Below are 72089 nucleotides of genomic sequence, written 5' to 3'. Positions count from 1 at the left end.
AGCAGGCCATAGCCCAGTCTCAGCAGGCCGTGGCCCAGTCTCAGCAGGCCATAGCCCAGTCTCAGCAGGCCATGGCCCAGTCTCAGCAGGCCATAGCCCAGTCTCTGCAGGCCATGGCCCAGTCTCGGACTCCCCCCCTTCCGTCCCAGGTGCATCGGGTGGGCAACGGGCAGGACAGGCTGGCAGCTCGCCATCCCAGTCGCCCGGGCCGCAGCCTGGCCCATCTAGGCCAGGACGCCCCAGGAAACGGCCGCCAAAGGGTTCCAGTGTCAGAGGGCAGGAATCACAGGAGTCCACCTCCAGTTCTGCTGTACCGTCTGGGGAACCACGTAGACGTAGTCAAAGGGCCCGTAAGGCCAAACAATTAGACACTGAGTAAGTTGGCACGGGTGCAGGGCACAGATGAGTTTTAGGGGCCAAGGCACGTGCATGAACTCCTTTGGTTATTAAAGTCAATGTTACACCTACAGAAGCTGCCTTTGTGCTCTGTCCAAAGTGTGCGGGGGTGTCATGTACGTTGAGCGCAAGTGTGTGTGTGAGGGGTGGTCTTACCTCAGCCCCAGGTGAGTCTGCCCCCTTCCCCCTGGGCCGCCATCAACATCCCCCGGGCAGAGGACGGGACCGTGCGCTGCAGTGTCACAGCCGCATGCAGGGATGGTCCAGGTGGATGGTGGTACTGTGGCCATGGGTCAGGCATAGTCCAACGATGTAGAGCCAGGAGCTCATCGCAGGCGGGTTGTCATCATCCTCCATGGCCTGCGATAGACACGCGTCCACCCGCAACTGTGTGAGCCCGGCCCGTTGTGCCGCAGGTGGATCGGCAATGGGGGGGAGTGGGTGGGGTTGGGGAGGGGGGTGAGGGTGCTGGGTGGGTGGATGGGTGGGGGGTGTGGGTGGTCGGCTGTTGCCATGGTGTGCGGTCTGTGGCCATACTACCCGATTCCCACGCCCATCTAGTCAGTGAAGCGGGCGTCTATCAGTCTGTCCCGTGCCCGCTGGGCCAGCCGGTAACGGTGGACAGCCACCCGCCTGTGTCTACCCCGTCTGCCCTGACCATTGCCCCCATCCCCCTCATCTGGGGAGGACTGGGCCTCTTCCTGCTGCTCCTCCACTCCGCCCTCCTCTGCCTGCGGCACATCGCCCCTCTGCTGGGCTATGTTGTGCAGGATGCAGCACACCACAATGATGCGGCCGACCCTATCTGACCGATACTGGAGGGCGCCCCAGAGAGGTCCAGGCACCTGAAACGCATCTTCAGCACGCCAAAGCACCTCTCGATCACTCCCCTTGTCGCTACATGGTCATCATTGTAGCGGTTCTCTGCCTCATTGCGTGGCCTCCGTATAAGCGTCATCAGCCACGATCGCAATGGGTAGCCCCTGTCGCCCAGCAACCAGCCCCTCAGCCGGGGATGGCGTCCCTCGTACATGCCGGGGATGGATGACCGCGACAACACAAATGAGTCGTGTACACTGCCTGGGTGACGGGCGCAGACGTGCAGGATCATCATGCGGTGGTCGCAGACCACCTGTACGTTCATCGAATAGGTCCCCTTCCTATTAGTGAACACGGCCCTGTTATCTGCAGGTGGCCGCACGGCGACGTGCATCCCATCGATCGCGCCCTGGACCATGGGGAACCCGGCCACGGCAGAGAAGCCCACGGCCCGGGCATCTTGGCTGGCCCGGTCCACGGGGAAGCGGATGTAGCGGTGCGCCATGGCATAAAGGGCATCTGTCACTGCCCGGATTCACCGGTGCACCGATGTCTGCGATATGCCGGACAGGTCCCCACTCGGGTGCCTCCGTTGCCGTGGGGCCACGACGTCCTCCTCCCCCTCCTCGTCCTGTCGGTCAGGTGTCCCTCCAGCCTGGGCGGCTGCCGCCTGCCCCTCTGCGGCAGCCTGCGCCGCCTCTCTGGCAGGCTCCTCCTCCTCCTCCTCCTCCTCATCCAGGGCAACATAGACATGAGCGGCTGCCACCACGGCGGCCAACATCGCTGGATGATCTGAAAACATGACGGCCTGGTGGGGGGGGAGGGGAACGACGACATGTCATCATTGCCCATATCCCCTCCTCCCCCCAGCCAGTGGCATGGACCGCATGGGTCCAACTGTTGGAGGCTGGCACCTGGCCAGGTGGACCAACTCATTTGCCCTCCCATCCCCCTCCTCGGCACGGACCCCCCCCAACCTCCACCCCGGCACGGACCCCCCCCCCCAACCTCCACCCCAGCACGGACCCCCCCCCCAACCTCCACCCCGGCACGGACCCCCCCCCCCAACCTCCACCCCAGCACGGACCCCCCCCAACCTCCACCCCGGCACGGCACAGACCCCCCCAACCTCCACCCCGGCACGGCACGGACCCCCCCCCAACCTCCACCCCGGCACGGACCCCCCCCCCAAACCTCCACCCCAGCACGGACCTCCCCCCAACCTCCACCCCGGCACGGACCCCCCCCCCAACCTCCACCCCAGCACGGACACCCCCCCAACCTCCACCCCAGCACGGCGACATTAACGCCCCGCCGACTTTTCTCCCTTCGGAGACTTCGGCAACCGGCGGGGGCGGGATTCACGGCGGCCAGCGGCCATTCTCCGACCCTCTGGGGGGTCGGAGAATGACGCCCACTGTTCGGATTCGCTTTTTAGCCCGTTATGTTGTTTAGTCCTTGCCACAACCGCCGAGAGTCTGTCTGTGACTCTAGCTTGGTTTGATATTCTCTCTTGGCATCTCGGATGGCACTGCGGAGGTCATACCTGGATTTCTTGTATAGGTCAGGGTCGTCTGCCTTGAACGCCTCAGATCTGTCCTTCAGTAGGGAGTCAATCTCGCGATTGAGCCATGGTTTCCGGTTGGGGAACGCACGCACTGCTTTCTTTGGCACGCAGTCGTCCACACATTTGCTGATGAAGTCTGTGACGGTGGTAGCGTACTCATTTAAGTTGGTCGCTGAGTTCTTAAATATGGACCTGATGCACGATCAATTACTATTAAAGATGAGGTAGTAACATAACTGAAGGCTTTAATAGACCAGAACTGTTCCCGGTTCTTATACCCCGCCTGTCAGGGCGGAGCTACATACCAAACAGCCAATGGTAAACTCCTAGGTTTAACCAATGGTCTTCAGCCTCTCGGGTACTGCAATACCTGATAATACCACATTCACGCCCTGTTAAAAAAGAGTCCGGCGGGGTTGATGGACAGTGGTAACAATTGCATTTAACATGGTATGATCAATATGGAGGTACCGTGATACCTCCTTACAGGGTTGTCGAGAATATTTACAAGCGTGGAAGATATATACATTCAGTGTTCATTTACAGTTACAGTGAAGCAATCAGTCGGTCGGGTGGCCTGGTCATCCTCCTGGATCGTCTGAGCTTCGGTGGTGATTCTGGTGGGGGTCCCAGCGTCTGCGACTCTGGGAGCGTGGCTTAGGCCTCCATGGCAGTTTTGTCACCCCTAGACGGCGCTGGGGGTGGGGGGGGCAAACGGTTAACACGAGAGGGGGGCGCCTGTAGGGGGCGTCGGTGGGTGGGAGGGCCTAGGCAGGAGCGGCAGGAGGACTGACCCTCCTGTGAGGTGCTGTGGAGGGGGGGGGGTAATGGTTCGGGTGCGCGTGGGGTTCCGGCGGGCGCCAGGTCCCGAAGGGAGACTGTATCTTGCCGGCCGCCAGGGATCGCCACGTAGGCGTACTGGGGGTTAGCGTTCAGCAGGTGGACCCTCTCGACCAATGTGTCCGACTTGTGGCCCGCACGTGCTTCCGGAGCAGGATGGGTCCAGGTGCTGCTAGCCAGGTAGGGAGCGAGGTCCCGGAGGAGGACTTCCTGGGGAAGACAAGGAGACATTCATGAGGTGTCTGGTTGGTAGTTGTACAGGGAAGTGACCGGATGGCGTGGAGGGCCTCCGGGAGAACTTCTTGCCAGCGGGAGACTGGGAGATTCCTGGATCGTAGGGCCAGTAGAACGGTCTTCCAGGCCGTTCCATTCTCCCTCTCTACCTGCCCATTTCCCCGGGGGTTGTAACTGGTCGTCCTGCTTGAGGCAATGCCCCTGTTGAGCAGGAATTGACGCAGTTTGTGGCTCACAAAGGAGGACCCCCTATCACTGTGTATGTACGCGGGGAAACCGAACAGTGTAAAGATACCCTGGAGGGCCTTGATGACGGTGGTTGCAGTCATGTCTGGGCAGGGGATGGCGAATGGGAACCGGGAGTACTCGTCAATCACATTCAGGAAGTACGTGTTGCGGTCGGTGGAGGGGAGAGGGCCTTTGAAGTCCATGCTGAGGCGTTCAAAGGGACGGGAAGCCTTTATCAGGTGCGCCCTCTCTGGCCGGTAGAAGTGCGGTTTACACTCCGCGCAGTTTTGTCAGTCCCTGGTGGCTGTCCTGACCTCCTCGATGGAGTAGGGCAGGTTGCGGGTCTTAATGAAGTGGAAAAAACGAATGACCCCCGGGTGGCAGAGGTTCTCGTGGAGGGCTCGGAGGCGGTCCACTTGGGCGGTGGCACATGTGCTGTGGGACTTTCAGCCTCTCGGGTACTGCAATACCTGATAATACCACAGGACCAGTCCACTGTCTCGAAGCAGTCACGTAAGAGGTCTTCTGTCTCCTCGGACCAGCACTGCACAACCTTCTTAGCTGGATTCTCCCGCTTGAGTTTCTGCTTGTATGCCGGGAGAAGGAGCACCGTCTTATGGTCTGATTTCCCAAAGTGCGGTCGGGGGATGGAACGGTAGGCGCCCTTGATTTTTGAGTAGCAGTGGTCAAGAGTGTCGTCGCCCCTGGTGGGACAGAGGTGTGCTAGTGGAATTTTGGCAGTACACTCTTGAGGTTGGCCTTGTTGAAGTCTCCGGCCACGATGAACAAGGCCTCTGGGTGTTCTGTTTCGTAGGTGTTTATAACTGTGTATAGTTCGTCCAGCGCCTTCCTCACTTCTGCCTGGGGTGGGATGTAGACCGCTGTGATAATGGCTGAAGTGAACTCACGTGAAAGATAATATGGGCGGCACTTCACGGTCAGGTATTCCAGGTCCGGGGAGCAGTAGGTCGCCAGAGTCGCCACATCCAAGCACCAGGAGGAGTTGATGAGGAGGCAAACCCCTTCACCCTTCGCTTTGCCAGATGATGCTGTGCAGTCCGCCCGGTGAATTGAGAAGCCTTCAGGTTGTATGGCACAGTCCGGTGAGCCATGTCTCACAGCAGTCTCTTACTTCCCTCTGAGAGGTAAGTCTGGCGTTAAGTTCATCCAGCTTCTTTTCGTTCGCTTGGACGTTTGCCAGGAGTATGCTGGGGAGAGGGGTCTTGAAACCGCGTTGCTCCAATCTAACCTGCAGGCCGCCATGTTTCCCTCGCTTCCTCGGTCGGAGGCTGCTGCTGGATGATCTGGGGAACCGATGGGAGATGTCAGCTCTTGTGGAAGGTAAGTGATTGCGTCTGGCAGGGTCCAGGGCGCTGGCAGGGACCAGGGCGCTGTTTATGTATCTGGGGTCACGTCTGGGAGGGCCCCGTGCACTGGCTGATGTAGAGGGGTTGCTAGGGGGGCATGTTTGCGATCCGCGTGGATCCCGGAGTTCTGCGGGCGCAGGAATACCTTGCAGCGCATTCGGGTCCTCGTGCGGGGTCTCCGCCATTTCGGGGGTCCTGGGTCGTGGTCAGGGGCTTCCTGAGGCAGGTTGGGCTGGGTCCTGTGGTCTGTTCCCTCCCTGGGCGCTCCTGGGGTCGGATCTTGCAGTAGGCCCGGTCGGGCGTCCACGTGGATTTTACTGCTGAAAAGACAGGAGTGTTGCTGAGGTTTTTTTGCCATGCACTCTTCACGATTGATGCACTATCAATTACGACGAGATGAGAGTAGAGAGTAATCGAGGCTTTATTACACAGAGATGTGGAGCCTCCAGCAGCTGCTGCCGAAATGGCTGCAGCTCGGAGAGCCCACACATTTATACTCCGCCTACTGGGCGGAGCCAGCAGGCAGGGATCTACCCCGTACCTGTAGTACAGGGGCCTTACCGTAATACCCTCGTATGCAGTGCAGTATATACAATATAATAAAACAGTGGTGACTACCACATTCACCCCCTGTTAAAAAAGAGTCCAGCGGGGGTGGTGGAAAACTATTTACATACAGGTTGTTTAAAATTTAAGAAAGAGGTTACAAATTTAGACGATTGGGCGCCTTGATCCGTCATTGAGAGCGCCGCAGTTCTGGTGGCGATTCAGGCGTTGGTGACTCCGAGAGCGTGTCGACCTCATTCTTCATCCCCGGGTGGGACCGGTCAACCATTCGGTCCATCTCCCGTTGGAAGACCGAGACCCCGTTAGTGACGCCGAAGGGAACCCTAAGGAAGTGGTAAAGGCAGCCGTCCGCTTCAAACGTGGTGTACTAGCGGTCCGCCTTGCGGATGGGGAGCTGGTGGTAGACAGATATCAGGTCCACTGTCGAGAAGACCCGGTACTGTGCAATCTGATTGACCATATCAGATATGTGTGGGAGGGGGTACGCGTCGAGCTGCGTGTACCTATTGATGGTCTGACTGTAGTCAATGACCATCCTGTCTTTCGCCCCAGTTTTCACCACTACCACTTGGGCTCTCCAGGGGCTGTTGCTGGCCTCGATAATACCTTCCCGCAGCAGCCGCTGGACCTCAGACCTGATGAAGATCTTGTCCTGGGCGCTATACCGTCTGCTCTTGGTGGCGGCGGGTTTGCAATCCGGGGTGAGGTTCGCAAACAGGGAAGGTGGGTCGACCTTAAGGATCGTGAGGCCGCATACTGTAAGGGGTGGTAGGGGCCCGCCAAATTTCAGGGTTAGGCTCTGGAGGTTACACTGGACATCCAGGCCGAGTAGCAAGGCAGCGCAGAGGTTGGGGAGGACGTAGAGCCAGAAGCTGCTGAACTCTATGCCCTGGATGGTGAGGGTCGGGATGCAGTACCCCCGGATCGCCTCAGAGTGGGATCCGGAGGCCAAGGAGATTCTCTGGGTAACGGGGTGTACCGTGAGGGAGCAGCGCCTTACCATATCGGGGTGGATGAAGCTCTCGGTGCTTCTGGAGTCCAGAAGGCAGGATATCTCATGCCCGTCGACCTTCACTGTCGTCGACGCGGTCGCGAGGTTGTGCGGTCGGGACTGGTCGATCGTGATGGAGGCGAGATGCGGCTGGTTGGCGGCGGTTGCAGGAGATGAGCGGCCCAATGAGGTGCCCGACGAGCAGGGGTCCTGAGGCGGGGAAGATGGCGGCGCCCACGTCCGCACATGTCCTGAGGCAGGCAAGATGGCGGCACCCACGGGCCGCACGTGTTATGAGGGGAGCAAGATGGCGGCGCCCATGGGCCGCACGTGGTCTGAGGCGAGGAAGATGGCGGCACCCGCGGGTCGCACATGGGGGGTGCCGGGACAGTAGCGGCGACTGAGCAGGCCTAGCACACAACAGCAAAATGTCCTTTCTTCCCGCAGGCCTAGCAGAGCACGCTCCGTGCCGGGCAGCGCTGTCGGGGGTGTTTTGAGTGTCCGCAGAAGTAGCACTTGGGTCCCCCGGGGTTGGTTGGCTGCCGCGCGGCGCAGGCCTGGGGTTGGCTGGGGGAAGTCGCTGATGGGGTCCACGATGGGCTGTTCGCTGGCGGGGTCCACGATGCCCAGGAGGGGTGGGCCGGCGGTCGGGGGCATACGCCTGTATATTGCGTGAGGCGACTGTGAGCGAGAGCGCTAGTTTCTTGATTGCTGCGAGGTCGAGGGTAGCCCCTTCTCAGAGGCGCTGGCGGATGTAGGCCGACCCTATGCCCGTAATGAACGCGTCTCTAAGTAGCAGGTCAGAATGTTCAGCGGCCGAAACGGCCTGGCAATCACAGTCTCTCACCAGGACGTGCAGGGCACACCAGAAATCTTCCACAGATTCACCGGGGAGTTGATGCCGCGTGGACAGGAGGTGACTGGCGTAGATTTTGTTAGTCTGCTGAGTGTAGTTCTCCTTCAGCAGTGCCATGGCGTCAGCATAGGTCGGTGCTTCCCAGATGAGGGGAAAGATATCGGAGCTCAGCCGCGTGTAAAGGTTCTGGAGCTGCTGTGCCTCTGAGGGTGGGTCTGTCGCAGATCCAATGTATGCTTCAAAGCAAGCTAGCCAATGTACGAAGGCCGACTGGGCATTGTCTGCTTGAGGGTGCAGTTGCAGGCGATCAGGCTTGATGCGGAGATCCATCGTTGTAAAATCTCTGCGTAATAAATTGATGCACTATCAGTTACGACGAGATGAGAGTAGAGAGTAATCGAGGCTTTATTACGCAGAGATGTGGAGCCTCCCGCAGCTACTGGCGCAATGGCTGCAGCTCGGAGAGCACACACATTTATACTCCGCCTACTGGGCAGAGCCAGCAGGCAGGGATCTGTAGTACAGAGGCCTTACCGTAATACCCTTGTATGCAGTAAATACAATACAACAGTGGTGACTACCACACAGGACAAATGCAAGAATATCAAATTTCAAATGATCACAATTTATGAGTGCTGATTGTTTGGCAAGTAGACTCTGATTGACCAAAATGTTGCCATTTATCTATCGGCTCCCTAAGCTTCCTGATAATTCCAAACAGGAACAAGTCTTGAACATATTCCTTTTGTTTGCAAATAATTGGTCCACATGTATGAATGTATATTGCCTCTAACAGGCATAAATGAGCTCAAATTATTATCCTAAATTAGTTGTTAGTGTAGCTATTAGCACACTCAGGTTTGTTCTGCAACTGCTGCCCAATTGTGGAATCACACTTAACAGTGGATATTTTGATGTGGAGATCCCGGCGTTGGACTGGGGTGAGCACAGTAAGAAGTCTTACAATACCAGGTTAAAATCCAACAGGTTTGTTTCAAATCACTAGCTCCTTCCTCAGGTCAATGAAGAGGTGGGTTCCAGAAACATATATACAGACAAAGTCAAAGATGCAAGGTGATACTTTGCAAAGGCTCGCATTCAAAGTATCATCTTGCATCTTTGATTTTTGTCTATATATATGTTTCTGGAACCCACCGCTTCATTCACCCGAGGAAGGAGCAGTGCTCCAAAAGCAAGTGATTCGAAACAACCCTTTTGGACTTTAACCTGGTGTTGTCAGACTTCTTACAGTAGATATTTTGTTTGGGATTTTACAAGAGCCTAATGATTGAGTACGGTGTATATTCTACCTATTACAACAAAAAAACCAAAGAAACATACTGCTTGATTCATCAGCCAGTCACTGGGATGTACACCCTACATATCTGGCATTGCAATGGCAGTCAGCAGTGCAAGAGAATCCCGTCACACTTGGTTCATATTTGTTTAAAACTGATGTGTACCAGTTGGTTTTGTGCAGTTGAAAATGAAAAAATGAAAATTGCTTATTGTCACAAGTAGGCTTCAAATGAAGTTACTGTGAAAAGCCCCTAGTCGCCACATTCCGGTGCCTGTTCGGGGAGGCTGGTACGGGAATTGAACCATGCTGCGTGGCCTGCCTTGGTCTGCTTTCAAAGCCAGCTATTTAGCCCAGTGTGCTAAACCAACCCCACCAGTTGTATGCAAGATCTGCAGTTGTCCTTGTTGAACAAGAGAGGGAAGCTGGAGAATGGTGGCAACAGGGGAAGTGGTGGCATGGTGGTATTATCACTGGACTAGAATTCCAGAGACCCAGGGTAATGCTCTGGCGACTCAGGTTCGAATCCCACCATCACCAATAATTATCAAGAATTAAAAGTCTAATGATCATGCAACCATTGTCCTAAAAACCCATCAGGTTCACTGACGTGCTTTAAAGAAGGAAATTGGCCGTCCTTACCTGGTCTGGCCTACACGTGACTCCAGACCCACAGCAATGTGGTTGATTCTTGAATGACCTCTGAAATGGCCGAGCAAGTCATTCAGATGTATCAAGCTGCTAAAACCAAATCAATACCAAGTCAATAAGGAATGAAAACGGAAAGACCAACCAGCACCGGCCTAAGCATCGAAAATGACAACAGCAAACAAGCCCTGTCAACCATGTAAAGTCCTTGCTAACATATAGGGGCTTGTGTCAAAATTGGGAGCGCTGTCTCACAGACTACTCAAGCAACAGCCTGACATGATAGCGATCATGGAATCATATCTTGCAATGTCCCAAACACCACCATCACCATTCCTGGGTATGTCCTGTCCTACCAGCAGGATGGACCCAGCAAAGTTGGCAGCACAATGGTATACATGTGGTAGTAGAGGTATTACGGTACCTGGTATGCTGGAGCACCATTGGTTGAAACTGTATGCTTTCTATTGGTTAAGATGTATGGTAGCTCCGCTCTGCTAGGTGGGGTATAAGAGCCCGTGCCGCCCCAGCAGCCTTCATTCTGTACCTGAGCTCCTGGGGGAAACATCTAGCTTATTAAAGCCTTCAGTTGGACTACAACCTCGCTTTAGTGGTCATTGATCGTGCATCAATACATTCAGGACATTCAAACATTTAAACGACAGAGAAGGATCGATGGGCCTGATGGCCTACTCTTGCTCCTAATTCAATGTATACATTTGTATGTATGTGCCTGACTGAAGGGTTATCGAGGGAATGCACAAAGTGACGTGGAGAGGGTCAAGGGTGTTGGGGTGACAGGCTTGAAGGTGACAAGAGGAAGGTGGAGGGTTAACAGCTCCAAAACTTCACAGTGACCATATTTTGCAATGTCTTCTGATTCGCATGCAATTTAAAAAAAATAAATTTAGAGAACCCAATTCATTTTTTACAATTACGGGGCAATTTAGCGTGGCCAATCCACCTAGCTAGCACGGAGAGAATGTACAAACTCCACACGGACAGTGACCCAGAGCCGGGATCGAACCTGGGATCTCGGCGCCGTGAGGCAGCAGGGCTAACCCACAATGCCACCGTGCTGCCTGATTCGCGTGCAATTGCAGATCAACGTGTGAGGAGCCCAGTGTGGAATGGGTGAGGTTTTGATTGTGAACAGTGGAAAAAGTTGAAAATCTCTCTGCCCCTCAGTTCCATCAGTGAAATCTATGGGCATTCATGTTCTCAAATCAGCATCACACAGTTCAATTGCTGGAATATCTATGGGTCTCATATGCCCAATGTTCCTGCAACCTCAGGAGTGAGATAGGAGGAATTCTGCCAGTCAATAACAAGAGGCTGCAATGCCAGTCGCAGGCCACACCAGAGAGAGGGGAGGCTGGTGATGTTCCTGCCATTCAGGGAAGGCATCATCGAAGACAGGCATTGGCGTTCCGCAGCAAAGTTGCGGCCTCATCAGGCAGAGCCTCCCTTTTTTGGGGAGAGGAAACTTTTTTATAGCCCACTAATAGCTGCAATATTGTCAGCTGATGGCAGGTTCCGCCACCAAAAAGCTTCCCCCTGCCTCTGAATCACATGTGTTTCCCGTGCATGGTGCCCACGCTTTACATTTTAATCATAATCGTCTGGGAAACGGCAAGAGAGAGAGCGGAAGTGACGCACATTTCTAGTTACACCCTCAGGAAAGCCTTGCTGTCGACCAAACCCCCAATTGGGCGGGATTCTCCGACCCCCCCCCGCCCCCCCCGCCGGGTAGGAGAATCCCGGGGGGGCGGCGTGAATCCTGCCCCCGCCGGCTGAGGAATTCTCCGGCGCCGGGGATTTGGTGGCCGCGGGAATTGCGCCGCGCTGGCAACGCCCCCCCCCGGCGATTCTCCGGCCCGCGATGGACCAAGTGGCCACCCGTTTTAGGCCGTCCCGCCGGCGTAAATTAGAGTAGGTACTTACCGGCGGGACCTGGCTGTGCGGGCGGCCTCTGGGTTCCTCGAGGGAGCACGGGGGGATCTGGCCCCGGGAGGTGCCACCACAGTGGCCTGGCCTGCGATCGGGGCCCACCGATCCGAGGGCGGGGCCGTGCCGTGGGGGCACTCTATTCTTCCGTGTCGGCTGCTGTGGACATCTGCGATGGCCGACAAGGATATGAACCCCCCCTGCCCATGCGCTGGGATGACACAGCACATGCTGGCGCTCCCGCACATGCGCCAACTCGCACCGGCTGGCCAAGCCCCTTCCGCGCCGGCCGGTGCAAACCACTCCTCTGCCGGCCTAGCCCCTGAAGGTGCAGAGGATTCCGCACCTTCGGGATGGCCAGATGCTGGAGTGATTCACGCCACTCCTTCGCGCCGCAGTTGCCCGCCCTGCCGATTCCCGTAGAATCCCACCCCTTCTGTGTGAAAGTCTCATTCTTGTGCAGAACATCTAGGCTGTCATGTTGGGCCAAATGGCCATTTTTTCAGATGTTGAAATCTGTGATTGAGATACATATCAGCCATAATCTAATTGAGTAGCAGAACAGGCTTGGGGAGCTGAATGGACAACTCCTGTTTTAATGTTCTATATGTGTAGAGATTTGTAGGATTGTAGTATCCAACTCATCTAACAAAGTGTTTCTTTCTTATAACCCTCAGATGACGTTTTTAAACGATTACATACCTTACATGAAAAACCAATGATGCTGAGAGAGAATATCCAGAGCAGACCTGAAACTTGTAACGTGCACTCAGGCAGTCAGTCGTAATAAAGAACTGATTTTATGCTTCATATCTCAGTCTATCGGCTTGCCAACAGAATGGAAAATAATGCCTCCTATGCAAAATACTACAGGGTCCCCAAGACAACCCCCTGGAACTCTATTGTTGTTTTTAACACAGTACTATTTATTGTTGATCTGAATATCTCTGACTTCTCACCCAGCCCAACCATCTTCCACCATCTCTTCACTACTTCCAGACTTGACTTTTTCAATGCTCCCCTCACTGGTCTCTTAAGTTCTATCCTATATCAACGCCAATTCATCCAAAATGCCTCTGCTGCAACCTGACCTGCACCATGTCCATTTCTTTAACAATGTGATTCCCACTAATCGCCATTGACTGTCCATCTCTCAATTAGGGGCTGTTTAGCACAGGGCTAAATCGCTGGCTTTGAAAGCAGACCAAGGCAGGCCAGCAACACGATTCAATTCCCGTAACAGCCTCCCTGAACTGGCGCCGGAATGTGGCGACTAGGGGCTTTTCACAGTAACTTCATTTGAAGCCTACTTGTGACAATAAGCGATTTTTTATTTTTTTTATTTGATTCAAAATCCTTGTCCATAAATCCTCATGTGGTTTTATTCCGTCCACCATACTCAGCTCTTAATGTCTTGAAGCCTCAGATTACATCCTCAGTTCTTCCGACCTTGGCTTCCTTTACATCCCTCTTCTCACTATTGCACCTCCTGGGAAGGGACCTGCAGCACCCTGGATACATATAGGAACTTCCTTCCCAACTCTATCCATCTACCTACCTTCAGAAGTTTCCTTCGAATGCAATTTCTTTGGTTGTAGCTTACTTTCAAACACGGATCGCGATACAACTTCAGGAGCACGCACGTGGATGTACCCTCCCAAAGTCTGAGCTGTGAGGCCTCCTCAAGTACCTCGCTGTTATGGAACCTAGAGAAATGTTACATAATGAGCGACACTGCTTGATTGAAAAAAGGAAAAAGACAGCTGTTTCTGCATCTGCAGATGTGATTGGCACCAGGATCCAGAATGTTACTGAGCAGTTGTGGAGCACTCTGAGTGAGGTGGTGGGTGAGGCGGTGGCAAAGAGGCATGTTCTCCTGAGTGAAGAGAAAATTGAGAAGAGATGTGATAGGTATGGAGCTATGTCCAAAAGATCAACGGGATGCGCCATATGTGTCCGTGAAGAGAGTTACCATGCTTCCAGTTTGTGTGTGCTACTTTATCAGCCTGCACTGCTGGTGAGCAGGAATAAGAATCATAGAATCTACAGTGCAGAAGGAGGCCATTCGGCCCATCGAGTCTGCACCGGCCCTTGGAAAGAGCACCCTACCTAAGCCCATACCTCCACCCTATCCCCGTAACTCAACCTAACCTTTTTTGCACACTAAGGGCAATTTAGCATAGCCAATCCACCTAACCTGCACATCTTTGGACTGTGGGAGGAAACCGGAGCACCCGGAGGAAACCCACAGAGACACGGGGAGAACGTGCAGACTCCGTACAGAGAGTGAAACCGGCAGGGAATCGAACCTGGGACCCTGGCGCTGTGAAGCCACAGTGCTATCCACTTGTGCTACCGTGCTGCCCAATTGAAAACAAAAATCTGGTTGAGGCCGACCCAGTGTTTGATAAGGGTGGCTTGTGCTTGTAATCAATGCTTCTATTTATAAAGCGAAGGATGCTAAATGCCATTGTAACCACTTTCTCAACCCACCCTTCCACTTACTTGTTTTTAATATATTTAAAGTACCCAATTATATTTTTTTCAATTAAGAGGCAATTTAGCAGGGCAGCATTGTGGCGCAGTGGTTGGCATTGCTGCCTCACGGCACAGAGGTCCCAGGTTCGATCCCGGCTCTGGGACACTGTCGGTGTGGAGTTTGCACATTCTCCCCGTGTTTGCATGGGTTTCGCCCCCACAGCCCAAAGATGTGCAGGGTAGGTGGATTGGCCACGCTAAATTGCCCCTTAATTGGAAAAAATAAATTGGGTAATCTAAATTTATATTTTAAAAAAGAGGCAATTTAGCGTGGCCAATCCACCTCCCCTGCACATCATTGGGTTGTGGGGGTGAGATCCACGTATACACAGGATGTGCAAACTCCAACGGACAGTGACCCGGGGCTGGGATTAAACCTGGGTCCTCAGTGCAATACAGTGCTAACCACTGCGGCCCCATGTGGAATCCACTGCCCCACTGTGCCATCCACCGCCCTTCCACTTTCAACGCTTTTTGCACATCTGCCCAAAGTAATACCATCAAGCTCAGAGAATACACAGCATCAACTTCACTGAGTTCAGAGAGCATGGAATGTTAACATCTCCAAATACTACGGAATACAGAAAACACACAGCATTAAAACTATCGAGTTCAGAGCATGCACAGCACTCACCACACGGTTCAGAGAATGCACACTGCTTACACTGCAAAGAACACATACTGCTAACAGGGGAGACAGTGGCGTGGTGCTATTATGGCTGGACTAGTCATCCAGAGATCCAGAATCTTGCTCTGGGGAGCCAGGTTCGAATCCTATCATGGCAAATGGTAAAATTTGAAATGTCTGGAATTAAAAGACTAAAATGAAACCATTGTTGTAAAAACCCATCTGGTTCACTAATGTCCTTTAGGGAAGGAAATCTGTTGTGCTTACCTGGTCTGGCCCACATGTGACTCCATGTGGTTGACTCTTAAATTCCCTCAGGTGTAATAAACCCATGGGTGAATTTAAAAAAAAATCTACCGAGATCGCATGAGACCAAAACCCCCGATTTCAATAAGGATGAAGGGCGAGAGGTTTATAAGGGGAAACAAGCTCAGCATCTATCCTGACAAGACCCCTAAGAATCCAATATGTCTCAATCAGGTCGCCTCTCATTCTTCTAAACTCCAATGAGAACAGGCCCAACCTACTCAAGCCCTCTCCATGAGAAAATACCTCCATGCCTGGGATAGACCTTGTGAACCTCTTCTGGACTTCTTCCAGGTGTGGCCCAACTAGTGCCTTCTACATTGTTAGCAATATTTTTACACTCCATTCCTTTTGAAATAAAGACCAACATTAACTGTTATTTTCTGCTGAATTTGCATGCTAGCTTCTTGTGATCTCGGCACAGGGACCTCTCCTTTCCCCATTTAAATAATATTCAGGACATGAGTGAACCAGATGGTAATCCCAGAGCATTATCCTGGGCCTTGGAGACAATACCACCACCTCACTAGATGCTCCTGGGTGAAAACCAGGCATCTGGAATTAATTTCACTTAACAGATTTAGAAATACAATGAAATACATTTTTCTTTATAGAGTTTTCTGTTTTGCTGTGGAACTGAACAGCTAAACAGTTGCGACCAGTGTTTTTTTGAATACAGGCAATTGGAATTGTGGACAATATAAACCTCACCGTGTTTTTTTAAATCAATCTCTCCAGTTACTTGAATCTATAGAAAACTCACCATCATCTCTTTGTTGCTCCTATTTTTCAATAAAAAGAAGGTACTTGGTAGCTATCGGTAAGCAAAACCACTGGCTCACCCGAGGGAAGCGGGTGCCAAGAAAAGGGAAGATGCAGGCTGGTGCTCCTAATGGGCTCCCTCGAGGCGGACAGCTACTGTGGAGCAGTTGCAGAGAGCCGCAGACCTCTGCAAAATAAATCCCGATGGAAAAACGCAGCAAACTATTTCTAGGCTGCACATTCAGAAACACCTGACAGCGGAACACAGGAAACCTCACTCCCCAGATACCTGTAAAAAAAATTATTTCAGCTCTTGACATTTCATCCCGCCCTGGGGTCGGGATTGTCGCTAAAATGTGAAGGTCGTCCACGAGCCACATCTGTCAACTGTCACTTTTCATTGACTCTTTAAGGCTTTAATTACCCGCTTTATTGTCAATGGGCCCGCTTCGGACTACCGCACGCGCCTGCTGACTAAAATATCGTGCGAGTGGACAATGATGTCAGGGTGTGCACCTGAAGTGTTCTCGCACGATTACGTGTGCTTCCACTCAAGCAATGTAAAATTCTGACCTTGCATTTGTATAGCGCCTTTCACTGCCACTGGACATCTTGACTGGGCACTGAGAGGACTGTCCGGATCTTTGGAGCGGTACTCCAGCATGTCCTTTTTTTTAACTCAACCCTTCTGACAGCCCTTCAGGTGAAGTTCCCCAAAGTTATTGGTCCAGGCAACACCCTTCGATTTGTCACCGTCCATCTGGGATGCTCCCACATTGTTACAAACCCGGGTGAGGAGGTATGACTGGCTCCCTGTCCTTATTCAACTCCCTTTGTAGGCAGCAACAAGGTTTAATCTAACAAGGTTCCTGTTCCCGTGAGTACCTATTCCAAATCCAAAGGGTGCCCTTTAATGGCCTTGTCACACCCGAATTGGTGATGCCACGAGGCCGTTGAATCCCCCGGCAGAACTCTCGCAGTATTCGCGAAGCTTCAAGCACTTCACGATATTTAACGAAAACCCGCGTGATGTCATGATCTGGATCTCGTCCTCGCCATTAGACTCATTTAAATATGTCTGCGTCTTTGCCAGGGGCTGGTTTAGCACAGTGGGCTAAACAGCTGGCTTATAATGAAGAACAAGGCCAGCAGCGCTGGTTCAATTCCCGTACCGGCCTCCCCGAACAGGTGCCGGAATGTGGCGACTAGGGGCTTTTCACAGTAACTTCATTGAAGCCTACTTGTGACAATAAATGATTATTATTATTATTGTATTGTCCCGGAGCCTGGGAACTAACTAGCTCGCCTGGCCGGCCTTGCCATGGCACCATTTAGCAAACGTTGACCAGATGTATCGGCATCGGGGGGGGTAAGGGGGGGGGGGGTCTCTCAGGCCATTAGAATCCCCTGGGAGGTTGGGCAGGATGTTACCTTTGCACATCCGCTCGGGTGCTCGGGTGGCACTTCCAGGGTCCCAGGCTGGCAGTGCCAGGGATTGGGCCCAGGGGTGCATTGTCCTTAAGAGGTGGGGTGGGGGGGGGGGGGGGTACTCAAGGACTCTGTAAGAGGTATGTTGAATGCAGTGGGGGGGGAGGGGGGAGGTCCAGAGGCCGCAGTGCGCTGGTTGAGGAGGTTTGAAAACTCTTGGCAGCATTTAAAATTGGCACCCCGATCCACGAATACTCTTCTGTACTGGTGAGCTGTGCTCATCGGTGCAGGAAATCATTGTGAGTGCAGCTTCGGTGGAGTGTTCCTCAAAGAGGCCAAAAAAAGGGCAAAGTGCCGTAGTGCCAAGAAATGCCCCGTTAAATGCACCCAAATGTAAACTGCTTCTGTCCCGTTAACTCACATCCAATAATTAAGTTTTAAAAGGAGACAATTTAACTAGACTTTCTTGAGTTCAGAAAATATGAGTTTATTGATCACCAAAGGCAAGGAGAAAAATGGTAAAGCATCTGCATATACATTTATAGTGAGAATTGAGTCCAAAGTAGGAAAACATTTTTTAGAAGGTATACTCATAAGGAGTTGATGATGAAGAGTGCGGCTGTTACGATTCAAACTTGTTGACTTCGCTAAGCGGATAGTCAGTTTTGAGGTTCCAGTTGTGTTGACTTCAGCATGCGGAATAGTTAGTACTGCGACTCCAGTGTCTGTGATTTGGCAGAGAAACATTCCCAGTTCTCTTTTCAGCTGCAATTCTTTTGCTGGCTAGTTTTGACTTCCACAGTCAGAGAGAGAGAGAGACATACACCTGCCAAAATGCCAGTTTTTCAGGGGCACTGCTGGCTACCTCTGTTAGTGTGTCACACACCTTCAGTGTGGAAAAACGTCCGGCTGCTTAACCTCCCAGAGCACACAAAGACAGACAGACACTGCGGACGTTTTTTTTGCTGGCTTTAAACTCATTTTCTGTATATTCCAAGCAGATGGCGAATCCACGACTCAGTCTCGGCCTTACTCACAGGATCACCTGAGATGGGATGGCCATTATGTCCCTTTGTCTTTCTCGGAGATGGTAATCAGTCTCTGGAAGCTTTGAGAAGTATCTTGTCTGAAAACTTGGAGGAATTCCATTGTCCTTTAGAGAATCACCCTGCAGCTATCCAGCCAGTGGCTTTTGTGTACATTCCCAGCACATTTTGGGCTTGCGTCCATTTAAACAAAATAAAACTCAGTTCTTATTTAAAGTTCAATATTTTGTGTGCAAATCCATGGTTTCTTTCTCCATCATCAAGGTAACCTGTCTGCCGAGAGACAGCATGGGCACAAGATGGTTTCCATCTGTGCTGGAGCCTCTCGATAACAGCACGGTACGCCTCTGAATAGCAGTTGTAATTTTATCTCAATTTAACAGGACTTGTTCCAGATTACCTTGATTTATAACAGATAGCTCACCATTTTCTACCTGGTTAATAATGAGCCAAGAGCTGTGCATCCATGGGACATTTTTTTTTAACCAGATCAGTGATTGTCCTGACATGAGTTGCAAGCAGAGCATGGAAGTGATTAAAAATATGTGAGTCTTCTCTTCCATTATTGCTGTTACACTTCATTCCAAAGAGACTTTTTGGCACGTTTGCTTCAATGAATGCCTACTGATTGAACAGATATCAGACAGACATGATTCTCCTCATGACTTCTTGCCTTTTCAATGAAGTGCATAATTAAAGTGCATTCTCTGGAGAGTGTGCAGTTCCGTACAATGTGCCACATAGCATAAGGCACGTACCTTGGTTTCCCTGCATTAATCATTTCCAAAGTGCTGCCTGAAAGTGGGGATGGAGACGGCAGTAGGTATTGCGCAAGTTCCTGGTGCTCTTCCCCCACCCCATTCCTCCGCACCCCCTGCAAAACAACAAGATAATAATAATTATAATAATCTTTATTGTCACAAGTAGGCTTACATTTACACTGCAATGAAGTTACTGTGAAAAGCCCCTAGTCGCCACACTCTAGCGCTTATTCGGGCACACAGAGGGAGAATTCAGAATGTCTAAATTACCTAACAGCACATCTTTTGGGACTTGTTGATGGAAACCCGGAGGAAAGGGGGAGAGCTGAAAGATAACTCAGAGAATTAATACAGCACAGCTGGAGGCCATTCAGACCATCGTGCCTGTGCTCATACTGACTCTTTTATAGAACTATCCAATTAACCTGGGGGAATTAGCTCAAGTGGTTGAGCACTCGCTTCGCATGTGAGAGGTAGTGAGATCAATGCCACGTTCTCCACTTTGATTTGGGTGACACAATGGTTAACAGTGCTGTCTCACAGCGCCAGGGATCTGGATTGAAACCCGGGTTCAATTCTGGCCTTGTGTCGCTATCCATGTGGAGTTTACACATTCTCCCCGTGTCTGCCTGTGTTTCCTCCGGGTGTTCCCATTTCCTCCCAGAGTCCAAAGATGTGCAGGTTAGATGGATCGGCCATGTTCAATGTGCAGGACTGCAGAGATAGGGCAGAGGAGTGGGCCTAAGGAAAGTGTTCTTTAGGAGGGATGGGCTGACTGGCCTCCTTCTGCACTGTAGGAATTCTGTGAATACGCTATCAAAACCCTTTGTGATTTTGAACACTTCAACTTATCAAATAAGTTGATAAGCTATTAAGAATAGGGAAAGGAATCATTCGACCAATCAAGCTTATTTTGCCATCCAATAAGATTAGGGCTACTTGGATTGTGGCCTTACCTCCACTTTCCTGCCTGTCCCCAATAACCCCTTAATTCACATGTTGATCAAAAATCTAAATCAGCCTTGAATATATTCAATGACCCACCTCCACTGCTCTCTGGGGAAGAGAATTCCACAGACTAACGGCCCTCTCAGAGAAGACATTCCTCTTGGTCTCTGTCTTTCGTGGCAAATCTCCTACTTCTGAACTGTGCCCCCTGGTTCTAGATTCCCCAAGAGAGAAAACCTCCTCTCTGCCTCTAATGTAAGCCTACTTGTGACACAAATAAAGATTATTAACCGTGGTACAGGGAAAAGTATTGTTCTGCGTACAGTCAAGATAGATCGTTCCATTCATGAAAAAACATAGGACATACACAATGTAAATACATGGACACAGGCATCGGGTGAAGCATACAGAGTGTAGTACTACTCAGTGGAGAAGATGTGTGAAGAGATCAATTCAGTCCATAAGAGGGTCATTCAGGTGTCTAGTAACAGTGGAGAAGAAGCTATTTTTGAACCTATTAGTACGTGTTCTCAGACTTTTGTATCTCCTACCCGGTGGAAGAAGTTGGAAGAGTGAATACCCCAGGTCAGAGGGGTGTTTGATTATGCTGCCCACTTTCCCAAGGCAGTGGGAGGTGTAGGCAGAGTCAATGGATGGGAGGCGGGATCACATGATGGACTGGGCTGTGTTCACGACTCTCTGTAGTTTCTTATGTTCTTGGGCCGAGCAGTTGCCATACCAGGCTGTGATGCAGCCAGATAGGTTGTTTTCTATGGTGCATCTGTAAAATGTGGTGAGAGCCAATGTGGACATGCTGAATTTCCTTAGTTTCCTGAGGAAGTCTAAATGCTGTTGTGCATTCTTGGTCGTAGCATCGACATGGGTGGACCAGGACAGATTGTTGGCGATGTGCACACCTAGAAATTTGAAGCTGTCAACCATCTCCACCTCAACACCATTGATGCAGACAGGGATGTGTAGGATACTTCGCGGTTGTGGTGGTATGCAAATTGCAGCGGATCAAGGCATTCTAGGCGTATGGAGTTGATGTGTCTCATGACCAACGTCTCAAAGCACATCATAATGATAGATGTCAAGGCCACCAGACGATAGTCGTTGAGGCGCATTGCCTGGTTCTTCTTTGGTGGTATTTTGGTGGTCTTCTTGAAGCAGGTGGGAACCTCGGAATGGAGTCGGGAGAGGTTGAAGATGTCCGTGAACACACCTGCCAGTTGGTCTGCGCAGGATCTCAGTGCATGGCCAGGGATCCTGTTAGGACCCTTTGCTTTCCGAGGATTCGCTTTCAAGAAGGCTGATCTGACTTTGGAAGTTGTGATGGTAGGTATGGGTGTGTTCGAGGCCGGTGGGGCCGTTGACAATGGTTTGATGGTTTCCTGCTCGAAATGAGCATAGATGCATTGAGTGCATTGTTTGTAATAGGTATTGTATAACCAGTCTGCACTACATAAATATTAATACTGATTGCTAATATCGAATAATACATGCCTTTACTTACTGACATGACTTTTATATGTCATTACTTACATATCTTTTCTTTCTCCAATTTACCCTCCTTGGCTCCATTTACTGGGATGAGTTACATGCACCTCATTTAAGTGGTCCCTTTCCACATATGAACCTAGCCATTGATTATTGGCAAGTACTATTAATTAGGGAGAGCACCACTGAGCCCAATTCTGTTCTTCATCAATGCCCACAACAGTCAGTGAAAGATAAAAGTAGTTAAATGCCACTCGATAATGTGAACTGACTGCCAATGTACAACGTAAACAGTTTATCTTGTATGCTAACTGTTGTTTTCATTGTTGGTTGATTAATGGTAAAGTGGAGATGGCAGGATGCACCAAGAATACTAACGATGCCAGATATTAAAGTTCACCTTGATGAGGGAAATAATCAACTGAACTGAAAATAGAAATAAAGGTTGCAGTCAGCGGAATTGTATTCGGTATCAAGAAAAAATAATTTGAGTGATTGTGGTGAAATGCACTCATCTCGTGATTCATGGAATGGCCATCAATCTGGAGCTATGAATCATGTAATCACTTCTAGTTACCCAATGTCCATTATTGTTCCTTTTTCGTAGACGAGTTGAGGACCAGAGGACACTGATTTCAGGCGATTGGCAAAAGAACCAGAGGTGGAATGAGGAAAATGGTTTTCTTTGTGCGGCAAGTGTTTAGAATCTGGAATGCATTGCCTGAGAGTGTGTGGAGGCAGATTTAATCAAGGCCGTCAAAAGAAGATTGGATAATTGTCTGCAGAGAAGAATCTTTTTAGGAAATCTGTGAGAAGGGAAAGGTCAGAGGTCAGGAGTGGGAGTAAGTGAGCTGCTCTTCCAAAGAGCGAGCGCAGAGCTGGCCTCCTTTCTGTACTGTAGCCATTCAATGGTTCAGCCTCGCTTGATTATGCATAGGGAGGCTCGAGGAGGCGGTGGCGTAGTGGCATTGTCACTGGACTAGTAATTCGGAGACCCAGGGGAATGCACCCGGGTTTGAATCCCACCATGGCAAATGGTAATTCCATAAAAATCTGGAATTAAAAGTTTAATGATGACCATGAAACCATTGCCGATTGTCGGAAAAACCCATCTGGTTCTGTAATGTCCTTTAGGGAAGGAAATCTGCCGTCCTCACCTGGTCTGGCCTGTATGTGACTCCAGATCCACAATAATGTGGTTCATTCTTAACTTCCCTCTGAAATGGCAAATGAGCAAACCACTCAGTTCAAGGGCAATTAGGGATGGGCAACAAATGCTGGCCCAGCATCCCAAAAACACATTTTTTGAAAAGGCCCCTAACTTCCTGGTTCCCCAGCATTGGATTTGGGGGATATCCCTAAAATCAGCTGGGATTCCCTCTTAGAAATTCCATGCCTACCTTCTACTGGACAATTGCACTGGGCTGGGAACCATTCAGCAAAGCAGTTTAAATCGCTAACTTCGGTGGTTCTGCCAGTTTTACCCCAACAGTACGTCTGAATGAGAAGAAATAAAACCACATCTAATTTCATAGTAACTATTTTAATTCATAAAAAAAGACTCTCGGCAATCAAGTCCCGACACTTGAAAGGCTCGACCGAGACCAATTGTATATTAATGCTCATTTGAGAAGTTTTATTACTGCTTGCTGAAAATCCTCTCGCAGTTCCCCTTGGTGTAAATACCACCAAGCCCCGCATGAGACACACCCCACATCCCAAACCCCCAGGTACCACTAAGCGCCATCTCTCCCCCATGGTATACCCCATTCCCAACCCACGATCCTGCATGGATCACTCCGGCACTCACGACCTGACCCCCCCCCCCCAACCCAACTCAGCTGACCACCCGCACCCCCACCCACCCTTCCACCTCAGCCGGACCCAATCCCCACCCTCCCGAACCCCCCCCCCCCCCCCCCCCCCCCACTACCCAACTGGACCCGACATCCACTCTCTTCTGAGCTGACCCTGCCACAACAACACCACCCAAACCAGCCCAACCCCCCGTAACATCTGACCCTGCCACCCCCAATGTCTGACCCCCTCCAACCCCCGCCGATGTCCAACCCCCCTCCCGATGACCGTCCGGCCCCCAAACCGATGTCCAACCCCACACCTCCACGTCCAAAACCCCGCTCCCAACATCCCTATTTCCACTTACCGTAGACACGTATCTTTTCCCTAGCCTGTTATTTTCAATAAGACCTTTAAAGTCACCTGCTTCACAACAGCTAATGCCGTAAAAAAGGAGCATGTCCTACTTCACTCTGCTCCTTTGGAACGTTGACGCTGGAGCTGGGGATAGGCTGTGCTGCCTGAATCCCACCCAGTCTGAGTCAGAAAGGTCAGGTAAGACGGGCACTTAAGGGTTTTAGCGCAAATAATTGGATACAGGGTGGCAATCCAAGGAAGCTATGGCCCAGTAGTGTTGACGATTCTCTTCCGTTACCGTATAAATAGTGCAGCTACTGGAGATTTCTTTCAGAATGTAACATTTTTTTTTAATCGTTCATGCGATGTTGGCATCACTGGGGCCAGCATTTAATGCCCATTCCTGAGGGCATTAAAGAGTCAACCACATTGCTGTGGATCTGGGGTCAAATGTAGGCCAGACCAGGTAAAGACAGCAGATCTCCTTCCCGAAAGAACATCAGTGAACCAGATGGGTTTTTACAACAATCACCACCAGTTTCATGGTCATCATTAGACTTTTGGGCAGCACGGTGGCACAGTGGTTAGCACTGTTGCCTCACGGCGCTGAGGTCCCAGGTTCGATCCCGGCTCTGGGTCACTGTCCATGTGGAGTTTGCACATTCTGTCTGTGTTTGCGTGGGTTTCGCCTCCACAACATAAAAAGATGTGCAAGGTAGGTGGATTGAACACGCTAAATTGACCCTTAATTGGGAAAAAAATTGAACTGGGTACGCTAAATTTGTTTTTAAAAAAATCATTAAACTTTTAATTCCAGATTTTTATTGAATTCAAATTTCACCATCTGCCGCGGCGGGATTCCAATCTGGGTCCCCAGAGCACTACCCTGGGTCTCTGGATCACCGACCAGCGACAATACCACTACGCCCCTGCCTCCCCGTATACGCCTATATTTTTTGTATTCTTTCATGGGATGTGGGCATCATTGGCAAGGCCAGCATTTACTACCCATTCCTAACTACGTACGAGAAGGTTGTGGTGAACCGCCTTCATTAACTGCTGCCATCAATCTGGTGTCGCTCCACCCACAGTCAGGAAAAAGGATCAGGCATGTAGGACTGAGATGAGGAGAAACTACTTTACTCAGAGTATTGTGAATATTCGGAATACTCTACCTACGCATATTTTGAATGCTCAGTCTTTGAGTATATTCAAGATTGAGATTGATTTATGGGTGACACGGTGGCACAGCGGTTAGCACTGCTGCCTCACAGGGCCGGGGATCCCGGTTCGATACCGGCCTTGGGTGACTGTCTGTGTGGAGTTTGCACTTTTGTCCCGTGTCTGCCTGGGTTTCCTCCGGGTGCTCTGGCTCCAAAGATGTGCAGGTTAGTTGGATTGGCCATGCTAAAAAATTGCCCCTTTTTGTCCAAAGATGTGCAGGTAAGGTGGGGGTTACAGGTATATGGCGGGGTAGTGGGCTTAGATAGGGCGCTCTTTCAGAGGGTCGGTGCAGATTCGATGGGCTGAATGGCCTCCTTCTGCACTGTTGGAATTCTATAGATGTTGGGGTACGAAGGGAATTGCAGGATGTGGGGATGTGGCAAGAAGGGGGATGTTGATTTAGAAGTTCAGCAATGATCTTATTGAATAATGGAGCTGGGGCTGCTCCATCACCATTTCCTGGGGTAAATTGTCCCGCCCGCCACGGGAATCGCCGCGGGCATGATGGAAACTTTTGGGCGGGAATTTCCATCTTGCGGCAGGCACCACCAGAAACTCCTGCCCTTTACGTTCAAGTATGCTGTAGCAAGTCCAGCAGCAAAGCAGGCCCACAGCAAAGATCTAAGACCTGAACCGGTGGTATTTACACCAAGGGGATCTGCGAGAGGATTTTCAGCAAGCAGTAGTAAAACTTCTCAAATGAGCATTAATATACAATTGGTCTCGGTCGTCCCTTTCAAGTGTCGAGACTTGATTGCCGAGAGTTTTTTTAATGAATTAAAGCTGCTCAACTCACAGCGTCGTAAATTCTAAATAATTGAGGAATAAAGCAATTACTGACATCTATTTGTGCACTCACAGGGGCAGCAAGCCAGCCTTGAATTCTCAATTCACTGAAAAGTTCTGATAATTATTTTGATTTGAACGAGACAGTAAATCCTCATGGACAGCCATAAGTGATACCATGATATACTGCCTTTCCTCAGAGTTGATGGGCTTGGAAAGTTCTGTGTGAGATGTATAGACATCAGTGTACTCATAACTAATTGAAACAGTTGTGATTAAGAAGCAAGTTAAAGCGCGATTAGAAAATGTGTGACGTCCACCATGTCCCTCAGTAAGGCTGGGAGACTTAATGGAGTTTCTGAGCCGAGAGAATGTTTCACAAGAGATGGCGTCTGTCCATATCTCACTATAAGGAATTAGCTTCACTCAGCTGCCAAAAGGGGGAGGGATAGGTGGTTGATAAATTGTTTTCAGGTTGGGGGAAGGATTGTTAAATCCTGGTTAAGTGTGTCTAATGTAAATTATGTAACATTTTTGAAAGAGCTAATAAAAATATTTTTTTTAAAAATGTGTGACATGTTAGTAGCTTTAGTGATGTTGAGCACTGTTGGAGGATGGAGGAGGGTCATGAAAATCATGAAAGTAATCTCAAAATTCAATGAGGTCCGCACATATTATGTGAAAATATTAAAATTTTAAATCCCTTAGCACTGCTGGCTCACGGCACCAAGGTCCCAGGTTCGATCCCTGCCCCGGGTCACTGTCCGTTTGCCATTCTCCCCGTGTCTGTGTGGGCCTCACCTCCACAACCCAAAAGATGTACAGAGCAGGTGCATTGGTCATGCTAAATTGCCCCTTCATTGGAAAAAAACTCATTGGATACTCTAAATTTAAAAAAATGATTTTTTTTTAAATGTGAAAATCTCGGGTGCAGTAAGTGGAACAGTAAAAAATCCTAATCAGAAAGATATTTGTGGCGCTAATATATTTTTAACGGCTCACAGGCTGAACTCAATCTTGGAGCACCAAATCACATAACTGCCATAACCACCGTTTTGCAATTTAACTGGCCGAATGGCCCAAATTGCAGTAATGGGCCATTGTGTTCTTAATGGTGTTGGTGCAACATCGCCAAGTCATCTTTTGCTATGAATGGATTGTGTTTGATAATGGCTCTGAAAAAGACATATAATTACAACAGAGCTAAACATAAAGTTACATTTCCCATTGCTTACAATGAATACTCTGGTATTAACATGATTTACGCCCACTGTATGAGGCCCATGATAAAAGTATTAAGTGCGAACTATGCAAGTTGAACAGGACTGTAAGAGCAAAATGCAAAATTGGAACTCCTTTTGGTCAGGAATCAGTGCCCTGATGGTGTTATGGCCCCCTCAGAGGGCACACAGTGTACACCGTCCGGTTCCCTGTAACCTCCTGGGAATACGAACTACCCCGGTTAACGGGTAGGGGCTTCCCCCTTAACAAGGGGAGCCTCTCAGCATATAAAGCCCGTCCTGAGTGCTGAGTGGAGAGATAAGTGCATTGTGAATAAACCTGTGTTCTTTTTGCATCCACCTGTGCGGTCCCGTGTGGTAGGTTTCTACAGTTGAGAGGGAGTTAACAAAATTGCAGTGAGGAATAAAAATGCACCCGCTTCTTTATCGCTCAGCACATTGCCCAAGATAGTGCACTCGCACCTCCCGCATTCCTCTCACTCCCTCACACACACCCAAGGATGATCAAATGGTCTCAAGGCTGGGTGTACTCCAAAACATAGGACTTGGGACAAATCTTCAAGGTGATTCCCTAAGCTCTCAGTAGTCATTCTAGAATCGAATTGAGACATATTTTGCTTTGTGTTGGAATCATGATGAGGTAAAATGGCAAGAGGGAGAATTTAACTTCTTGAAGAAATAAAACAAAAATCCTCTGAATTTCTTTCTCCCCATGATTAAGCATATCGACTTCAAACCACAAAAGAGGTAATTGTAAAGCTTGTAAAATGGATGTTTGTCTCAGAGCTATGCTGCTTCCGACCTTGCTGATGGCATAATCACAAAAACATGTGCGGATATATTTCACAATCTCACTCGCTAGGCTGGCAGAGATGATGTTAATATCAGTTTGGGCAATTTGTTTAGCAAAGAAATGGCCAAATACTCCATTTATTTCGAACCAATTCCATCGCCCACACAGTAATCTTCACTGATTCCTGCACTGGTTGAATTAGTTTGAAAAAACAAGAAATGAATCCTTTTGGCATGATAGAGAAGTATCCAATGTTTAGCTAATAATAATTCAATGTCTCATGAGCTGCTGCAATTTTTCTGCATCCAAGGAAGAATAAAAGACCATTGAATGGATTACTCTGAAATGATGCATATTCTGCTGCCACTGAGGTAATTTTTTTTTCCAATCACTTACTTGGCAGTGACCCACAGACTTTTAAAACATGCTCCCTGATTTTCTGGTAAGGTGACATTGAGGAGAATAGAGGCAGTAAGGCCTCTCATCTGCCAAACGAGGCCTCCCATTACACGCTCCCTCCTGAGGCTCATGATCCCTCTCCTTCACTCAGGGCTTCATCCCCAAGGCTTCAAACCTCTGCCCAGGCTTTGGGAACAGTAAAAACAGCAATGTCATACTTTTCAAACTTCTCTGATAAGGAGTTTGCTTCAGCTTTCACAATTTGTTGTGGCTATATCTGATTTATATCAACAAAGATTGGTGGCGCGGTGGCACAGTGGGTAGCACTGCTGCCTCACAGTGCCAAGGACCTGGGTTCGATCCCAGACCAGGGTCATTGTCCGGGTGGAGTTTGTACATTCTCCCTATGTCTGCATGGGTCTCACCCCCACAACCCAAAGATGTGCAGGGGAGGTGGATTGGCCATGCTAAATTGTCCCTTAATTGGAAAAAATTAAATGAAGAAAGTTAATTTTCAAAACATCTTCATGAACAGAGCACCCCATGTCATAAATTCTTTTGGCTAGTAAATGCTTTCCATTTGCCTTCTCCAAGCAGGATTGTGACATATTTCACTGATGCATGGAAACTGAAAAGAAGGCATACAGGTTTTGAATCAAGTAAAAACAAAAGCGCACAGCACCCTCACAGAATTCAGCTGCAGTATTGCAGATTAAATTCAAGGGGTGACTGGAACACAGGGGCTTGCATTGTTCAGTCTTGCTTGTAGACCTGAATATTTTCTTGCCAATATTTGTGGCATTATTGAAGCTCTGCCCATAACAATTTTTGGTGTCCAAACCTAAATTTGCAATGAATTCCAAAACAGTTGTCTGCAGACACTCAGAAGTGTGCTATTGTAGCTGGACAAAACTGAGAAATCGCTCGACAACTTCACCATCGCTGGTTACATGTCTTAAAATTAATGTTAATTGGTCCTCATGATTCACATCTGGTGTTGAATCAATTAATATGGAATAGTATTTGACATCTTTTATTTCATTAGTGAATTGGTTTCTGAGCTGTCATTATAGTGATGAAGTCATTGCAGTTTCTATGTGTTAAAAAATTGGTCTTCTCTGAGGCACAATATTGATAACGTTTCAAATGCTCTTTGAGAATCTTGTCAAATTCACTGAGGTATTCAAGGTAGGCTAAAAAAAAATTATCTCTTCGAGTTGGCAATGATGGCTCCTCATGTCTTCTTGGAGGCAACCCCAAAGACGACAGCAGTGTGAGTGAGGCAACAACATTTCCTCCAATTGGAACACTCCTTTTCAAACTGAGCCAATAACGCACAATCAATTTTCCCAGATAATGTACATCTTTGAACTAATGCATACATAGCTTTAATATGAGTTTTGCAGATCTCATGATCAGCAATATCTCTTCCAACATTTCTCCGCTTAAAGTATCCGTTGACTAATATTGTTTCCTTTACTCGGGTCATGGAATAATTTCAAAACATATCAGGAGACTGCATGATTGCAACATAACCAATTTTCAATTTCCTTTATCCCATTTCCCTTCACCGTCTGAAAATAGGATTTTTGAAGACTTATGATCTGCTTTCCGCCTCCAACCTCAAACTCTTTTCTCAGCTTTTCCACATTTACCAATGTTTTCTGGTTTATTTAGTACAAAATATTCTGTCATACCCAGTGGAACAGATTTTGGCCACAAGGCAATGTATTCAGGGTAGGTCTCTTCCCTCACTTCAACAGAAGACATATCTTGTAGTTCCATTGCCATTTCAGCTTCAACTTTTTCAAGCAATGTAGATTCTCCGGAAATCGACAAGTCTAAGTCATCAGATAATTCACCAATACTTTTGATGGATACGGATGAATGTACAGCTTGTGCACTATTCAATACTTCAGTCTTTTGAAAGGAAAATGGCAAATTGTCTTTTTGCCGAGCATTGTCCACTTGCGTTGCCTTCAATCTTCTGATTGCCAGATTGATAGGTTCACATTAACTGACCTTTCTTGATTTTAATTTATATGAATTTTTATGAAAGAGCATGTTTTTTTTTTTCCTACCTCAACCCTGGGGGTCGAGTCACCGCTGCACCCTTTGATGATGGCTTGCTTCTGAGTCTCAAGGGCTGGCTGGCATGCTCACCATTTCCCTCCCCTGTGGCTTTTTTTGGCCAATTCTCCAAACATCTGGTTAAGTAAACACAGGAGATCTTTGCCTTGATTGCTGCCTCTCTCCCTTTTAGTCACCTCAATGTTCGCCAGTGTTTTCTCGCTCTAAGGCGACCGAACCAATCAGAGTCCGGTCAATCTGCATCAGCTGCAGGTAGGCTCAATTTTATTTGTTGAGCAAACGCAGGGCTATCAAGCTCTGATTGGTGCTCACAGACACCGGCCAGCATATGGCTGCCCCATTGGTCAAAGCCCTGTGCCTAGGCACCGGTGTGTTTCATTGTAAGTCTGCCTCTGTTTCCACCAATGGTACAGCAGGAGATCTTATGGAAAGTCTACCCCAATCTTTCTTTTTCCAAATCATTTTATTAACTGAATTAAGTCTTCTCTATTGTGGAAATCGAGGCAGTAATTAATTGAACGCGGCATGAAGAATCTGAAAAACCTGAAGGCCAACTAAGTTCAGTCTCAGGCCTTTTGTTTTTCATTTATGGGCTGCGTCACTGGCATCTGTGCCCCATCCCTCCTCATCACTGTACCACATTACTTTGTGTCTGGATTCACACAGAGGGTAGGAACGGTAGATTTCCTTCCCTACAGGACATTAGTGAACCTGATGGTTTTTTTTCTGACAATCAGTGATGGTTTCATGGCCATCATCACCCAGGCTCGAATTATGTTCCAGGTTTATTCAGTGAATTTAAACTCCACCATCTGGTGCCCCAGAGCTTAGTCTGGACATCTAGGGCGAAATTCTCCGTTATCGGCGGAAACTCCGCCGATCGGCGCAAAAAACGGCGCAAATCCCACTTGCGTCACGTCATAAAAATGGGCCGATAGTCTGCGGCCCGAAATGGGCTAGCAGCGACGTAACGGGATCCGCGCTTGCGCAGTGGTTCACGCCGTGCAGCGTCATACGCGCTGCACGGCGTGACGGCTCATAAGGCCGCGCAGCTCCCCCCCACCCGACCGGAACAGCCGACCGCAACACCCGACTTGATGGCTGGCCGTCGCTCAGCACCGAGGTTCGAGTCACGCGATGTGGAGGCGCTCCTGGACGCGGTGGAGCAGAGGAGGGACGCCCTGTATCCCGGGCACGGCCGCAGAGTTGCCCCACGCCACAGCCGGCGTCTGTGGAGGGAGGTGGCAGAGGCCGTCACCGCTGTGGCCCTAACACCACGGACAGGCACCCAGTGCCACAAGAAGGTGAACGACCTCGTCAGAGCAGGCAGGGTGAGCCTCCCCATATCCCCCATATCCCCCCTCCCCATATCCCCCATATCCCCCCTCCCCCATATCCCCCATATCCCCCCTCCCCCATACCCCCCCTCCCCATATCCCCCCTCCCCCATATCCCCCATATCCCCCCTCCCCCATATCCCCCCTCCCCCATATCCCCCATATCCCCCCTCCCCCATATCCCCCCCTCCCCCATATCCCCCATATCCCCCCTCCCCCATATCCCCCCTCCCCATATCCCCCATATCCCCCCTCCCCCATATCCCCACCTCCCCCATATCCCCCCTCCCCATATCCCCCATATCCCCCCTCCCCCATATCCCCCCTCCCCCATATCCCCCATATCCCCCTCCCCCATATCCCCCATATCCCCCCTCCCCATATCCCCCCTCCCCCATATCCCCCCTCCCCCATATCCCCCCCTCCCCCATATCCCCCCTCCCCCATATCCCCCATATACCCCCTCCCCCATATCCCCCCTCCCCCATATCCCCCTCCCCATATCCCCCCTCCCCCATATCCCCCCTCCCCCATATCCCCCATATCCCCCCTCCCCCATATCCCCCCTCCCCCATATCCCCCATATCCCCCTCCCCCATATCCCCCATATCCCCCCTCCCCCATATCCCCCCTCCCCCATATCCCCCATATCCCCCATCCCCATATCCCCCATATCCCCCTCCCCATATCCCCCTCCCCCATATCCCCCCTCCCCCATATCCCCAATATCCCCCCTCCCCCATATCCCCCCTCCCCCATATCCCCCATATTACCCCCTCCCCCATATCCCCCCTCCCCCATATCCCCCATATCCCCCTCCCCCATATCCCCCACTCCCCCATATCCCCCCTCCCCCATATCCCCCAAATTCCCCCTCCCCATATCCCCCCTCCCCCATATCCCCCATATCCCCCCCTCCCCCATATCCCCCCTCCCCCATATTCCCCCTCCCCCATATCCCCCCTCCCCCATATCCCCCCTCCCCTTATCCCCCCTCCCCATATCCCCCCTCCCCCATATCCCCCATATCCCCCCTCCCCCATATCCCCCATATCCCCCCTCCCCCATATCCCCCTCCCCCATATCCCCCCTCCCCCATATCCCCCCTCCCCATATCCCCCCTCCCCCATATCCCCCATATCCCCCCTCCCCCATATCCCCCCCTCCCCCATATCCCCCCTCCCCCATATCCCCCATATCCCCAAGTGAATCCAGCCCTAACCTTAACCTCTGCAATGCACGCGCAACCGATGGCGTGCATTCATATACCTGCCTAACACTGTTGCCTTGTACCCCTGCCACCACCCCCCCCCCACAGGAGAAGCGCGCACACAACAATAGGGAGCATGTGAGGACTGGAGGAGGGCCCGCTGATGAGAGGCCACTGACCGTACACGAGGAAAGGGCCCTGGAACTGGCTGGCGGACCTGAGGACCGGGAGGTTGCTGATGCAGAGGTCGGGGCCCCACGAGCAAGTGAGCCACCAACAGCCCGTCCCCATATCCCCCCTCCCCTATATCCCCCTCCCCCGTATCACCAGATCACTGCCTGATGTCTAACCATGCATGCTTCATTGTGTATCGCAGGACCAAACGTCCAGGCACCCATCCCCGCAGATGCACACCGCCCGCAGGATGCCCCTCGGAGACCACAGGAGACGGAGAGGCCCGCACCCTCCAGCATGCGACGCCCGCAGGATGCCCCTCGGACACCACGGGAGACGGAGAGACCCGCACCCTCCAGCATGCGACGCCCGCAGGATGCCCCTCGGAGACCACAGGAGACGGAGATACCCGCACCCTCCAGCAGGCGACGCCCGCAGGATGCCCCTCGGAGACCACGGGAGACGGAGAGACCCGCACCCTCCAGCATGCGACGCCCGCAGGATGCCCCTCGCACACCACGGGAGACGGAGAGACCTGGAGCAACAGGGAGACGACACCCCCGTCACGTGCGGGAGCGACCACCCAGCGATGAGGGGGGCAGCCACAGGCCCCCGTCAAATCCGAGCCAGGACACCACTACCCAGGACACCACTATCCAAGACACCCCTACCCGGGACACCACTACCCAGGACACCCCTACCCGGGACAGCACTACCCGGGACAGCACTACCCGGGACAGCACTACCCAGGACACCCCTACCCGGGAAGACGAAATACCGGACAGTGACTCAGAGTGGATGGGTGGAGACGAACCCCCACCCCAAAGTGCCATGGACTCAGAGTGGGACGAAGAGCACGACACAACGCCACTGCTGTCACCAACACCCTCCACTATCGCAGAAACACTCACCACGGTTGGGCACTTTAGTGATGAGGCGTCTGGTACACTCACTGGTGCGCACAACACAGCCGTCCCGGTACAGCAGGTGGAGGTAGGAGCAGCAGAGGGACCGGGCGGTCGGAGGGCAGCCCAGGCCAAGCGAACATCTGCCGCCCAGATGGATCCCGGGTTCCTGCAGTTACCACACCCACACATAGATCCGATGCAACCACCGACACGGAGACGAGCGAATAGGGTGACGGGTGGCTTGCGGCGGCTGCGGTCGCAGGTGGAGGAGTCCACCCGCGTCCAGGAGCTGGGAGTGGTCCCGGTCATGCGTGCCACCCAGGCTGACACCGCACGGGTGGCGTCCGCGGTGGAGGCAATGGGTGCGACGGTGTCAGACATGGGGAACGGTTTGCGAGGCCTGGGGCCTTCCGTGCAGGCGGCGTCTGTGGCCCAGGAAATGGCTGCCCTCTCACAGGAGGCCATGAGCCAGTGCCAGCGCCAGATGGCAGAGGCGCTCAACGCCATAGCCCAGTCTCAGCAGGCCATGGCCCAGTCTCAGCAGGCCATGGCCCAGTCTCAGCAGGCCATAGCCCAGTCTCTGCAGGCCATGGCCCAGTCTCTGCAGGCCATGGCCCAGTCTCAGCAGGCCATCGCTGAGGGCATCGGCGCCAGTGGCCATGTGCGAGCTGGCGTCGCACTGTCGCAGACAGGGTTCGACAACCCCCTGGGCTCCATGGCTGCAAACCTGCAGACCCCTGTCGATACCAGCACGGGCCTCCAGGACTGGCAGCGCCAGACTGGGGTGCGTCGGATGGCCAGTCCATTCGCATCCCACACCCATGTAGAGGCCTGGGGGCCATCGGGCACCCCGAGGGAGGAGGAGGTGGTGTGGTCCGTCCCGGCTCCCTCTGTAGGGGAGGTCCCGGTACACCGCGACACCTCGGACTCCCCCCCTTCCGTCCCAGGTGCATCGGGTGGGCAACGGGCAGGACAGGCTGGCAGCTCGCCATCCCAGTCGCCCGGGCCGCAGCCTGGCCCATCTAGGCCAGGACGCCTCAGGAAACGGCCGCCAAAGGGATCCGGTGTCAGAGGGCAGGAATCACAGGAGTCCACCTCCAGTTCTGCTGTACCGTCTGGGGAACCACGTAGACGTAGTCAAAGGGCCCGTAAGGCCAAACAATTAGACACTGAGTAAGTTGGCACGGGTGCAGGGCACAGATGAGTTTTAGGGGCTAGGGCACGTGCATGAACTCCTTTGGTTATTAAAGTCAATGTTACACCTACCGAAGCTGCCTTTGTGCTCTGTCCAAAGTGTGCGGGCGTGTCATGTACGTTGAGCGCAAGTGTGTGTGTGACGGGTGGTCTTACCTCAGCCCCAGGTGAGTCTGCCCCCTTCCCCCTGGGCCGCCATCAACATCCCCCGGGCAGAGGACGGGACCGTGCGCTGCAGTGTCACAGCCACATGCAGGGATGGTCCGGGTGGATGGTGGTACTGTGGCCATGGGTCAGACATAGTCCAACGATGTAGAGCCAGGAGCTCATCGGAGGCGGGTTGTCATCATCCTCCATGGCCTGCGATAGACACGCGTCCACCCGCAACTGGGTGAGCCCGGCCCGTTGTGCCGCCGGTGGATTGGCAATTGGGGGTGGGGGGGTGGTGTGCATGCGGGTGGGGTGTGTGGGGTTGGGGAGGGGGGTGAGGGTGCTGGGTGGGTGGATGGGTGGGGGGTGTGGGTGGTCGGCTGTTGTCATGGTGTGCGGTCTGTGGCCATACTACCCGATTCCCACGCCCATCTAGTCAGTGAAGCGGGCATCTATCAGTCTGTCCCGTGCCCGCTGGGCCAGCCGGTAACGGTGGACAGCCACCCGCCTGTGTCTACCCCGTCTGCCCTGACCATTGCCCCCATCCCCCTCATCTGGGGAGGACTGGGCCTCTTCCTGCTGCTCCTCCACTCCGCCCTCCTCTGCCTGCGGCACATCGCCCCTCTGCTGGGCTATGTTGTGCAGGACGCAGCACACCACAATGATGCGGCCGACCCTATCTGACCGATACTGGAGGGCGCCCCCAGAGAGGTCCAGGCACCTGAAACGCATTTCAGCACGCCAAAGCACCTCTCGATCACTCCCCTTGTCGCTACATGGGCATCATTGTAGCGGTTCTCCGCCTCATTGCGTGGCCTCCGTATAGGCGTCATCAGCCACGATCGCAATGGGTAGCCCCTGTCGCCCAGCAACCAGCCCCTCAGCCGGGGATGGCGTCCCTCGTACATGCCGGGGATGGATGACCGCGACAACACGAATGAGTCGTGTACACTGCCTGGGTGACGGGCGCAGACGTGCAGGATCATCATGCGGTGGTCGCAGACCACCTGTACGTTCATTGAATAGGTCCCCTTCCTATTAGTGAACACGGCCCTGTTCTCTGCAGGTGGCCGCACGGCGACGTGCATCCCATCGATCGCGCCCTGGACCATGGGGAACCCGGCAACGGCAGAGAAGCCCACGGCCCGGGCATCTTGGCTGGCCCGGTCCACGGGGAAGCGGATGTAGCGGTGCGCCATGGCATAAAGGGCATCTGTCACTGCCCGGATGCACCGATGCACCGATGTCTGCGATATGCCGGACAGGTCCCCACTCGGTGCCTGGAATGACCCCGTTGCATAAACGTTCAGGGCCACCGTAACCTTGACGGACACGGGGAGAGGGTGTCCCACGCCAGTGCCACGCGGTGACAGGTGTGCCAGCAGGTGGCAGGTGTGTGCCACGGTTTCCCGGCTCATCCGGAGTCTCCTCCTGCATTCCCGGTCCGTGAGGTCCTGGTATGACTGCCGGGGCCGGTACACACGGGGCGCCCTCGGGTGCCTCCGTTGCCGTGGGGCCACGACGTCCTCCTCCCCCTCCTCGTCCTGTCGGTCAGGTGTCCCTCCAGCCTGGGCGGCTGCCGCCTGCCCCTCTGCGGCAGCCTGCGCCGCCTCTCTGGCACGCTCCTCCTCCTCCTCATCCTCCTCCTCATCCAGGGCAACATAGACATGAGCGGCTGCCACCACGGCGGCCAACATCGCTGGATGGTCTGAAAACATGACGGCCTGGTGGGGGGGAGGGGAAAGACGACATGTCATCATTGCCCATATCCCCTCCTCCCCCCAGCCAGGTGGCATGGACTGCATGGGTCCAACTGTTGGAGGCTGGCACCTGGCCAGGTGGACCAACTCATTTGCCCTCCCATCACCCACCCCGGCACGGACCCCCTCCCCAACCCCCAACCTCCACCCCAGCACGGACCCCCCCCCAACCTCCACCCCGGCACGGACCCCCTCCCCAACCCCCAACCTCCACCCCAGCACGGACCCCCCCCCCAACCTCCACCCCGGCACGGACCCCCTCCCCAACCTCCATCCCGGCACGGACCCCCTCCCCAACCTCCACCCCAGCACGGACCCCCCCCCAACCTCCACCCCGGCACGGACACCCTCCCCAACCTCCACCGCAGCACGGACCCCCCCCAACCTCCACCCCGACACGGACCCCCTCCCCAAACCCCAACCTCCACCCCAGCACGGACCCCCCCCCCAACCTCCACCCCGGCACGGACCCCCTCCCCAACCTCCACCCCGGCACGGACCCCCTCCCCAACCCCCAACCTCCACCCCAGCACGGAACCCCCCCCAACCTCCACCCCGGCACGGACCCCCTCCCCAACCTCCACCCCGGCACGGACCCCCTCCCCAACCCCCAACCTCCACCCCAGCATGGACCCCCCCCCCAACCTCCACCCCAGCACGGACCCCCTCCCCAACCTCCACCCTGGCACGGACCCCCTCCCCAACCCCCAACCTCCATCCCAGCACGGACCCCCCCCCAACCTCCACACCGGCACGGACCCCCTCCCCAGCCCCCAACCTCCACCCCAGCACGGACCCCCCCCCAACCTCCACCCCGGCACGGACCCCCTCCCCAACCCCCAGCCTCCACCCCAGCACGGAGCCCCCCCCAACCTCCACCCCGGCACGGACCCCCTCCCCAACCTCCACCCCGGCACGGACCTCCTCCCCAACCTCCACCCAGCACGGACCCCCCCCCCCCAACGTCCACCCCGGCACGGACCCCCTCCCCAACCTCCACCCCAGCACGGACCCCCCCCCAACCTCCACCCCGACACGGACCCCCTCCCAACCCCCAACCTCCACCCCAGCACGGACCCCCCCCAACCTCCACCCCGGCACGGACCCCCTCCCCAACCCCCAACCTCCACCCCAGCACGGACCCCCCCCAACCTCCACCCCGGCACGGACCCCCTCCCCAACCCCCAACCTCCACCCCAGCACGGACCCCCCCCCCAACCTCCACCCCGGCACGGACCCCCTCCCCAACCTCCACCCCAGCACGGACCCCCTCCCCAACCTCCAACCCAGCACGGACCCCCCCCCCCCCCAACCTCCACCCCGGCACGGACCCCCTCCCCACCCTCCACCCCAGCACGGACCCCCCCCCAACCTCCACCCCGACACGGACCCCCTCCCCAACCTCCACCCCGGCACGGACCCCCTCCCCAACCTCCACCCCGGCACGGACCCCCTCCCCAACCTCCCGGAGCCCAGCGTACTCTAACCACCCCCCCCCCCCCCCGCCGCACACACACACACAAGCCGAGACACACCTCTCCTCACGCAATCAGTCTGCGGCCACGCCATTTCCTGCCCAGAGCCAACCCCCCAGGCCGTCACTCACCTCCTCGCTGGTCGGCGTGAGCCTGGAGCACCGGGTCACGCCGATGAAAAGGAGGTTTGATTCACGTCGACGTGAACGGTCATCACGTCGACGGGACTTTGGCCCACCCGGAAGGGAGAATATCGGCAGGCCGAAAATCGGCTGCCTTGCGCAGACCCGTGACATTCTCCGCGGCAGCGGCGCCATTAACGCCCCGCCGACTTTTCTCCCTTCGGAGACTTCGGCGGGGGCGGGGGCGGGATTCACGGCGGCCAACGGCCATTCTCCGACCCGGCGGGGGGTCGGAGAATGACGCCCCATGTCTAGTGCAGGCATTTTCAAAGTGGGGGTCGAGACCCGCGGGTGGGTCGTGGGCGGGAGTCGGGAGGGTTGTGGAGCCGTCCATCGCGGCGTTCCCGATCGCGTGAATTCACACGCAACAGCCGCAGCAGCCGGCTTTTAATAATGCCGGCTGCAAGCGGCTTTGGAAATGACGGCCGCGACCATATAAAAAATTGCAGTCGCACTGCGCATGCGTGCCCGCTCATCAGTGCGCATGGGCAGCACCCAGCGAGAAGCACCGCCTCCTCTTGACGTCAGCACACTGATATGGTGAAGATTTCTTTTGAAATTCAATGTTATCCTTCTGCCTGAAGCGAGGCAGAGAGCAGGTCACGTGGCCCGAACGCTGCGTCATGTGCTTTGGGCACGATTGCGATTCCTCCATTTTGTCAGCAGCAAACAAACAAAATTTAAAATGGATCGTTTTGTTCCAAGGAAGAGACACAAACAGGGCCAGAGACACAAACAGGCCAGCAACTCACAACTAAACCTGCTGGAGAGAGTGGCTCAAGAGAATCCACAACAGGACAAAGCAGAGCTGGTGTGAGCTGTTCAGGAGAATCCACAACAGGACAAAGCAGAGCTGGTGTGAGTTGTTCAGGAGAGTCCACAACAGGACAAAGCAGAGCTGGTGTGAGCTGTTCAGGAGAATCCACAACAGGACAAAGCAGAGCTGGTGTGAGCTGGTCAGGAGGGTCCACAACAGGACAAAGCAGAGCTGGTGTGAGCTGTTCAGGAGAGTCCACAACAGGACAAAGCAGAGCTGGTGTGAGCTGTTCAGGAGAGTCCACAACAGGACAAAGCAGAGCTGGTGTGAGCTGTTCAGGAGAATCCACAACAGGACAAAGCAGAGCTGGTGTGAGCTGTTCAGGAGAGTCCACAACAGGACAAAGCAGAGCTGGTGTGAGTTGTTCAGGAGAGTCCACAACAGGACAAAGCAGAGCTGGTGTGAGTTGTTCAGGAGAGTCCACAACAGGACAAAGCAGAGCTGGTGTGAGCTGTTCAGGAGAATCCACAACAGGACAAAGCAGAGCTGGTGTGAGCAGTTCAGGAGAATCCACAACAGGACAAAGCAGAGCTGGTGTGAGTTGTTCAGGAGAGTCCACAACAGGCCAAAGCAGAGCTGGTGTGAGTTGTTCAGGAGGGTCCACAACAGGACAAAGCAGAGCTGGTGTGAGCTGTTCAGGAGAATCCACAACAGGACAAAGCAGAGCTGGTGTGAGCTGTTCAGGAGAATCCACAACAGGACAAAGCAGAGCTGGTGTGAGCTGTTCAGGAGAGTCCACAACAGGACAAAGCAGAGCTGGTGTGAGCTGTTCAGGAGAATCCACAACAGGACAAAGCAGAGCTGGTGTGAGCTGTTCAGGAGAGTCCACAACAGGGCAAAGCAGAGCTGGTGTGAGCTGTTCAGGAGAGTCCACAACAGGGCAAAGCAGAGCTGGTGTGAGCTGTTCAGGAGAATCCACAACAGGACAAAGCAGAGCTGGTGTGAGCTGTTCAGGAGGGTCCACAACAGGGCAAAGCAGAGCTGGTGTGAGCTGTTCAGGAGAATCCACAACAGGACAAAGCAGAGCTGGTGTGAGTTGTTCAGGAGAATCCACAACAGGACAAAGCAGAGCTGGTGTGAACTTCAGGAGAGCCCACAACAGGACAAAGCAGAGCTGGTGTGAACTTCAGGGGCGAAATTCTCCCCAAACGGCGCAATGTCCGCCGACACGGCAGCATGGTAGCCTTGTGGATAGCATAATTGCTTCACAGCTCCAGGGTCCCAGGTTCGATTTCAGCTTGGGTCACTGTCGGTGCGGAGTCTGCACATCCTCCCCGTGTCTGCGTGGGTTTCCTCCGGGTGCTCCGGTTTCCTCCCACAGTCCAAAGATGTGCGGGTTAGGTGGATTGACCATGATAAATTGCCCTTGGTGTCCAAAATTGCCCTTAGTGTTGGGTGGGGTTCCTGGGTTATGGGGATAGGGTGGCTGTGTTGACCTTGGGTAGGGTGCTCTTTCCAAGAGCCGGTGCAGACTCGATGGGGCGAATGGCCTCCTTCTGCACTGTAAATTCTATGATTCTATGATTCTATGACTGGTGCCCAAAACGGCGCCAATCAGACAGGCATCGCGCCGCCCCAAAGGTGCGGAATGCTCCGCATCTTTGGGGGCCGAGCCCCAACATTGAGGGGCTAGGCCGACGCCGGAGAGTTTTCCGCCCCGCCAGCTGCGGAAACGGCCTTTGTTGCCCTGCCAGCTGGCGCGGAAATGACATATTGGGGCGGCGCATGCGCGGGAGCGTCAGCCGCCGCTGACAGTTTCCCCCGCATGCGCAGTGGAGGGAGTCTCTTCCGCCTCCGCCATGGTGGAGACCGTGGCGGAGGCGGAAGTAAAGTGCCCCCACAGCACAGGCCCGCCCGCGGATCGGTGGGCCCCGATCGCGGGCCAGGCCACCGTGGGGGCACCCCCCGGGGCCAGATCGCCCCGCGCCCCCCAGGACCCCGGAGCCCGCACATGCCGCCTTGTCCCGCCGGTAAGGTAGGTGGTTTAATCCACGCCGTCGGGACAGGCAATTTATCGGCGGGACTTCGGCCCATGCGGGCAGGAGAATCCAGCGGGCAGGGCCCGCCAACCGGCGCGGCCCGATTCCCACCCCCGCCGATTATCCGGTACCGGAGACTTCGGCAACCAGTGGGGGCGGGATTCACGCCAGCCCCGGGCGATTCTCCGACACGGCGGGGAGGGTCGGTGAATGACGCCCCAGGAGAGTCCACAACAGGACAAAGCACAGCTGGTGTGAATTTCAGGAGAATTCACAACAGGACAAAGCAGAGCTGGTGTGAGCTGTTCAGAAGTATTCACAACAGGGCAAAGCAGAGCTGGTGTGAGCTGTTCAGGAGAGTCCACAACAGGACAAAGCAGAGCTGGTGTGAACTTCAGGAGACTCCACAACAGGACAAAGCAGAGCTGGTGTGAGCTGTTCAGGAGACTCCACAACAGGACAAAGCAGAGCTGGTGTGAACTTCAGGAGAATCCACAACAGGACAAAGCAGAGCTGGTGTGAGCTGTTCAGGAGAGTCCACAACAGGACAAAGCAGATCTGGTGTGAACTTCAGGAGAATCCACAACAGGACAAAGCAGAGCTGGTGTGAGCTGTTCAGAAGTATTCACAACAGGGCAAAGCAGATCTGGTGTGAACTTCAGGAGAGCCCACAACAGGACAAAGCAGAGCTGGTGTGAACTTCAGGGGCGAAATTCTCCCCAAACGGCGCAATGTCCGCCGACACGGCAGCATGGTAGCCTTGTGGATAGCATAATTGCTTCACAGCTCCAGGGTCCCAGGTTCGATTTCAGCTTGGGTCACTGTCTGTGCGGAGTCTGCACATCCTCCCCGTGTCTGCGTGGGTTTCCTCCGGGTGCTCCGGTTTCCTCCCACAGTCCAAAGATGTGCGGGTTAGGTGGATTGACCATGATAAATTGCCCTTGGTGTCCAAAATTGCCCTTAGTGTTGGGTGGGGTTCCTGGGTTATGGGGATAGGGTGGCTGTGTTGACCTTGGGTAGGGTGCTCTTTCCAAGAGCCGGTGCAGACTCGATGGGGCGAATGGCCTCCTTCTGCACTGTAAATTCTATGATTCTATGATTCTATGACTGGTGCCCAAAACGGCGCCAATCAGACAGGCATCGCGCCGCCCCAAAGGTGCGGAATGCTCCGCATCTTTGGGGGCCGAGCCCCAACATTGAGGGGCTAGGCCGACGCCGGAGAGATTTCCGCCCCGCCAGCGGCGGAAACGGCCTTTGTTGCCCGGCCAGCTGGCGCGGAAATGACATATCGGGGCGGCGCATGCGCGGGAGCGTCAGCCGCCGCTGACAGTTTCCCGCGCATGCGCAGTGGAGGGAGTCTCTTCCGCCTCCGCCGTGGTGGAGACCGTGGCGGAGGCGGAAGTAAAGAGTGCCCCCGCGGCACAGGCCCGCCCGCGGATCGGTGGGCCCCGATCGCGGGCCAGGCCACCGTGGGGGCACCCCCCAGGGCCAGATCGCCCCGCGCGCCCCCAGGACCCCGGAGCCCGCACATGCCGCCTTGTCCCGCCGGTAAGGTAGGTGGTTTAATCCACGCCGTCGGGACAGGCAATTTATCGGCGGGACTTCGGCCCATGCGGGCCGGAGAATCCAATGGGCGGGGCTCGCCAACCGGCGCGGCCCGATTCCCACCCCCGCCGATTATCCAGTACCGGAGACTTCGGCAACCAGTGGGGACGGGATTCACGCCAGGCCCGGGCGATTGTCCGACACGGCGGGGGGTCGGAGAATGACGCCCCAGGAGAGTCCACAACAGGACAAAGCAGAGCTGGTGTGAATTTCAGGAGAATCCACAACAGGACACAGCAGAGCTAGTGTGAGCTGTTCAGAAGTATTCACAACAGGCCAAAGCAGAGCTGGTGTGAACTTCAGGGGCGAAATTCTCCCCAAACGGCGCGATGTCCGCCGACACGGCAGCACGGTAGCCTTGTGGATAGCACAATTGCTTCACAGCTCCAGGGTCCCAGGTTCGATTCCAGCTTGGGTCACTGCCTGTGCGGAGTCTGCACATCCTCCCCGTGTCTGCGTTGGTTTCCTCCGGGTGCTGCAGTTTCCTCCCACAGTCCAAAGATGTGCAGGTTAGGTGGATTGGCCATGGTAAATTGCCCTTCGTGTCCAAAATTGCCCTTAGTGTTGGGTGGGGTTCCTGGGTTATGGGGATAGGGTGGCTGTGTTGACCTTGGGTAGGGTGCTCTTTCCAAGAGCGGGTGCAGACTCGATGGGGCGAATGGCCTCCTTCTGCACTGTAAATTCTATGATTCTATGATTGTATGACTGGTGCCCAAAACGGCGCCAATCAGACGGGCATCGCGCCGCCCCAAAGTTGCGGAATGCTCCGCATCTTTGGGGGCCGAGCCCCAACATTGAGGGGCTAGGCCGACGCCGGAGAGATTTCCGCCCCGCCAACTGCGGAAACGGCCTTTGTTGCCCCGCCAGCTGGCGCGGATTTACATATCGGTGCGGCACATGCGTGGGAGCGTCAGCCGCCACTGACAGTTTCCCGCGCATGCGCAGTGGAGGGAGTCTCTTCCGCCTCCGCCATGGTGGAGACCGTGGCGGAGGCGGAAGGGAAAGAGAATCCACGACAGGACAAAGCAGAGCTGGTGTGAGCTGTTCAGGAGAATCCACAACAGGACAAAGTAGTGCTGGTGTGAGCTGTTCAGGAGAATCCACAACAGGACAAAGCAGAGCTAGTGTGAGCTGTTCAGGAGAATCCACAACAGGACAAAGCAATGCTGGTGTGAGCTGTTCAGGAGAATCCACAACAGGACAAAGCAGAGCTAGTGTGAGCTGTTCAGGAGAGTCCACAACAGGACAAAGCAGTCGTGGTGTGAGCTGTTCAGGAGAATCCACAACAGGACAAAGCAGAGCTGGTGTGAGCTGTTCAGGAGAATCCACAACAGGACAAAGCAATGCTGGTGTGAGCTGTTCAGGAGAGCCCACAACAGGACAAAGCAGAGCTAGTGTGAGCTGTTCAGGAGAATCCACAACAGGACAAAGCAGAGCTAGTGTGAGCTGTTCAGGAGAATCCACAACAGGACAAAGCAGAGCTGGTGTGAGCTGTTCAGGAGAGTCCACAACAGGACAAAGCAGAGCTGGTGTGAGCTGTTCAGGAGAATCCACAACAGGACAAAGCAATGCTGGTGTGAGCTGTTCAGGAGAATCCACAACAGGACAAAGCAGAGCTAGTGTGAGCTGTTCAGGAGAGTCCACAACAGGACAAAGCAGTCGTGGTGTGAGCTGTTCAGGAGAATCCACAACAGGACAAAGCAGAGCTGGTGTGAGCTGTTCAGGAGAGTCCACAACAGGACAAAGCAGAGCAGGTGTGAGCTGTTCAGGAGAGTCCACAACAGGACAAAGCAGAGCTGGTGTGAGCTGTTCAGGAGAATCCACAACAGGACAAAGCAGAGCTGGTGTGAGCTTTTCCGGAGAGTCCACAACAGGACAAAGCAGAGCTGGTGTGAGCTGTTCAGGAGAGTCCACAACAGGACAAAGCAGAGCTGGTGTGAGCTGTTCAGGAGAATCCACAACAGGACAAAGCAGAGCTAGTGTGAGCTGTTCAGGAGAGTCCACAACAGGAGAAAGCAGAGCTGGTGTGAGCTGTTCAGGAGAATCCACAACAGGACAAAGCAGAGCTGGTGTGAGCTGTTCAGGAGAGTCCACAACAGGACAAAGCAGAGCAGGTGTGAGCTGTTCAGGAGAGTCCACAACAGGACAAAGCAGAGCTGGTGTGAGCTGTTCAGGAGAATCCACAACAGGACAAAGCAGAGCTGGTGTGAGCTTTTCCGGAGAGTCCACAACAGGACAAAGCAGAGCTGGTGTGAGCTGTTCAGGAGAGTCCACAACAGGACAAAGCAGAGCTGGTGTGAGCTGTTCAGGAGAATCCACAACAGGACAAAGCAGAGCTGGTGTGAGCTGTTCAGGAGACTCCACAACAGGACAAAGCAGAGCTGGTGTGAGCTGTTCAGGAGAATCCACAACAGGACAAAGCAGAGCTGGTGTGAGCTGTTAAGGAGGGTCCGCAACAGGACAAAGCAGAGCTGGTGTGAGCTCCAGGGCCTCTGGTGAACAGCCGATTAAGAAGAAGCCGGAATCAGGCACAAAGCAGTAAAAAGGTGATTTTTAAAGGTATGGATTTATTAATTGTGCCAATGTCGGCCGGCGTGGGTCGCGAATGTCGGCTGGAGTGGGTCCCGAAGTTTGGCTGGTTGGTAAAAATGGGTCCCCGGAAAAAAAGTTTGAAAAGCACTGGTCTGGTGACATCGCCACTCCACCACCATCTCATCCCACTTCCAAAATTCCTCAGGGTATCACCTTTGGCCCAACCAACATAACCTTCCCTCCATTAAGGTCAGAAGTGAGACTATGTGTCAAAGATTCTACAGTGTTTTTAAAATTTGTTCATGGGGTGCAAGCGTCGCTGGCTGGGCCAATATTTATTGCCCATCCCTGAGGACTTTTAAGAGTCAACCACATTGTTCTGGAGTCCCATGTAGGCCTGACCAGGTAAGGACGGCAGATTTCCTTCCCTAAAGGGCATTAGTGAACCAGGTGGGTTTTTATAATAATTAACAATGGTTTCATGGACTTCAGAAGATGTTTCATTCCAGATTTTATAAATTGAGTTTCACTATTGTTGTGGGCCTGGAAAACTCCAAAGTATATCATGGAGTTCACCTGGCCTACAACGGTTTATTTATTTTGGTTACGATGAGCACCAGGGCCTGCCTTTCAGGTGGTATTCAACAGAGGCCTGAGCCACTTGAATGAAAAACAAGTTTTATTCTATGAATTTAGTTAAGATTTTTATAAACACACACAGTAAGCATTTTTATCAACTACAAACATAAATACCCCACACAGCTACAGTACTCTATGGATCACCCTGAATAAATTTCCCCCTTTAACTGTTCCAATTTAATAACAAGATCCCATATACCAGAAACCCCTTTTCAAAGTATGGCCCAACACACGGCACTCTTACTATCTTTAAAACTTGGTATGGATACACCTGTTTCCTTTCCAAAACAGCAGGTTTGAATTCGTTCCAGAAAACAGTTATCTCTTTTAAGCTATCAAATAATCAGGAAACAACTTTTAAACTGGAGATAGAGAGACACTTCTTTCCAACCTGTGCAATGGAAAACCAGGTCAAACTCAAAGCAAAAATAAAACTCAGAGCCATCGCCCAGTTCCACCCACACAATGACATCACATCATGTGATAAGACAAAAACATTTCTTAAAGGGACACTCTCGTGAGTATCTGTTGTGGTGAGATTCGAACATTGGTTCCGAGACTATTACGCTGGGTCTCTGGATTATTAGTCCAGCGACAATACAACTATGCCACCACCTACCCAGTGTTCGTCTACAGTTCGCACAAAGCTTAATTTAACAGGACCTCCCTGCCCCACAACCTCAACCAGCAGAGAGGCGATAAAGGATTTGTGCAGTAAATTCAGGTCGCACGCTAAACTTTGAATGAGAGTTTCTATCGCCGCTGAAGACTGAAATAGGAGTGTGAAAGCATAAAATCATAAAAATGTTGAGGAGAAATTCTTTACCAATACGAAAATATGTCAAGACCGCAAGGCAAGATAGATAGAACCTTGAGAAGTTGGGGGAGGTGGGAATGAGTATAATGTACGATGTGAGAAACCAAATTATTCCAGCACAATAGAATGGTATCCAGACCTCCAGCTGTACCAGATGAATGTGCACCATTAAACCTTTCATTGCTTTTTTACCTGAATAATCTCCCCTAATTAATGTTTCATGTACAGTATAAACAACTCGCACTCGGGAGAGCTGAAACGTATGATTATATACCACTGATGTCATTAATCACAGTTTGCTTGTGACTTAGTTATTCAAGAGTTATCAGGTCAGCTTGCTTTGGCATGAAAATGATAAACTGTGGTTCCCTGCATTGTGCCATCACTGCAGTCGCTGCCACTATGTGAATCAAGCTGACTCAGTTTGATTGATCAATCAGTGGCAATGATCCCATTAATATTTTCCTTTTGTTAAAATTGAACTTGATGAAATGAAAATTCCCATTCGGCATTACAACAATAAAGATTGATATAATACCTTGAACATGATAATGTGCCCCAATGTGTTCCACAGAAGCGTCATAAAAGAAAATGTGTCACTTAAGACACACAAGGAGATATTAGGTCCCATGATCAAAAGCTTGATCGTAGAAATAGGTTTTAGAGGGTGTCTTACAGGAGGTGGAGAGTTGGATGGAAGGATTCTCAGAGCTCAGAGTGACTGAAGGCACGGCCATCGACGGTGGAGTGACGAAGTCCGGAATGCTCAGGAGGTTGGCACCAGCACAGGTACCCCGGAGAGTTGTAGGGCTGGTCGAGATTAGAGAGGCAAGGAAGGGAGAGGCTGTGGGAGGTATTGAAAATGAGGAGGAGAATTTTAAAATCAGTACTTTGCTTGACCAGATGCAATATAGGTCAGAGAGCAAAAAGGCGATTGGTGAATGTTAACACAGGCGGGAGGCCAGGCTTGCATTAGCAAAATTTGTGATAAGCCAGGGCTTTGGAAATCCTGTAAAATCACAGTCAAATCATCATTAGAATGGGTTTAACAAAAAAAAATCCTTCTGCAGTTGTAGTGACATAAATGGCTTCATAATGAATGGTTTTATCTACTGAATGTGAAAATGAGGAAGAGTCAACAGAGCTGAATCAATAAAAATGCACTTTTATGCACCAGAAGCAAACACACGTCATTTTTTTCCAAATGACATGTGCTCCCACCAGTACTAAGTCAGAGCATTAATACAACAATGTATAATGACAAGCAAATTTTGAAAAGATCAAAGGCTGGAAGTGAATTGGCAAGTTATGGCACTGGTATTCAGAGGCAGGGGTGCTGGAGGAGATTCCCTTCTCCATTATACGCAGTGAGATAAATGCACACCGGATGTAACAGGTGCTTGGAGGAGACTCACACCACACACACCACGGGCGGGTGGGATTTACCAGCTGTTCACACCGGCGAGTAATTCCAGTACCACACCGGCTAACCGGCGACGAAGGGTGTTGTCAACGGGAAATTCCGCGGGACCGGTAAATCCCGCTGGTGGGAAACCTTCCCGCTGAAAAACATGCAACAGGGTGGTTAGTAAATCCTGCCCCGCAACAAGGTGAGCTGCTCAGTGCAGGAAATTAGGTAAATTCGGCCTCGGCAGGGCCTTCCTCGTCGAGGCCAAAAAAAACAGAGTCCTGTTTGATAGCGGGGTCATTCTCAGAGCTGCAGGTGCTGAAAAACACCCCGCTAAATATGCCTAAAACAGGACTCTGTTTATTTCTAATTAAATCGTGCCCCCCAATTACCAGCACTTACCATAGCCTTGAACGTTAAGACGTGCCAAATGCTCATCCACGTACATCTTAAAGAATGTGAGGCAACCAGCCGCTATCATCCTCCCAGGCAGTGATTTCCAGATCATCACCACACTGTGAGTAAAAATGTTTTTCCTCACATCCCCCCTAAACCTCTTGCCCCTCACCTTGAACTTGTGTCCCCTTAAACTGTACTTCAACTAAGGGGAACAGCTGCTGCCTATCCACCTTATCCATGCCCCTCATAATCTTGTACATCTCGATCATATGTCCCTTCAATCTTCTCTGCTCCAACGAAAACTAGGCCTATCCAACCTATTCATAACTTAAATGTTCCACCCAGGCAACATCATGGTGAATCTCCTCTGCAACCATTCCAATGCAATCACATCTTCCGTATAATGTGACGAGCAGAATTGCACACAGTACTCCAGCTGTGGCCTCACCAAAGTTCTATACAATTTCTCCCTTGTTTTATAATCTATGCCTCGGTTGATAATGACAAGCGTCATATGCCTTTTTCACCACCCTATTAACCTGCATTCTGCCTTCAGAGATTTATGGACAAACACGTCAAGGTCCCTTTGTTCCTCGGAACTACCCAGTGTCAGCCCTTTCATAGTATACTTCCTCACACTTTTCAGGGTTAAATTCCATCAGTCACTTTTCTGCCCATTTGACCATCCTGTCTATCCTGTAACCCAAGACACTCAATCTCACTGTTAATCAACCGGATAATCTTTGTGCCATCTGCAAACTTATTGATCCTTCCTCCCACATAGTCATCTATTTTGTTAATATAAATGACAAATAATAGGGGACCCAGCACAGATCCCTATGTACACCATTGGACACTGACTTCCAGTCACCAAAGCAGCCACCTGTCTTCACCCTCTCACTCCAGCAGCTAAGCCAATTTTCAATCCACATTATCAACTTGTATCCCAAGTGCATGTGCCTTCTTTATAAGGCTCGCAGGTGGGAACCTATGAAAGAGTTTGCTGAAATCCACATAAACTACATCAACTGCACCACCCTGTCGACACGCCAGGTCACCTCCTCAAATAAATCAGTTCAATTTTTTAGGCATGACCTCCCTCTGACAAAGCCATGCTGACTATCCGTGATCAAACCTTGCCTCTCCAAGTAGAGATAGATTCTCTCCTTCAGAATTTTCTCCAATGGTTTCCCTAACATTAACGTAAGACTCACTGGTCTGTACTTCCCTGGCTTATCTCAACAGCTCTTCTTGAATAGTGGAACCACATTAGCTGTTCCCCAGTCATCCGGCATCTCCCCGTGGCCAGAAAGGAAATAAATCTTTGGGTCAGAGTCCAGGCAATCTCCTCCCTCACCTCCAACAGCAGCCTGGGACACAATTCACCCGACCTTGGAGATTTGTCCACTTTTAAACATAATAACACCTTCAATACCTTGTCACTCCCTATGACAATTTTCTCAAGAACCTCACAATCTCTCTCTCTGAGTTCTATAACTACATCCTGAACACAGATGTGAAGTATTCGTTCAACACCCTACCAATGTCCTCTGGCTCCACCCACAGATTGCCCCCTTGGTCTCTAATGGGCCCTACTATTTCCCTGGTTATCCTCTTCCCCTTGATATACTTACAAAATAGCTTGGGATTTCCCGACTTTTACCAGCCAGGGTTTTCTCAAATTCCCTTTCTGATCTCCCAATTGATTTCCGGGGCGAAATTCTCCGGTATCGGCGCGATGTCCGCCGACCGGCGCCCAAAACGGCGCAAATCATATCATAGATTATCATAGAATTTACAGTGCAGAAGGAGGCCATTCGGCCCATCGAGTCTGCACCGGCTCTTGGAAAGAGCACCCTACCCAAGGTCCACACCTCCACCCTATCCCCATAACCCAGTAACCCCACCCTACACTAAGGGCAATTGTGGACACTATGGGCAATTTAGCATGGCCAATCCACCTAACCCGCACATCTTTGGACTGTGGGAGGAAACCGGAGCACCCGGAGGAAACCCACGCACACACGGGGAGGATGTGCAGACTCCGCACAGACAGTGACCCAAGCCGGAATCGAACCTGGGACCCTGGAGCTGTGAAGCATTTGTGCTATCCACAATGCTACCGTGCTGCCCTTAAAAATCAGTCAGGCATCGCGCCGCCCCAAAGGTGCGGAATCCTCCGCATCTTGGGGGGCCGAGCCCCAACCTTAAGGGGCTAGGCCTGCGCCGGACTAATTTCTGCCCCGCCAGCTGGCAGAAAAGGCCTTTGTGCCCCGCCAGCTGGCGCGGAAATGACATCTCCGGGCGGCGCATGCGCGGGAGCGTTAGCGGCCGCTCACGGCATCCCCGCGCATGCGCTGTGGAGGGAGTCTCTTCCGCCTCCGCCATGGTGGAGACCGTGGCGAAGGCGGATGGAAAAGAGTGCCCCCACTTCACAGGCCCGCCCACGGATCGGTGGGCCCCGATCACGGGCCAGGCCACCGTGGGGGCACCCCCCCCGGGGTCAGATTGCCCCGCGCTCCCCCAGGACCCCAAGCCCTACCGCGCCGCCTTGTCCCGCCGGTAAGGTAGGTGGTTTAATCTACACCGGCGGGACAGGCATTCTGGCAGTGGGACTCCATCTGGGCCGGAGAATCGCGGGGGGGGGGGTGCCGCCAACCGGCGCGGCGCGATTCCTGCCCCCGCCGAATATCCGGTGCCAGAGAATTCGGCAACCGGCGGAGGCGGGATTCACGCCAGCCCCCGGCGATTCTCCGACCCGGCGGGGGGTCAGAGAATCTCGCCCCTGAAGTTCCACCTGCACTTTCTGTACTCCACTAATGTATGCTGATTTGCTCACCCTGTGCTTGCTAGAAGCCTCTCTTTTCCTTCTCATCGTATCCTGAATATCTCTGGTCATCCACGGTTCTCTGTGATTGTTACTCCTTCCTATCACAGTAGCACAATGGTTAGCACTGTTGCTACACGGGGTCCCAGGTTTGATTCCCAGCTTGGGTCACTGTCTGTGCGGAGTCTGCACATTCTCCCCGTGTCTGCGTGGGTTTCCTCCGGGTCCTTTGGTTTCCTCCTACAAGTCCCAAAAGATGTGCGGTCAGGTAATTTGGACATTCCGAATTCTCCCTCCATGTACCCAAACAGGCGCTGGAATGTGGCGACTAGGGGCTTTTCGCAGTAACTTCATTGCAGTGTTAATGTAAGCCTACTTGTGACAATAAAGATTATTATTATTAGAGAAAATATGTTGGGCATGTATCCTCCCCGTTCCCTTTTTGAACGCTCCCACTGTTCTTCTGTAGATTTCCCCACAAGCAGCTGTTCCCAGCCTATCTTAGCCAGATCCTGCCTTATTTTACTAAAATCCATTGCAACTTGTCTATTTCTTAAAGTAGGTTGAATTCCAAAGTGCAGGGTCAGACTGATGAAACCAAAATGACAATTGGGTTTTGTTCTAATTTTATTATTATAAGTTGCAGGGGTTGCATTCAGTTCATGTGCAAGTCACAAACAACTTTCGGGGCCCAATCAAGTAGACGCTAGGTACCTCCTATAGTAGCCACAAAGCATTAATCCTACTTAATCTAGCGTGCCATGATTACTTAATGGAATTTCAAGACTGTTCGGATGGATTCAGGATGATCAGGGATACCTGTCCAAAATGCAGGAAGCGTGGCTGAAAGTGAATCTAATGAGGCACTCGTCTCCATAAAACCACAATTCAAGGCTCAGCACAGATATACGAAAGGGAATAAAATCCACTGCGTTGACAGCTCTGACACTGTCCTACCGCACAATCTCAAAAACTTATCAGAAATAAAGATTTTTTTTCAAATAAAGTCTTTCACAACCTCAGAACAAGTTCAAAGTGGTTTACATCCAGTCTGTTACTTTTTTTGCAGGGAAATCACTCATATAATGCAAGACATTTGCACTCAGCAATGTCCCACAGGCGGCAACATGCTAAAATGAAGATCATCTCTTTTCTAAGTGTTGATTAAGGGATAAATATCAGCCAAGACCTGGGGCGGACACCCCTCCTCTTATTCAAAATAGTGTCATGTACAGATCAACAAAGAACAAAGAACAAAGAAAAGTACAGCACAGGAACAGGCCCTTCGGCCCTCCAAGCCCGTGCCGACCATGCTGCCCGACGAAACTAGAATCTTCTACACTTCCTGGGTCCGTATTCCTCTATTATAGAACAATAGAACATTACAGCGCAGTACAGGCCCTCCCATCCTATTCATGTAATGTAATCGGGCAATGGTTCAACGTCTGATCTGAAAGATGACACCCCTGACAGTGCAGCACTCCGTCAGTATTGCAATGGAGTGTCAGCCCAGATGTCATGCTCAAGTGCTTGCAGTTGGACGTATGTTGCACAATGACGCCCCCAGTAACCATGCAGCAGGTAGAAGTGGAGGATCACCAAGGCAGTGGAGCTGCCAGCTCCTTCAGATTCACAGCAGGGAAGTCATGACCAACGCGTAATAGACAGCTCTCTCAAGTGAAGCTCAAAGTAATACCAACACAATGGGTGCTGGGTATATACTCCTCTTGGAACAGATGATATCGTCGGATTGTACTGGTCATACATAATAGACTTGATCTCAGTATTTGAGAAGGGAAACCTATCCAAACTCATCTCATCTATTAGACATTGAAATTTAGAGACGTTGTCTCTCAAACCATCAATAATGTTTGATTTTGGGACAGGAAAAACCTGAAGAAATGAGAGGTGTCAGGAAAATCATTGGGAAATTTCTCACTTATTCCAGCAGACGATTGAGAATTCTCCATAGTTTTTCTTGAGGCAGTAATCAATAAACTGATGCAGTCCAGAGAGCCTGGTGCATGCAACATTCTCCCCACTCTGAAAACTTTCAGCTTCCTTCCTGATCGGCGCTCACTCATTTGCCCATATTTCTTATTATAATTTTGCAGTCTTTGGTACAATCCTGACTGATCGAGCACAGAACTTGACAAGAAACAATAGATGAGATCAGAACTTAAATGGTGAATGAATTATGGGATATTTTCATGTGCATATATACTGCAATCAGATATCTGTACTTATACAATAAAGTATCTCTGTTTTGCCGTATACTAACCTGAGTATGCAATGCATGTTCTTCACTATACATGGTACAATTTGTTTCATGTTGACTATAGGAAATACGTATCTTCAGTGTGTATCCTTCCAGCATTTTTCTGTTTTTGCTTCAGATTCCAGCATATGCAGAATTTTGCTTTAATTTCAGTATCTTCAGTGTTTGCATCCCTATTTAGTCTGTATGTTCCATTATGTACCAGAGTGTAAAAGATCATTGCTAAAATAATATGTACCTGATATTGTGGAGTCTCTGCATTTCACTATATGTGTCCAGAATATGTTTCATTATTCTAATCCAATATGTTACGTTGACAGTAGTCTTTTCCAAAATGTCTGTGTGTGTGTGTGCATGCATCTGGGTATTTGCCTGTGCGTGTATAGGCACACACGCTGGCTTCGATTTATGTTTAAGAAAGTCCAAAGTAAAATTTATATTTGAGAAGACGTTTTCCACAAACACAACAGCTGTCACAGACATGATGGGCCAAATGGCTTCCTTTATGCCGGTGATTTTACAAATTTGATGCCTTAACAGCACAGTGAAAGGGGTTAATGGAGTTCTGAACAGCAAAGCAGCAGTGAATTCTATTTGTTCTGGTTTCGAGATCCAACCACACTATTTTACTCCTTGAATATTAATGGATTGATGACCCATTATTCTGTAATTACACTATCATTAGCACTCATATATTGCTAATGAAGCCAACTGAATGCAATGTTTTTACTCCACCAATGCCACATGTAGATTCGAATAACACTTCTCAGTAAATTCAGGCTCAGAGGATAGAAGGAAGATGTGGAGATGGAATTCGGAAGGTCATTTGAATCATACCGTTGAATAAGGATGAACGCTGTTGCCCTTGTTAAAGAAAGGACACAATGACAGGTCATTATTTAAGAATGGAGATTTCAGCAGCATAACTCATCTGAATTTCAAAACTTATTTGTGAAATTTCAGCTTTATGCACATCACTTCCGAAGTGATAGAACTAATTACGTGTTGATCCCTGTAGCATTTGCGGATTTGAATCCATTAGCAAAAAAGCCTATGAAGTTTAATTTAATTTTTCTCATCTGCAGGGATTGATCGTAGGAAACGCTCCAGATCATCAGAAAGTCTTTCCATTGTATCGCCGCTGTTAGTCATTGTAAGAGCATGGCGACTTATTAGTGTTGCATTCCTTCCCTGCAGCGCAGTTGCAGGAGAAGTCGTAAACTCATCGGGCATCCGTTGATGCCTTTAGGAAGGCTTCCGAGATGGTTTAACTTTTACTCCATTCTTAAAGTTACTAAGCCATGCTCAGAATGGATGGAGCAAGCCCTTAATCCATCTCATTTCCAACTCCAAAAAACAACTCAAATTCAAATCGAATCCAATTCATGGCCTCCACAAGAGATACATCTAAGATCCAAGCTGACAAGTAAAGGCCTTGATCTGACTGACATTTGATCTTTGATGGTAAAAACAACTATTGCCATCAAGGCCCTGCCTTACCAACCTTGCCCCTTGCCTGAGGTGATCCTTAGGTTAAATCAACACCAGTCAGCTCACTCTCTCAAAGGCAAGAACAGCCAATGATCCTCTGGGAATGTGGCGACATTTATATTTATAGAGCAGGTAGACAGCCCCAAAAGAGCGTGAATCCTGCACCTATTATAAGAGGTATTGACAGGGTGAATCGTCAGAATTGTTTTACGAGGGTGGAGGGCTCAATTGCAAGGGGGCACAGGTTCAAGGTGAGAGGGGGAAAGTTTAGGGGAGATGTGTGGGAAAGTTTTTCACACAGAGGGTGGTGGGTGCCTGGAATGCGTTGCCAGTGGAAGTGGTGGCAGCATGCACGATCGCAACGTTTAAGATGTATCTTGATAGACACATGAATGGGCGGGGAATGGAGAGATACAGATTGTTTGGGCAATAAGTAGTAGGTCAAAATAAAGAATCTGGATTGGTGCAGGTTTAGTGGGCCGAAGGGCCTGTTCCTGTGCTGTAATGTTCTTTGTTTTTTTGTTCTTTGTTCTTTGATATGGTCTTTTAACAAAACAACTACAAGGTAAGTGCTAAGTGTTACATTAGGATCGATCTCTACTTTTCATGGACTTAACAAAGGCTTTTGCCGGTGTGAGTTCAAGTTAGGTTCTCCTGCATCCGTTGTATGATGGCATGTTTGGACATGTTTGCACCTGTGAGGAGCTGTCTGAAGCCTTTGCAGTAATCTGCCTCAATGATTCGTGACTCCCCAACTCTTCAATCTCCCCTTTTCTGCAGTGCTTAAGGAAATTACCAGTGACACGGCTTCAGAGTCACAGAGGCAACAATCAAAGTTTCTGATTGCAGATGACTGTGTCCCAGACAGCAGGGAACATATCCGGACGATGGGAAACAAATCGTTGAGTGCTGCCCTAAAATATGGGGCGGGATTCGCCTCCCCCCCCCCCCCCCCCCGGCCGGGTCAGAGAATCGCCGAGGGGCGATGTGAATCCCGCCCCCGCCAGCTGCCGAATCTCCGTTGCCGGGGTTCTGGCGGGGGCGGGAATCGCGGCGCACCGGTCGTCGGCTGCTGGCAGCGGCCCCTCCAGCAATTCTGCAGCCCGCAATGGGTCGAGTGGCCACCCGTTCTCGGCGGGTCCCACCAGCGTAAATCACAACAGGTCCTTACCGGCGGGATTTGGCTCCACGGGCTGCCTGCAGAGTCCTCAGGGGGATCTGGCCCTGGGGGGTGCCCCCATGGTGGCCTGGGCCACGATCTGGGCCCACCGATCCATGGGGGGGTGGGGGGGAGCCTGTGCCGTGGGGGCACTCTTTCCCTCTGCAACGGCCGCTGTCAATCTCCGCCATGGCCAGTGCGGAGAGGAAACTCCCTGCGCATGCGCTGGGATAACACCAGCACACGCTGGCGCTCCCGCTCCCGGCCAACCCGCGCCTGCCAGCGGAGGCCCTTCGGTGCCGGTTGGCTTGGCGCCAAGCTCTTCTGCGCCGGTTGGCACGGAGCCAAACACTCCAGCGCTGGCCTAGCCCCTGAAGGTGCGGAGGCTTCCGCACCTTCGGGGCGGCCCTACGCCGGAGTGGTTCACGCCACTCTCCGGCGCCAGAGTGGCCCGCCCCGCCGGTTCACGGAGAATCCCGCCCGTAATCTCCAACACATTTGGAGCTAGGGTCAAGGATGTCTCGGAGCGGGTACAGGACATTCTGGATGGGGAGGGTGAACAGCCAGTGGTTGTGGTGCACATCGGTACAAACGACATAGGTAAAAAAAGGGATGAGGTACTTAAAGCAGAATACAGGGAGCGAGGAAGAAAGTTAAGAAGTCGGACCTCAAAGGTAGTGATCTCAGGATTACTACTAGTGCCACGTGCTAGTCAGAGAAGAAATGACAGGATATATAGGATGAATACGTGGCTGAAGGGATGGTGTCAGGGGGAGGGTTTCAGATTCCTGGGGCATTGGGACCGGTTCTGGGGGAGGTGGGACCTGTACAAACTGGACGGGTTACACTTGGGCAGGACTAGAACTGATGTCCAAGGGGACATTGAGGGGACTATTTGCTAGGGCAGTTGGGGAGAGTTTAAACCAATATGCCAGGGAGATGGAAACCTATGCAAGGAGACAGAGAAAGAGGGAGCAAGGACAAAAGCAAAAGGGAGAAAAGTGCATTAGAAAAATGAGCCAATGGATGTGGTATATCTGGATTTCCAGAAAGCTTTTGACAAGGTGCCACACAAAAGGTTGCTGCATAAACTAAAGATGCATGGCATTGAGGGTAAAGTGGTGGCATGGGTAGAGGATTGGTTAACTAACAGAAAGCAGAGAATGGGGATAAATGGGTGTTTCTCTGGTTGGCAACCTGTAACTAGTGGGGTCCCTCAAGGATCAGTGTTGGGCCCGCAGTTGTTCACAATTTACATTGATGATTTGGAGTTGGGGACCAAGTGCAATGTGTCAAAGTTTGCAGACGACACTAAGCTGAGTGGTAAAGCAAAAAGTGCAGAGGATACCGGAAGTCTGCAGAAGGATTTGGATAGGTTAGGTGAATGGGCTAGGGTCTGGCAGATGGAATTCAATGTTCCCAAGTGTGAGGCTATCCATTTTGGGAGGAATAACAGCAGGATGGATTATTATTTAAACGGTAAGATGTTAAAACATGCTACTGTGCAGAGGGACCTGGGTGTGCTGGTGCACGAGTCGCAAAAAGTTGGTGTGCAGGTGCAACAGGTGATTAAGAAGGCTAATCGAGTTTTGTCTTTCATTGCTAGAGGGATGGAGTTCAAGACTAGGGAGGTTATGCTGCAATTGTATAGGGTGTTGGTGAGGCCACATCTGGAGTATTGTGTTCGGTTTTGGTCTCCTTACCTGAGAAACGACATATTGGCACTGGAGGGAGTGCAGAGGAGATTCACTAGGTTAATCCCAGAGTTGAGGGGATTAGATTATGACGAGAGGTTGAGTAGACTGGGACTGTACTCATTGGAGTTTAGAAGGATGCGGAGGGATCTTATTGAAACATATAAAATTATGAAGGGAACAGATAGGATAGATGCGAGCAGGTTGTTTCCACTGGTCGGGGAAAGCAGAACTAGGGAGCATAGCCTCAAAATAAGGGGAAGTAGATTTAGGACCGAGTTTAGGAGGAACTTCTTCATCCAAATTGTTGTGAATCTCTGGAATTCCTTGCCCAGTGAAGCAGTTGAGGCTCCTTCTTTAAACGTTTTTAAGAAAAAGATAGCTACCTTTCTAAAGAATAAAGGGATTCGGGGATATGGTGTACGGGCCGGAGAGTGGAGCTGAGGCCACAAAGATCAGCCATGATCTCATTAAATGGCGGAGCAGGCTCGAGGGGCCAAATGGTCTACTCCTGTTCCTAGTTCTTATGTTCTTATGGTAGATGGAGAACCAAGGGCAAAATTCAAACAGGGCAACAGAGAAAAATATTGGGATGTGAAAAAGACAAACTTAAAGGCTCTGTGCCTTAATGCACGGAGCATTTGCAATAAAGTGTATGAACTAATCGTGCAGATAGATATAAATGGGTATGATATAATTGGGATTACGGAGACATGGTTCCAGGGTGAACAGGGATGGGAACTGAATGTCCCAGGGTTTTCAGTATTAAGGAAGGACTGCCAGAAAAGAAAAGGTGGTGGCGTGGCACTGCTGGTTAAAGAGGAAATTAACACAGTAGTGAGAAAGGATATGAGCTCTGACAATGTGGAATCTGTGTGGGTAGAGTTAAGAAATACCAAGAGGCAAAAAACATTAGTGGGTGTCATATATAGATCCCCAAACTGCAGTGGTGAGGTTGGGAATGGCATTAAACACAAAATTAGAGATGAATATCAGTGATCCTGGGTGATTCTAATCTTCACAACGATTGGGCAAATCAAATTAGCCACAATGCCGTAGAGGAGGAATTCCTGGAGTGTATACGGGATGGTTTTCTTGACCAGTATGTAGAGGAACCAACTAGAGAGCAGGCCATCTTAGACTGGGTACTGTGTAATGAGAAAGGAATTGTTACCAATCTGGCTGTACGAGACCCCTTGGGGATGAGCATAACGTGATAGAATTTTTTATCAAGATGGAGAGTGAAGTAGTTGATTCGGAGACTAGGGTGCTGAATCTTAACAAAGGGAACTGTGAAGATATGAGGCGTGAGTTGGCTTTGATAGATTGGGGAGAGTTACTTAAAGGGAAGACAGTGGATAGACAATGGCAAACATTCAAGGAACACATGGGGGAACTACAGCAACTGTTGATTTGCCAGGTGTGACTCCAACCTGCTCTAATCCCTCAACCGACAATACTAAAACAGACTATCTGGTAATTACAAAGTTGCTGCCCGTGGGGCCCGGTTTCGCTCAGTTGGCCTGACAGCTGGTTTGTGATGCAGAGAAAGGCAAACAGCGTGGGTTCAATTCCCGCACTGCCTGAGGTTATGAATGAAGGCCCCGCCCTCTCAACCTTGCAGCTCACCTGAGGTGTGGTGACCGTCAGGTTAAATCGCCACCAGTCAGCTCTCCCCCTCAAAGGAGAAAGCAGCTTATGGCCATCTGGGATTCGTGTAGCTTTCCCTTTACATGACTGTTTGTGAGACCTTGCGGTACGCAAATTGACGATCACCTTCCTCCATTGTGCCAGTGACTAATTTTCTAAAATAAAGCTGGAAAAATGCTTTGGGCGACCTTTGGTCATGGAAGGCACTATACAAATGTAAGTTGAAGCTAGTTATGAGGACACCACAACCTTCTTCACCGTCTTCCATTGATCGTGTCATGCTCACCAACCACCTGTCACAGATGCAGTTACCATTTCTTTTGCAGTTTCTTTTGGCCTTACGCCCGGTTGCAGAGAAAGAAAAAAAACTGCTGTGACTTTACCTGAAATAATTTTTTTATTGCATTCCTCAAGATGAGGGAGGTCAGTGCTGGGGGAAACAAAATGGAACATTCTCAATCTCATGTAGCAGCACCAGCATCAAGTGTCAACATATCTCACAGTGAAGCACACAATCCCAGCTAAATAAGCTACAAATAAATGTAAGCATCTGTACTAACATTTGGACGACACATTGTCACAACATCTCACTGTGTAGTTCTATTGCTGCATCTCCTGCACGCCCGCCCGCACAACACAGTTGGTCCGATGAGTGTTCCAAATATTTGATTCAAAAATATAGTGTGTGGGTTTATCTCAAGAAACAAAGTAAATCTTCTGCAGCCGGCAACCCTGTCTAGATGCATCTTAAATGATGCTATCGTGCCCGCCTCTACCACCTCCGCTGGCAAAGCGTTCCAGGCACCCACCACCCTCTGCGTAAAACACTTTCCACGCTAATCTCCCTTAAACTTTCCCCCTCTCACCTTGAAATCGTCACCCCTTGTAATTGACGCCTCTTGGAAAAAGCGTGTTGCTATCCACCCAGTCCATACCTCTCAGAATTTTGTAGACCTCAATCAGGTCCCCCCTCAACCTCACTCTGAACCACAGAGTTTGACCAATATCTATTTAACACATATCTTTCCTTTTCACGACTGAAAAGCTGCTGAACCCAGCTGGTTTTCTATTTTGATACCTTACTCTAACCTCACCTTACTTCTTCATTCATGACACGAGAGCTGCCAGCTCGATGTTCCTCACAATATTAAATTAATTTAAATATTAATATTAAGTCATAATATTAAATCTGGGCAGCAAGTTGGCACAGTGGTTAGCACTGCTGCCTCACAACGCCAGGGAGCCGGGCTCGATTCTGACCTTGGGCGACCATCCGTGTGGAGTTTGCACGTTCTCCCCGTGTCTGCGTGGGTTTCCTCCGGGTGCTCCGGTTTCCTCCCACAGTCCAAAGATGTGCAGGTTAGGTGGATTGGCCGTACTAAATTGCCCGTTAGGGTGGGGTTGCAGGAATAGGACGGAGGATTGGGCCCAGGCAGGGTGGTCTTTCGAAGAGTCGGTGCAGACCCGATGGGCCGAATGGTCTCCTTCTGCAGTGTATGGATTCTATGATTCTAAAAAGGGAGGGGAGGCACCGAGATGTAGGGCTGGGGGTTGGGTTGGAACAATTACATCCTGGCTTTATCCGAGAGAAGGCAATGGTGTGGTATTGTCACTGGACCAGAGATCAAATCCCACCACGGCAAATGGTGAAATGTGAATTCACTAAAAATCTGGAATTCAACAAGAACAAAGAAAATTACAGCACAGGAACAGGCCCTTCGGCCCTCCCAGCCTGCGCCGATCCAGATCCTTTATCTAAACCTGTCTTCTATTTTCCAAGGATGTACTTCCCTTTGTTCCCCGCCCGTTCATATATCTGTCTGGAGGCATCTTAAATGATGCTATCGTGCCCGCCTCTACCTCCTCCGCTGGCAAAGCGTTCCAGGCACCCACCACCCTCTGTGTAAAAAACTTTCCACGCACATCTCATTTAAACTTTCCCCCTCTGACCTTGAAATCATGACCCCTTGTAATTGACACCCCCACTCTTGGAAAAAGCTTGTTGCTATCCACCCTGTCCATACCTCTCATAATTTTGTAGACCTCAATCCAATCAGGTCCCCCCTCAACCTCTGTCTTTCCAACAAAAACAATCCTAATCTACTCAACCTTTCTTCATAGCTAGCACCCTCCATACCAGGCAACATCCTGGTGAACCTCCTCTGCACCCTCTCTAAAGCATCCACATCCTTCTGGTAATGTGGCGACCAGAACTGCACACAGTATTCCAAATGTGGCTTAACCAAAGTCCTATACAACTGTAACATGACCTGCCGACTCTTGTACTCAATACCCCGTCTGATGAAGGCAAGCATGCTGTATGCCTTCTTGACCACTCTATCGACCTGCGTTGCCACCTTCAGGGTACAATGGACCTGAACTCCCAGATCTCTCTGTACATCAATTTTCCCCAGGACTCTTCCATTGACCGTATAGTCCACTCTTGAATTAGATCTTCCAAATTTCATCACCTCGCATTTGTCTGGATTGAACTCCATCTGCCATTTCTCTGCCCAACTCTCCAATCTATCTACATTTTGCTGTATTCTCTGACAGTCCTCGCTATCTGCAACTCCACCAATCTTAGTATCATCTGCAACCTTGCTAATCAGACCACCTATACCTTCGTCCAGATCATTTATGTATATCACAAACAACAGTGGTCAGAGCACGGATCTCTGTAGAACACCACTAGTCACCTTTCTCCATTTTGAGATACTCCTTTCCACCACTACTCTCTGTCTCCTGTTGCCCAGCTAGTTCTTTATCCATCTAGCTAGTACACCCTGAACCCCATACGACTTCACTTTTCCCATCAACCTGCCATGGGAAACTTTATCAAACGCCTTACTGAAGTCCATGTATATGACATCTACAGCCCTTCCCTCATCAATTAACTTTGTCACTTCCTCAAAGAATTCTATTGCGTATGTAAGACATGACCTTCCCTGCACAAAACCAGTTTAATAATGACTGTGAAATTATTGCCGATTGCTATGAAATAACCCACCTGGTTCACTGCCATCTGCCATCATTCATTCTCAAGACCAGCACAGTTTTTACAGCAGCACGGTGGCACTCACAGCGCCGGGGACCGGGGTTCAATTCTGGCCTGAGTGACTGTCTGTGTGGAGTATGCACGTTCTCCCCGTTTCTACGTGGGTTTCCTCCAGGTGCTCCAGTTTCCTCTCACAGTCCAAATACCTGCAGGCTGGGTGGATTGGCCAGGCTTAATTGCCTCCAAGTGTCCAAAGGTTAGGTGGGCTTATGGGGTGCAGAGGACTGGGCCGAGATAGGGTGCTCTCTCAGAGCATCAGTGCAGACTCGAAAAGGCCGAATGGCCTACTGCTGCACTGTAGGGATTCCATGATTCTATAAAGATTTGATTCTGTATGCCCTCCTTGGAAACGTCACAGGGAATTCCTGCAGGAATGTTTTCACTTTTTGCCTCCCTCACACCCAAGTGAACTCACAATTGCCACCATGCCAGCCCATCAACTAAATCAGCACAGGGAGTGGGGGGGGGGGGGGGGGGGGGGGAGAGTGGGGGGGCGGGGGGGATGAACATAAAGGTTTATCATAATCTTTATAATAAAGGTTTGTGGAGGTTGTGCCACTCTTCAGCAGAAGACCCAGGCAAACGTAGGGAAGAACAGTGGAAAATCATCACCTCACATCCGCACGGCACCTCTAAGGTAGTAAAAAGTCACGACAGTATAAATGCCTTTCATAGTTAAGTTAAAAAGTGCAGCCGTGAGAACCTCTGTTCACCATTTCTGTCAGACCCCGATAGTGATGGTGTCAAACACGCCCACTGAATTCTCCATTTCAATTTCTGGGGATAGGCTGTCCACTAGTATCCATTACAAACCCACTGACTCCCACAGCTACCTCGACTACAGCTCTTCACGCACCACATCCTGTAAGGACTCCATCCCATTCTCCCAGTTCCTTCGCCTCTGTCCCATCTGTTCCGATGACGCCACTTTCCGAAACGGTACTGCTGACATGTCTTCATTCTTCCTTAATCGTGGTTTCCCACCCACTGTGGTCGACAGGGCTCTCAACCGTGACTGACCCATCACCTGCACCTCTGCTCTCACCTCTTCCCCTCCCTCCCTAAACCAGGATAGGGTACCCCTTGTCCTCACTTTTCATCCCACCAGCCTCCGCATTCAAGGAATCATCCTCTGCCAGTTCCACCTCCAGCATGATGCCACCACCAAACATATCTTCCCCTCACTCCCCCATAGCATTTCGCAGGGACCATTCCCTCCGGGATACCCTGGTCCACTCCTCCATCACCCCCAACACCTCACCCTCTTCCTACCGCACCTTTCCATGCAATCACAGAAAGTGTAACACCAGCCCCTTTACCTCCTCCCTGCTCACCATCTCAACCCCAAAACACTCTTTTTAAGTGAGGCCACGCTGTATGTGTACCTCTTTCAGTCTGATCTGTTGCATTCGCTGCTTCCAGTGCAGTCGACTCTACATTGGAAAGACTAAATGCAGACCGGGTGACCGCTCTGCAAAACACCTTCAATTTTTTGGGCTGCACGGTAGCACAGTGGTTAGCACTGTTGCTTCACAGCTGCAGGGTCCCAGGTTCGTTTCCCGGCTTGGGTCGCTGTCTGTGCGGAGTCTGCACATTCTCCCTGCGTCTGCGTGGGTTTCCTCCGGGTGCTCCGGTTTCCTCCCACAAGTCCCGAAAGACGTGCTTGTTCGGTGAATTGGACATTCTGAATTCTCCCTCTGTGTACCCGAACAGGCGCCGGAATGTGGCGACGAGGGGATTTTCACAGTAACTTCATTGCAGTGTTAATGTAAGCCTACTTGTGACACTAATAAAGATTATTATTATTATTATCCATCCGCAAGCAGGACCCAAACCTTCCTGTCACTGCCATTTCAACTCACCCTCCTGCTCTCCCGTCCACATGTCCGTCCTTGGCCTGCTGTAATGTTGCAGTGAAGCCCAGCGCAAACTGGAGGAACAGCAGCTCATCTTCCGGTTAGGCACATTACAGCCTTCCGGACTTAACCTTGAGTTCAACAACTTCAGACTGTGAACTCTCTCCTTCACCTTCACCCCATTTTTATTTCTATCGAGTCATTTTCATTTCTGCCATTGATCTGTTTCTCACTGACTGTAGTTCCCCCTCCCCCACCCCACTTGGGCCATCTGGTCCCTGTTCCTAGTTGCTCTTTGACACACTGCTCACCTTTGTCCTGCCATTGATACATTCTTATTTCTTTCTGGGCCACTACCAGCACCCTTCTTAGCCTTAAACAACCCCATTTATATTCCTTTTGCCTTTGTGCCCACAACACCTTTGTCAATCTACACCTATCGCTGGACCCCCAATCCAGCTCCATGCTCCACACCCCCCACTATAAATCTGACCCTATTTCCAGTTCTCCCCAGCTTAGACAAGGAGCCATCCAGACTCAGAAGGTTAGCTCTGTTCTCTCTCCACGGATGCTGTCAGACCTGCTGGGATTGTCCAGTATTTTCTATTTTTGCTCTTTATATACTCTATGCAACTCCCTATTGAATTTGAACATTTCTATTAAGTCTTCCCATAACCTATTCTGAGGAGAACTACATCAGCCTCTCTGCTCCTGTCACATGACCGAAGCTCCCCATCCCAGGCACCATTCGACCAAATCTGCCCTGAAATCTGTCCAACGTTTCCTAAATTGTTGGACACAATACTTCACCTGAGGTCTAAGCAGTGATTTACGTGACTGTTCTTCCGATATTCTGGCCAATGTCTATCCCTCAATCAATAATACCAAATCTAGGTCAGCTGGCCATTCATTGATTTGTTCTTTGTAGGATCTTACTGGATGTGGAATGTTTGCAAACATCACATTAGAAACTGCAGTTCAAAGTGATTAATTTGATGTGGAAATCCTGTTATGGGCGAGGCTTTTCAGAACTCCAAAATGTATCATGGAGTTCAACCAACCTCTCCCTTTCGTGGATTTGTTGCTTTTCCGAGCACACAGCTATTTCCTTAGGTGTGGGATTACAATTATGGACACGTGGGTTTTTAAACACAAAACACTGTTTATTCCATGAACTCAACTTAACATCTTAAATAAACATTGGATCTCTTAATACCCCTTACTTCAAAGAACTCAGAAAATATTGCAACAGGAAATAATTCCTTAAAATGTTCCTTCAAACTTCCAAGAGACTTAACACCTTTAAACAGTATCACATCAGGTTAAAGGATATATATTTTTTCTGTAGAATGGCAGAGACTGTCGCAAACTGGCTTTCTACTTTTAAACTGCTCTCAGCAAAACCACCCAGGCACTTTTTAAACAGCTCTCAGCAAAACCAGCCAGGCACTTTTTAGCTGCTCTCAGCAAAACCAAACTGCAAAACCTGCAGCTCTTTGGAAACACACAGACACTGCTTTTAAACTGAAACTAAAAACCTACAAAATGGCTGACCTGAAGCCCAGCCCCACCCACTCTCTGACATCATTGTTTTCTTAAAGGTACATTGCTTACACATCCATTTCTTAAAGGCACTCTTGCATGACACTACTAACCCGTTAGCAAGAAACGTGATACATTACTATGCAAATGCCACTTAAAAGATTGAACAGGCTGGGGTTCCTTTCACTAGAAAAGAGAAGGCCGAGCGTTGACCTGATACAAAACATTAAGACTATGAATTTGAGGGAGAAGATGGGCAGAATGGAATGGTCAATTTGGTGACAATCACACAGCGCCCATTTCCGGGAGACCCGCTGGGATTAAGTCCCATTTACGTAGGCCACTGGTTTGCAGCTACACCAGGGGAGAATTCTCAATGCACATTCCGGTATGGCGCGGGTGTCCCACCTCCCATGCTTCTGGTTAAATGGAAGCTGGCAGCTCTCCTGTGCCGGCAGCGCCAGTGGGCGTAGTCACCAATGCCGGTACTGCAGGAAGCCCGAGTCTGTGGATCATCGCTGGAGCCCCCAGATGAAGGTGACTGGGACAGGATCACTGGGGCCAGACAGCAAGGGTCCAACAAGGTTGGGGGTGAAGAAGGTGGGTGTAAAAAGGGTGGTTTCCTATAGGTTCCTCACTTGGCAACAGTGGGTCTCTTCATTGGGCACAAGATGCTCAAGAAAGGCAGACCCTGCCCACCAGTCTTCACGCATACCCATCATTCGCTTGCTGATTTGTCCGTATGGTGTGTCCCCCACTCGCCACTGGTTGAATACCAGCAGGAGCAGGATAAAGCTCTTAAAGGGCCATTTAATGGCCCCAATTAGCCACCAGGCAGGAAGTTTGCTCACAACCCTTCCCACTGCAAACCTAACAGCGGAGGAAAGTCAGGAAGTCAATGGGGTCTCCACCTCACAACTTTCTTTTTTTTAAAATTGTTTTTATTCAAATTTTTCTGAAACAAAATTTTATATAACCAATAACAAAAAGGAGAAAATTTAACAAACAGGTGGTTATAGTCCATTTACAAAAGCAGAGTCTACATTCCATACACAGTTCCCCCCCCCCACCGGATTGCTGCTGCTGCTGACCTTTCAACGTTCTGCCAGACAGTCAAGGAACGGCTGCCACCGCCTGGAGAACCCCAGCAAGGACCCTCTCACGGCAAACGTTATCCTCTCAAGACTGAGAAACCCAGCCATGTCCCTAACCAGGGGCGCAATTCTCCGTAATCGGCGTGATGTCCGCCGACCAGCGCCAAAAATGGCGCAAATCAGTCCGGCATCGCGCCGCCCCAAAGGTGCGGAATCCTCCGCATCTTGAGGGGCCGAGCCCTAACCTTGAGGGGCTAGGCCCGCGCCGGGCTGATTTCCGCCCCGCCAGCTGGCGGGAAAGGCCTTTGGTGCCCCGCCAGCTGGCGCGAAACTGACTTTGCCGGGCGGCGCATGCGCGGGAGCGTTAGCGGCCGCTCACGGCATCCCCGCGCATGCGCAGTGGAGGGGGTCTCTTCCGCCTCCGCCATGGTGGAGACCGTGGCGAAGGCGGAAGGAAAAGAGTGCCCCCGCGGCACAGGCCCGCCCGCGGATCGGTGGGCCCCGATTGCGGGCCAGGCCACCGTGGGGGCACCCCCCAGGGCCAGATCGCCCCGCACCCCCCCCAGGACCCTGGAGCCCACCCGCGCCACCTTGTCCCGCCGGTAAGAGAGGTGGTTTAATCCACGCCGGCGGGACAGGCATTCCAGCAGTGGGACTTCGGCCCATCCGCGCCTGAGAATCGCCGGGGGGAGGCCCGCCAACCGGCGCGGCGCGATTCTCGCCCCCGCCGAATATCAGGTGCCGGAGAATTCGGCAACCGGCGGGGGCAGGATTCACGCCAGCCCCCGGCGATTCTCCGACCCGGCGGGGGGTTCGGAGAATCCCGCCCATGGTCTCTATACTCGGGGGCTTCGAGTCCCTCCACATTAACAAGATCCGTCTCCAGGATACCAGGGAGGCAAAGGCCAGGACATCGGCCTCCTTCGCTTCCTGCACTCCCGAATCTTCCAACACCCCAAATATCGCTATCTCCGGACTCGGCTTTACCCGAGCATCCAAGGCCTCCACAGAGCCTTTGCAAAGCCCTACCAGAATTCTTTAAGCGCCGGGCATGCCCAGAACATATGGACATGGTTTGCTGGGCTCCCTGAGCATCTCGCACACCTGTCCTCCACCCTAAAGAACTTGCTCATTCTCGCTGTCATCATGTGTGCCCGGTGGACCACCTTAAACTGAATTAGGCTAAGCCTGGCACAAGATGAGGAGGAATTAACCCTGCATCAGCTCACAGGCCCTCATCCAGCTCCTCGCCCAGCTCGCACTTGCCCTTCAGCTCCTCCGCCGAGACTTCCTCTGCTTCCTGCAGTTCTTGGTATATGTCCGACACCTTCCCTCCCCTACCCAGATGCAAGAGACCACCCTGTCCTGTATCCTGCAGGGGGGGTGGGGGTGGGTAGTAGCGGGAATGCCACCACCTGTTTCTTCAGAAAAGCGCGGACTTGGAGGTATCTAAAGACATTTCCCAGGGACAGACTTAATTTCTCCTCTAGCGCCTTCAGGCTAGGAAAAGTCCCATCTATGAACAGGTCCCCCATCCTTTTGATACTATGCCAACTTTGAAACCCTCCGTCTACCTTGCCCAGAACAAATCTATGATTATGCCATATCGGGGTCCAGGCTGAGGCCCCTTCCTCCCTCCTGTGCCTTCTCCACTGATCCCAGATCCTCAGTACACTGTCACCACCGGACTTGTGGTGTACCGTGCCGGCGGGAACAGCAGTGGTGCCGTTATCACTGCCCCTAAGCTGGTGTCCTCGCATGACGCCGCCTCTAGCCGCTTCCATGCCGCCCCCTCGTCCATGACCCACTTCCTAATCATCGCTATATTAGCCGCTCAGTATTAACAGAAGTTCGGCAGCGCAGCCCTCCTCCCCCCCCGGCTGCGCTCTAAGAACAGCCTTTTAACTCGCGGGGTCTTGTTTGCCCACACAAATCCCGTGATAATTCTGTTCACCCGCTTGAAGAAGGATTTGGGGATGAAGATGGGGTTAGTTTCGGGAGATCAGTTTCGGGAGCGGCCACAGGGAGCAAGTGCTGCTGGGAGAGGTAAGTACTGTTTAAAAACTTCCTTACCTTGCAGGTCAGCTGTTAGTTCCGGGAGCAGGCCTATTGGTTGACTGTAAATCAGGAAGGATACAAAAGGTGTGGCTGAAGTGTCTTTAGAAAAGGAGTGCTGGAAGCAAACAGAGTGTATCTGAGTTTGGGTAAGGCTGAGTTCGGGTAAGAGGTGAGTGAGGGCTGTGTTTTTTGGAGTTTGGTGTTTGGGGTTGAGTTTCAAAAAAAAACAATTAATTAAGTAAATTAATTAACTAGTTAAGGGAATTTGGTGCTCATCTTAAGGAGGTGCAGAGAAGCAGACCTGTGAGGGAGTCTCGGGAGCAATTACATCACAGCCAGCAGGTAGTGATTGGCTTGTGACTGGTAAGTGATTTTTCTTTTCTCTCTTTGACTTTCTCTTAGCTGTGTAGTGTAGTTCAAATTTAACTTCAGGTTTAAGTCATGGCAGGAGAGCTCAGGCCCGTGTCATGCTCCTCTTGTGAGATGTGGCAATTCAGGGACCCTTCTGGTGTCCCTGACTCCTTCATCTGCAAGAAGTGTGTCCAACTGCAGCTCCTGTTAGACCGCTTGACGGCTCTGGAGCTGCGGATGGACTCACTTTGGAGCATCCGCGATGCTGAGGAAGTTGTGGATAGCACATTCAATGAGTTGGTCACACCGCAGATTAAAATTACTGAGGCAGATAGGGTATGGGTGACCAACAGACAGAGGAAGAGTAGGAAGGCAGTGCAGGGATCCCCTGCGATCATCTCCCTCCAAAACAGATTTACCGTTTTGGAAACTGTTGGGGGAGATGGCTCACCAGGGGAAGGTGGCAGCAGCCAGGTTCATGGCACCGTGGCTGGCTCTGCTGCACAGAAGGGCGGGAAAAATAGTGGCAGAGCTATAGTGATAGGGGATTCAATTGTAAGGGGAATAGACAGGCGTTTCTGCGGACGCAAACGAGAATCCAGGTTGGTATGTTGCCTCCCTGGTGCAAGGGTCAAGGATGTCTCGGAGCGGCTGCAGGGCATTCTGGAGGGAGAGGGTGAACAGCCAGCTGTCGTGGTGCATATAGGCACCAACGATATAGGTAAAAAACGGGATGAGGTCCTACAAGCTGAATTTAGGGAGTTAGGAGTTAAACTAAAAAGTAGGACCTCAAAGGTAGTAATCTCAGGATTGCTACCAGTGCCACGTGATAGTCAGAGTAGGAATGACAGGATAGCTAGGATGAATACATGGCTTGAGAGATGGTGCAAGAGGGAGGGTTTCAAATTCCTGGGACATTGGGACCGGTTCTGGGGGAGGTGGGACCTGTACAAATCGGACGGTCTGCATCTGAGTGGGACCGGAACCAATGATCTCGGGGGGGTGTTTGCTAGTGCAGTTGGGGAGGGTTTAAACTAATGTGGCAGGGGGATGGGAACTGATGAGCTTCCAGTGGTACAGATAACGGAAACCCTCCCTCCTACACCAGCTGTTCAGTCCATGTTTAGCTGCTGCTCTATCTTCCTATTTCTAGCCTCATTGGCACGTGGCACAGGGAGTAATCCCGAGATTACAACCCTTGGGGGGTCTTTTAATTTTCTGCCTAGCTCCCTGAACTCCTGCTGCAGGACCTCATGCCCCTTCCTGCCTATGTCGTTAGTACCAATATGTACAATGACCTCTGCCTGTTTGCCCTCCCCCTTCAGGATGCCCACTACCCGCTCGGAGACATCCTGGACCCTGGTACCAGGGAGGCAACATACCATCCTGGAGTCTCTCACACGTCCACAGAAGTGCCTATCTGTGTCCCTGACTATAGAGTCCCCAATGACTATTGCTCTTCTACGCTTTGACCCTCCCTGTTGAACATCAGAGCCAGCCGTGGTGCCACTCCTCTGGCTGCTGCTGTTTTCCCCTGATAGGCTGTCCCTCCCGACAGTATCCAAAGGGGTATACCTCTTCGAGAGGGGGACAACCACAGGGGATTCCTGCACTGACTGCCTGCCCCTTCTGGTGGTCCCCATTTCTCTGCCTGCACCTTGGGTGCGACCACATTTATATAACTGCTATCGATGACGCTTTCTGCCACCTGCATGCTCCTAAGTGCATCCAACTGCTGCTCCAACCGAACCATGCGGTCTGTGAGGAGCTCCAGTTGGGTGCACTTTCTGCATATGAATCCATCCAGGAAGCTGGAAGCCTCCTGGACCTGCCACATCTCACAGTCAGAGCACTGCACCCCTCTAATTGACATTGCGTCAATTAATTCGTAAATTAAATTAAAACATTTTTTTTTTTAAGTTGCTGTTAACTATATGTTTCCTAGCACTAGATTTCTACTATAAATGTGAAAGTTAAATACAGTACTCTCTGATCGCTGGCTTAGATACCCCTCTAAATTATAATTAAGTAATTAAGTAATTATGTTTAATTAGTTTAACAATGCTTAATTTTTAAATTTAGT

Source organism: Scyliorhinus torazame, chromosome 3, assembly GCF_047496885.1.
Source record: "Scyliorhinus torazame isolate Kashiwa2021f chromosome 3, sScyTor2.1, whole genome shotgun sequence".
NCBI classification, from domain to species: domain Eukaryota; kingdom Metazoa; phylum Chordata; class Chondrichthyes; order Carcharhiniformes; family Scyliorhinidae; genus Scyliorhinus; species Scyliorhinus torazame.
This window is presented reverse-complemented; position numbering follows the sequence as displayed.